The 70459-nt window shown below is 46.4% G+C and overlaps 11 protein-coding genes across 11 annotated transcripts; 6 read left to right on the top strand and 5 right to left on the bottom strand.

Annotated features, from left to right (window-relative positions):
- Positions 1-27677: 27677 nt before the first annotated feature.
- On the top strand, positions 27678-28795 carry F5891DRAFT_958104 (uncharacterized protein; the record flags this gene model as incomplete). The annotated part of the gene is made up of 2 exons (XM_041375537.1): positions 27678-28464; positions 28521-28795. Coding segments are annotated over 2 exons (1062 nt in total), but the record flags the coding sequence as incomplete, so codon positions are not given.
- A 6879-nt stretch (positions 28796-35674) lies between these two features.
- On the top strand, positions 35675-38035 carry F5891DRAFT_983165 (uncharacterized protein; the record flags this gene model as incomplete). Its single annotated transcript, XM_041377292.1, has 7 exons — positions 35675-35754; positions 35896-35950; positions 36006-36137; positions 36212-36353; positions 36437-36853; positions 37605-37634; positions 37704-38035. The coding sequence occupies 7 exons, from the start codon at positions 35675-35677 to the stop codon at positions 38033-38035; spliced, it is 1188 nt and encodes a 395-aa protein (XP_041222312.1).
- Positions 38036-44240: 6205 nt separating this feature from the next.
- On the top strand, positions 44241-47576 carry F5891DRAFT_1245689 (uncharacterized protein; the record flags this gene model as incomplete). The annotated part of the gene is given in 14 exon segments (XM_041369799.1): positions 44241-44297; positions 44351-44674; positions 44737-44955; positions 45029-45211; positions 45274-45366; positions 45389-45471; positions 45561-45579; positions 45599-45736; positions 45900-46060; positions 46210-46213; positions 46258-46437; positions 46486-46683; positions 46743-47078; positions 47214-47576. 14 exon segments carry the CDS (start codon positions 44241-44243, stop codon positions 47574-47576), a joined length of 2358 nt encoding a protein of 785 aa, XP_041222311.1.
- Positions 47577-49345: 1769 nt separating this feature from the next.
- Positions 49346-51104, top strand: F5891DRAFT_1192618 (uncharacterized protein; the record flags this gene model as incomplete). The annotated part of the gene is made up of 5 exons (XM_041367624.1): positions 49346-49465; positions 49529-49975; positions 50043-50297; positions 50348-50476; positions 50532-51104. 5 exons carry the CDS (start codon positions 49346-49348, stop codon positions 51102-51104), a joined length of 1524 nt encoding a protein of 507 aa, XP_041222310.1.
- A 1145-nt stretch (positions 51105-52249) lies between these two features.
- On the top strand, positions 52250-53122 carry F5891DRAFT_1192617 (uncharacterized protein; the record flags this gene model as incomplete). Its single annotated transcript, XM_041367623.1, has 3 exons — positions 52250-52453; positions 52739-53013; positions 53089-53122. 3 exons carry the CDS (start codon positions 52250-52252, stop codon positions 53120-53122), a joined length of 513 nt encoding a protein of 170 aa, XP_041222309.1.
- Positions 53123-57135: 4013 nt separating this feature from the next.
- Positions 57136-58299, top strand: F5891DRAFT_1051945 (1,2-dihydroxy-3-keto-5-methylthiopentene dioxygenase). Its single transcript, XM_041362514.1, has 4 exons — positions 57136-57540; positions 57597-57661; positions 57714-57841; positions 57892-58299. The coding sequence occupies exons 1-4, from the start codon at positions 57296-57298 to the stop codon at positions 57982-57984; spliced, it is 531 nt and encodes a 176-aa protein (XP_041222308.1). The 5' UTR covers positions 57136-57295; the 3' UTR covers positions 57985-58299.
- A 444-nt stretch (positions 58300-58743) lies between these two features.
- On the bottom strand, positions 58744-59794 carry F5891DRAFT_573875 (carbohydrate-binding module family 13 protein). The gene is made up of 5 exons (XM_041372328.1): positions 59482-59794; positions 59382-59419; positions 59139-59320; positions 58928-59059; positions 58744-58864 (listed from the first exon to the last, which is right to left on the bottom strand). Coding segments are annotated over exons 1-5 (444 nt in total). The 5' UTR covers positions 59573-59794; the 3' UTR covers positions 58744-58863.
- Positions 59795-60072: 278 nt separating this feature from the next.
- Positions 60073-62904, bottom strand: F5891DRAFT_958141 (uncharacterized protein; the record flags this gene model as incomplete). The annotated part of the gene is made up of 7 exons (XM_041375541.1): positions 60073-61252; positions 61304-61405; positions 61458-61668; positions 61720-62296; positions 62358-62428; positions 62560-62633; positions 62759-62904. 7 exons carry the CDS (start codon positions 62902-62904, stop codon positions 60073-60075), a joined length of 2361 nt encoding a protein of 786 aa, XP_041222306.1.
- A 1656-nt stretch (positions 62905-64560) lies between these two features.
- Positions 64561-65144, bottom strand: F5891DRAFT_902552 (uncharacterized protein; the record flags this gene model as incomplete). Its single annotated transcript, XM_041373485.1, has 4 exons — positions 64561-64649; positions 64707-64887; positions 64955-65047; positions 65100-65144. Coding segments are annotated over 4 exons (408 nt in total), but the record flags the coding sequence as incomplete, so codon positions are not given.
- Positions 65145-65844: 700 nt separating this feature from the next.
- On the bottom strand, positions 65845-67275 carry F5891DRAFT_573850 (uncharacterized protein). The gene has a single exon (XM_041372326.1). The coding sequence runs from the start codon at positions 67154-67156 to the stop codon at positions 66194-66196; it is 963 nt and encodes a 320-aa protein (XP_041222304.1). The 5' UTR covers positions 67157-67275; the 3' UTR covers positions 65845-66193.
- Positions 67276-67611: 336 nt separating this feature from the next.
- Positions 67612-69698, bottom strand: F5891DRAFT_1051919 (pectin lyase fold/virulence factor; the record flags this gene model as incomplete). Its single annotated transcript, XM_041362513.1, has 16 exons — positions 69332-69698; positions 69230-69284; positions 69152-69168; positions 69061-69107; positions 68964-69007; positions 68884-68908; positions 68741-68828; positions 68646-68690; positions 68540-68594; positions 68472-68505; positions 68333-68413; positions 68214-68278; positions 68098-68167; positions 67991-68046; positions 67756-67904; positions 67612-67706 (listed from the first exon to the last, which is right to left on the bottom strand). The coding sequence occupies exons 1-16, from the start codon at positions 69537-69539 to the stop codon at positions 67612-67614; spliced, it is 1134 nt and encodes a 377-aa protein (XP_041222303.1). The 5' UTR covers positions 69540-69698.
- Between the last annotated feature and the right edge of the window lie 761 nt (positions 69699-70459).

The following is a 70459-nucleotide window of genomic DNA, read 5'->3' as shown; positions in this document are numbered from 1 at the left end:
ATTAAGTTCCGAGCTCCGAGGGCCGAAACCTGAACCACGAGACCCGAAAATATGTACACAACATGTCCATTTTTCACTCATTGCATAAATCACTGAGTTTTGAGTGCTGAAACCCGAAACTCGAAACCCGGTGTGCAACATGTTGATTTTTCATTTACATCACACAAATCATTGAGTTCCGAGGTCCGAGGTCCGAGACCCGAACCCCGAACCCCGAAAATATGTGCACAACATGTCCATTTTTTACTTGTTGCACAAATCACTGAGTTTCAAGTGCCAAAACCCAAAACTCGAAACCCGGCATGCAACATGTCCATTGTTCAATTATATTACGCAAGTCATTGAGTTCCGAGCTCCGAGGGCCGAAACCCGAACCCCGAACCCTGAAAATATGTACACAACATGTCCATTTTTCACTCATTGCACAAATCACCGAGTTTTGAGTGCTGAAACCCAAAACTTGAAACCTGGCATGCAACATGTTGATTTTTCATTTACATTACACAAATCATCAAGTTCCGAGTGCCAAGGGCCGAGACCCGAAGCCCAAGACCCGAAAATATGTATGCAACATTTCCATTTTTCACTTGTTGCACAAATCACCGAGTTTCAAGTGCTGAAACCTGAAACTCAAAACCGGGTGTGCAACATGTCCATTGTTCAATTATATTACACAAGTCATTGAGTTCCGAGTTCCAAGGGCCGAAACCCGAACCCCAAGACCCGAAAATATGTGCACAACATGTCCATTTTTCACTCACTGTACAAATCACTGAGTTTTGAGTGCTGAAACCCGAAACTCGAAACCTGGCTTGCAACATGTTGATTTTTCATGTACATTACTCAAATCATCGAGTTCCGAGTGCTGAGGGCCGAGACCCAAAGCCCGAAACCCAAAATCATGTACACAACATGTCCATTTTTCACTCATTTCACAAATCACCAAGTGTCGAGTGTCAAAACCTGAAACCCGGTACTTCAAATGGACACAAATTGTATTTGTATGTATTATCCATTGGTGTAGGGCTCAAATAACCTGGGAATTGTATTTGTCAGTACTCGGTACTTGGGACTTGGGACTTGGTACTTGGTACTTGGCACTCAGTGATCGGTGGTCAGTGGTTGGTACTTGGGACTCGGTACTCGGTACTCGGTTCTCGGTTCTCGGTACTCGGGACTTGGGACTCGAGACTCGGGACTCGGGACTCGGGACTCGGGACTCGGGACTCGGGACTCGGGACTCGGGACTCGGGACTCGGGACTCGGGACTCGGGACTCGGGACTCGGGACTCGGGACTCGGGACTCGGGACTTGGTACTCGGTCCTCGGCACTCGGTGATTGGTGGTCAGTGGTTGGTACTCGAGACTCGGTAGTCAATATAGGCAAATGATAATGAAAAATGACAGTTGTAGTCCATGTCAAGGTGAGTGATTTGGTAGTCTTTCCTTGTCATTCAGCAAAACATCAGCAATAATGAAAAAATGAAAGTTGTTATTATGCTTAACTTCCTTACCAAAGGTTGTAGTCCAAGTCCAGGTGAGTGTAGTGGTAGTCTTTTCTTGTCAATTGGTTATCTTGTTACTCATTACGCAGTACTTGGTACATGGTAATTGGTACTCAGTATTTGGTTTTGATACTCGGTATCTGGGAATCAGTAGTCAGCTTAATCAAGGTTGTAGTCCGAGTCTAGGTGAGTTTATTTGTAGTCTTTTCTCGTCCATTGGTTACCATGTGACCAAGATATAAGCTAAAGAAATCCAAAACATCAATAATGACAAATGAAATACATGTGTGCAGTAAGTGAGTCTAAAGATAAAGAATGAATATTAATAGCGAGACTTGCACATTATGTCGAGATATCCAACATGACAAGCCTGTGATGTGATCAGAGACCTGGAATAACACCCATATACATCCATTATAATAGCTTAAAAGCTTAGAAATATTCATGAAGGATTGATGTAATGATAGGCAAAATGATGTGTGGAGAGTGACAGTAGACATCTTTTATACAAAGTCACATTTATATATGATTCAGGCCAAAAATATCATTATAAATATGTAGGATAGATTGTAAACTACCCAAGGAACCCATACTGCCTACTGCCCTGAGGGTAGGGGGTGGGTAGAAGGGATATAGTGAAAATATGAGTTGACCCAGCATTAAAGTCCTACCACTGCTCAACTAACCATTTTCGATGCTTTGGGTCTTTGAAGTTTCCCACACTCAATTTCTTACCCATTTCACTTCCTCAGTACTCAATTCTTGGTTGATTTGTCTGTAAATTTATGTCTATGATACTTAAGATATTTGAAATGTACCCCAGGTTTCTGATTATGAAGATTCAATGTTTTGAAGGCATGGGCCCCTTATCAGGCAAAATGGCAAGTATGCACACTAGCTCACAAACTCCAGCCTATTGTGAGCTGATCTTGGTCATAAGAAGCAAGAATATAAGCTATGCTCATTATATATTAAAAGGTTGGATCATGGATGCAAGGGCAAGATACTGAAAATTGTGAAAAAATGTCACAAGTGCAATTGTCTATGCTTTGTTCCTGGAGAAGGATCCTGTGTGTCCTGGGCTGGTTATATGATATATCTACTCCGAATATGCTCAGGAATAGACTCCCTACAGTCCTTGAGGTCCAGCTTTACAGGGAAAAACCCCCAGCGGGTGAACCACCAGAAGAGGGGGAGGTACACTATACAATAAAGGATTACCCTATGGTCCTGAGCTCCTGATACATTGTTTCTATTGTTGAATAGATGATTGAGATATAATTCCAAAGTTCGTTCACCTAGAAATGAACACATAGGAACATATTTTGTATTTTTATGTATATATGCAATATCCATTTAAGCACCAAGTCTCAACTACCGATTACCAAGTCCCGACACTTGATAGTTGATAGTCAGTATTTGAGCTCCGAGTGCCAATATTGCCTACCAATATCTCAGTCAAATGATAACCAAACCAAGACCCAAGTTCCAAACCTGACTACCGAATACCAAGTATCAGTACTCGGGACTCAGGACTATTGGCTGGAGTACCCAACTATTGATTCCCAGGTACCGAGAATTAGAACCAAGTACCAAGTACCTGACTACTGATTCTCGGGTACCAAGTATCAGAACCAAGTACCAAGTACCCGACTACTGATTTGAAGTACCGGGTTTCAGGTTTCGGCACTCGACACTTGGTGATTTGTGCAATGAGTAGATGGGCATGTGGCATACATGTTTTTGGGCTTCGGGTTTTAGGATTCTGCCCTTGGCACTCAATGATCTGTGTAATGTAAATGAACAATGAACATGTTGCACACCGGGTTTCGAGTTTCGGGTTTCAGCACTTGAAACTCGGTGATTTGTGCAACAAGTGAAAAATGGAAATGTTGCATACATATTTTCAGGTCTTGGGGTTCGGGTTTCGGCCCTCGGCACTCGGAACTCAATGAATTGTGTAATGTACATGAAAAATGGACATGTTGCACACCGGGTTTCAAGTTTCACGCTTTGGCACTCGAAACTCGGTGATTTGTGCAGTGAGTGAAAAATGGACATGTTGTGTACATATTTTCGGGTCTCAGGCTTTGGGTCTCAGCCCTCGGCACTCGGAACTCGATGATTTGTGTGATATAAATGAAAAATCAACATGTTGCACACTGGGTTTCAAGTTTCACGCTTTGGCAGAACTCGACATTGTTGATTTAGATATCACCCAAAACCTGAACACCCGAATGTCAAATTTTCAGTGCCGAACCCCCAACCCTGACTGCCGGGTGCCGGGTGCCGAGTCCCGAAGTCAGGAACTCAGGATTTGACATTTGAGATGAACGAAATTTTTCAGACATGTTTGAATTAATCTACGTATATCTATAAACATTTCACTAACCCCTGAACCCTGAAAGATATTTTTGTTGTCTTACATACCAAATTCCGAGTTCCGAGTTCCGGGACCCCCGGACCCCCGAAACCCGGCAGTCCACAATTTCGGAGTTCGGGGGTTGGTAAAATGTGTATGGATATATGAAGGGTTGGTTTAAACATTTTAAAAGATGTCTCATATCAAATGTCAAGTCCCAAGTTTCGATTTCCGGGTTTCAAGAGTGCTGAGTCCCGAAGTCCGGAGTCCCGAAACCTGGAGTCCCGAAACCCGGAAATCAAAACTTGGGACTTGACATTTGATATGAGACATCTTTCAGAAATGTTTCAATCAACCTTTCATATATCCATGCACATTTTACCAACCCCTGAACCCTGAAATTGTGGACTGCCAGGTCTCGGGGTTTGGGGGTCCCGGAACTCGGAACTTGGGAAATTTGGGGAGATCAATAAAATTTGATTTACCCATGTTTAAAATATATTTTTGTTCTACATACCGAGTTCCGAGTTCCAGACCCCCGAACCCCGAGACCCGGCAGTCTCGGGGTTCGGGGGTCCCGGCACTCGGAACTTGGGGAGATTTGGGGAGATCAATAAAATTTGATTTACAATTGAGTTGATTGGCAAACACATTGACTTACCCATGTTTGAAATATATTTTTGTTTACACATACTGAATTCCAAGTTCCGGGTTCCGGACCTCCGAACCCTGAAACCCGAGACCCGGCAGTCCACAATTCTGGGGTTCGGGGGTTGGTAAAATGTGTATGAATATATGAAAGGTTGAATGAAACATTTTTGAAAGATGTCTCATATCAAATGTCAAATCCCGAGTTTCAACTTCCGGATTTCGGGAGTGCCGAGTCCCGAAACCTGGAGTCTTGAAACCCGAAATTCGAAACTCGGGATTTGACATTTGATATGAGACATCTTTCAAAAATGTTTCATTCAACCTTTCATATATTCATACACATTTTACCAACCCCTGAACCCAAGAATTGTGGACTGCTGGGTCTCGGGTTTTGGGGTTGGGGGTCCAGAACTCAGAACTCGGTATGTGTAAACAAAAATATATTTCAAACATGGGTAAGTCAATGTGTTTGTCAATCAACTCAATTGTACATCAAATTTTATTGATCTCCCCAAATTTTCCCAAGTTCCGAGTTCCAGACACCCGATAACCGAGATGTACCAACCCCCGAACCCCGACACCCGAAACCCGGCAGTCTCGGGTATTGGGTGTCCGGAACTCAGAACTCGGGGAAAATTTGGGGAGATCAATACAATTTAATTTACAATCGAGTTAATTGACAACACATTGACTTAATCATGTTTGCAATATATTTTTGTTTAGACATACCGAGTTCCGAGTTCCGGACACCTGATACCTGAGACCCGAGACTGCCAGGTTTTGGGTGTCGGGTGTCCGGAACTCGGAACTTGGGAAAGTTTGGGGAGATCAATACAATTTGATTCACAATCAAGTTGATTGACAAACACATTGACTTAACTATGTTTGCAATATATTTTTGTTTAGACATACCGAGTTCCAGACACCCGATACCCGAGACCCGGCAGTCTCGGGTTTCGGGGTCCGGGGGTCCGGAACTCGGAACTCGGTATGTCTAAACAAAAATATATTGCAAACATAGTTAAGTCAATGTGTTTGTCAATCAACTTGATTGTGAATCAAATTGTATTGATCTCCCCAAACTTTCCCAAGTTCTGAGTTCCGGACACCTGACACCCGAAACCCAGCAGTCTCGGGTTTCGGGGTTCGGGTGTCCGGAACTCGGAACTCGGTATGTCTAAACAAAAATATATTGCAAACATGGGTAAGTCAATGTGTTGTCAATCAACTCAATTGTAAATTAAATTGTATTGATCTCCCCAAATTCTCCCAAGTTCCGAGTTCCGGACACCCGATACCTGAGACCCGGCAGTCTCGGGTTTCGGGGTTCGGGGGTTGGTACATCTCGGTTTGGGGTTTGGCACTGAAAATTTGACATATATATTTTTGTGAGTGTTGTGCTTCTGGTGTCCATGCTTAGAAATAGGATTTGTTGCACACCAGGGTTCAGGTGTGGGGTTTTTCCACTTCAGTCCTGGATTATTGGTCAATGTCACACATGATCGATTCATGTTTTTGTGCTTAGGGGTTTAGATTTGGTGGTTGATGGTAGGTATATGCACTCATAGTGTACATGTATCCTATGTGTTTGATTCGCTGGTGGCTACATCAGCTGTATGTCTTGATGGAACATATCTAGGCTCACCCATATATGTAATACACCCCCGTCGGCCCACCCATCTATGTATTATCCCCCATGTCAGCCAACCCATCTATGTAATACATCCTATGTTGGCCCACCCATCTATATAATACATCCTACATCGGCCCACCCGTCTATATAATTATACCCCACCTCGGCCCACCTGTCTATGTAATAAATATTTTATTGCACCCTCGGCCCACCCGTCTATCTGATATCCCTTTCGTTGGCCCACCCATATATGTAATACATTCCACATCGGCCCACCTGTATATGTAATACACCCTACGTCAGCCCACCCGTCTATGTAATATTTCCCTACCTCGGCCCACCCATATATGTAATACACCCACGTCGGCCCGCCCATCTATATAACAATATTTGCCTTACATCTCTCTTCAGCCCAGCTGTCTATAATATCCTACTCTACATATTACCCAGATGGGCCCACCCATCTCCATGAATGATCATATTCCCCCAGCCCATCCGTCAACATTAAGGATATATATATCATTGGCATACATGGGCCCACCCGTCTCCATCGGAAATAATATGTGTCCCGGCCCATCCGTCATCATCAAGAATATACACAACATGGGCCCATGATCAGCTGGCCCGTCTCATACGGGATATTATGGAGGTCGGGTGGCCCGTATAATACGGAATTTGTCACTGAAGGGGCTCTATATATATATAAGACAGCTGAACGCTGCTGTTGCACCTCAGTCTGTTTGACCATTGACTGAGGTGTGTACATTGTTCCTATTCCTACAGTACATGATATTCAGTAGCGCATTTCTAGACTCACGTTACGATAGGTTCGTACATAGGAATAAGTCTGTTTGACCATTGACTGAGACTCGCATTACAATAGACTTGCCTTTCAACAGGTTATGAGCCCTGCCTAAAAGGATAACAGCATTCCCTTCTTGAACACCTCGTTCTCTCCATCTCAAACTCTCACTGACAACCATGTCTTCCTCCGACTCTCTCCGGAAAATGGAGAAGTATCTGCATGAGAAGCTCACCCTCGACGGTTCTAATTATTCCCAATGGGCAACTGGTTTTAAGATGTGGGCTGGTGGTATCGGGCTGTGGTCGTACATTAGCAGAGATGAGAAAGAACCATCACCACTGGCCCTGCTTACAGACCCTGACCAAAACATCATCCGCAAGGAGAAACATGATGAATGAGTGAAGCTCTACAAATGGCGACAACTCTTGGCTCTCAGTGCCCTTTCTACAGCTATCGATGCACAGGACTTTGTGTATCTGTGTGATATAGATGATCCGCATATTGCTTGGACCGCCCCAGAGAAGAAGTACCTTCCTCAAAAGGCCATTCGATTCAATCAGTATCTTGATCGTTTGTTCACACTCCCGAAGGCACATGACAGTGCTTCAATTGCTGAAACATTGCAGACGCTCATCATACTGAAGTAGGACCTTGCAGCTCTTTCAGTCGCATTGACATCAGTCCTCCCTACCATCTCTATGACATCTACTGCCACTCTGAAGGAGGAATACAAAGTCCCAGATGCTATCTTCGTGCACACCCTACTCAGAGCTCTCCCTGATTACTATGACCCTCTCCGCCAAACTCTTGTCAATAGTGACACCTCACTAGACTTCAATGACATCGTAAACAAGTTGAAGACCCAGGAGCTGCATCATTCTGGGGCCAACGGTGCACCAGAGCATGTAGCTATGCTCTCTGGCCACCGAGGTGGCAACACACCTCCTAAGACTAGTGACTGTGTCCCTCCGAAGGGCTTTGACAAGACGAAAGGAGATGGCTGGATTATAGGATGGCGTCCTAAGTGTGGTCACTGCCAGAAAGCTGGGCATGTCTGGGCACAATGTTGCAGACGACTCTCCAAGGACGAAAAGACTTCGAAGTCAGCACCACATCATTCATCTCCTACCATCATTGCTGCTAACACAGAATCTCCCTTGGCAGACCAAGTTGATGACCCTGTCACACCAACTCCATTCATCCTTACCTTAAAAGACCACTCCGCCAGCATATCATCAACTCTTAATCTGCCGGGTGAATTATTCCATGTAGACTCTGCGTCGACTGCTCATATGGAGCCAGAAATATCACGCTTTTCCCACTACACAAAATTGTGTGAACCCATTCATGTGAGGCTGGCTGATGAGCATGTGGTCTTGACCCCAGGATGGGGCAGAGTGAGACTTGTCCTGCACTATGGTACATCACTGACAGAGCACGACTTTGAGTTCCTGCATGTCCCTGACCTGCGCTGCACACTCATCTCCATCTCCACTCTCGCCTCTGCTCATATCTCATTCACCACGACCTCTAAGGAAGGGACACTGCACTCTCAAGATGGAGATGGCCCATGCCTCACTCACGTGAACCCAAAGGGTGGTCTGTACCTACTTGATGCTGCCTACAGTACTGAGATCGCCTCCACTCCCATGCAAGTAATGCTCACCAAATCAGCGTCCATGGCGTCATCCCTCAATACATGGCATCGTCAACTAGGACATGCTGGCTTCTCAACTATCATGAAGGCTGTTGGGCACATTAGTGGCATGAACATTGATACCATGTCGTTGAATGACAATGTTGATGGTGCGGACTCTATTCACTGTATATCCTGCATTATGGGCAAGCACAGATGACTACCATTTCCCGCTATTGCACGTTGTGCGAAGGCTGTCGCGGAATTGATTCATTCCGATGTTTGGGGCCCAGTCAATACTGCATCCTCCTCCAGTGACTACTACTTCATGGTATTCACTGATGACTTCATGCGGTACTCTGTGGTCTATCTAATGCGTGCGAAATCAGAAGTCCTTGATTGCTTCAAGCATTTTGTGCCATGGATCAGGACTCAGTCTGGAGGCCGTATCCAGCGCCTATGCAGTGACAATGGTGGTGAGTATATATCTGGGGACTTCCTCCACTACCTGGCAGAACATGGCATTGAGCATGAGACAACAATGCCTTACACGCCCCAACAGAATGGTGTCGCAGAGCGCGGTCATCAGACAGTTGTCATGCATGCACTCAGCTCCCACCACTTAAGTGGATGCCCACGTTCTTTCTGGGGCTGGGCCATCCTCAACTCAGCGCATATCAAGAACATGCTCCCATCATCGTCACTTGCTGGCCGCACACCATTTGAAGCCTTCTATGGTTGAAAACCTGACGTCCGCTACCTCCATCCTTTTGGCTGCCTTGCTTATGCGCACATCCCAGAGGATACTCGCCGCAAGTATGACTTTGTCTCATGGCGCTGCTTCCTGCTTGGTCATGTGCAGCATGCCAGGTACCTTCTCTGGGACCCTTCCACCAAGCGCACCATCCGTTCTCACCATGTCCATTTTGATGAACACATCTTCTATGGGGACCCTGCCCCATCACCTCTTGCCCCCCTCATGGGTGATTCCATTGGCGACTCTGTACCTGTCCCCAGCATCCATTTGTCAGTGGGAGGTGTCCCTGCACCTCTGCAGTCTGGTGAGCCGCCAGTGACCCCCACTGGTGTTATGGCACCACAGGTGTCAGTGGGAGGTGAGGACCATAACCAACCAGCTGCAAAAGCCCTACCAGGTCGAATACCACCCCCTGCCATGCCTCCTCCAACAGATCCACCCCATCGTAGCACTTGCCCGCGCCAACAAGTACAAATTGGCCACATCACACCAACTGGCACCAGTGCAACAGTGATACTGACAAGGAGAGTCCCTGTCACTGAATGCTGGACCTATGTGCCAGAACCATCCACTCTTGATGGTGAGGCAGGTGGACGATACGACAGTGCCGAATCTGCAATGCACACAACTGCAGAATCCCCAAAATGTCAAAGCATAACCATACCAGACACCATTGACAAAGCACGACTATCACCAGAGTAGACTCAATGGTCGGACGCTTGCAAGTCCGAGCTACAATCAATGTGGGACCTCAAAAATCACCAACTCATGCCACTCCCACAAGGACGGAAGGCAATTGGCTCAAAATGGGTGTTCATGCTGAAGACTGACGAAGAGGGCAATATCACCCGGCATAAGGTGCAATTCATCGCACAAGGTTACACGCAGGTTGAGGGCATCGATTACACAGAAACATTCGCACCTGTTGCCAAATATGACACCATCCGCATTCTCCTCGCTCTCACTGCAAAATTCGACCTCAAGCTAGACCAAATGGACATTTGGACAGCCTTCCTCAATGCCGAACTCAAGGAGGACATTTACCTCAAACAACCTGCCAGCTTTGTAGATCCTGAACACCCAGACTGGGTGTGGAAGATTGAGAAGGCCCTATATGGACTGAAACAGGCTGGGTACGAATGGAATCAGACGTTAGACGAGTACTTGTGAAAGGAGGGATTTAGGTTTGTGAGAAGCGAGGCAGACCACAGCCTGTACGTCCTTCATGAAGGGGACAAGGTTATATGGCTTGTAATCTACATCGACAACATGCTTGCAGCCTCCAACTCCCGCGATTACCTGAACAGCTTCAAGGTGCAACTCAAACAACGCTTCGACCTCTCAGACCTTGGGCCTGCCCGACACTTTCTCGGCATGCATATCATGCAAGACTGAGAGAAAAGACTCCTCACAATCAGCCAGAAAATGTACCTTGAGAAGATCCTTGACAGCGCTGGGATGTCAATGTGTAACCCAGTGAGCACCTCCATGACCCCAGGTGTCATGCTACAGAAGGCTACACGAGCTCCAATGGAAGAAGAGGCAGCTGCCATCGCATCCATCCCATACCGTCAAACAATCGGTGAACTCAATTATGCCATGCGCACTACACGCCCTGACACCGCCTATTCAGTCTCATGCCTCTCTCGTTACATGGAAAACCCAAGTATCAATCACCATCACCAGCTCAAGCATCTCCTCCGATACATTTGCGGAACCACAGATCTAATGCTCATTTTCGGCTCATGAGACGAAGGACTTGTCGGCCACTCAGACTCAGACTATGCTGCAGATCGGGATGATAGCAAATCTACCAGTGCCTATGTCTATCAACTATTCGGTGGGCCCATCAGCTGGAAGTCCCAGAAGCAGTCTGTTGTTGCCATGTTGACAACAGAAGTGGAGTACATTGGCCTCTCGAATGCCTCCCGTGAGTAGTGATGTCTCAGCTCCAAGCTGCATTTTTCAGAAAATGAGCATAACATGCTGAATAAAATTCCTAAATTCATGAAAATATTTATGGACATAGATTGAGCCAAACGCCGGGAGGCATCTAAGGGGAATTCGTACTATAATGCATCATTGTCTTGCTATGAAGCAGCTCAGAAAATGACTCAAAATCCAAGCCATTTGCTGAGCTGCTTCATAGCAAGACAATGATGCATTATAGTACGAATTCCCCTTAGATGCCTCCCGGCGTTTGGCTCAATCTATGTCCATAAATATTTTCATGAATTTAGGAATTTTATTCAGCATGTTATGCTCATTTTCTGAAAAATGCAGCTTGGAGCTGAGACATCACTACCCATGAGGCACTATATCTCATCCAACTTCTACATGACTTCCAGCTCGACCCAGACCTCTACGACCCTGCGCTGTTATATGGGGACAACCAGGCCAGCATCGCGCTCTCGAAGAACTCAAAATTCCATGAGAGAGTGAAACATATTCGTGTCCACTACCATCTTATCCGCAGCCTCATCGACTTGAAGAAGATTGAGCTGCAGTACAAGTCCACCTCACAAATTATTGCGGACAGCTTGACAAAGGTGCTGCTGCATCCAGTGGGGGTTCAGCATCGGGAAGTTATGGGACTTCGTCGACAAGATATGCCGGATGCTCCGACGAGTGGGAGTGTTGAGAGCTGATCTGTCAGAGTGACCCATCAGAGCATCCGAACCGGTAGAGCCCCTTCAGTGACAAATTCCGTATTATACGGGCCACCCGACCTCCATAATATCCCGTATGAGACGGGCCAGCTGATCATGGGCCCATGTTGTGTATATTCTTGATGATGACGGATGGGCCGGGACACATATTATTTCCGATGGAGACGGGTGGGCCCATGTATGCCAATGATATATATATCCTTAATGTTGACGGATGGGCTGGGGGAATATGATCATTCATGGAGATGGGTGGGCCCATCTGGGTAATATGTAGAGTAGGATATTATAGACAGCTGGGCTGAAGAGAGATGTAAGGCAAATATTGTTATATAGATGGGCGGGCCGACGTGGGTGTATTACATATATGGGTGGGCCGAGGTAGGGAAATATTACATAGACGGGTGGGCTGACGTAGGGTGTATTACATATACAGGTGGGCCGATGTGGAATGTATTACATATATGGGTGGGCCAACGAAAGGGATATCAGATAGACGGGTGGGCCGAGGGTGCAATAAAATATTTATTACATAGACAGGTGGGCCGAGGTGGGGTATAATTATATAGACGGGTGGGCCGATGTAGGATGTATTATATAGATGGGTGGGCCAACATAGGATGTATTACATAGATGGGTTGGCTGACATGGGGGATAATACATAGATGGGTGGGCCGACGGGGGTGTATTACATATATGGGTGAGCCTAGATATGTTCCATCAAGACATACAGCTGATGTAGCCACCAGCGAATCAAACACATAGGATACATGTACACTATGAGTGCATATACCTACCATCAACCACCAAATCTAAACCCCTAAGCACAAAAACATGAATCGATCATGTGTGACATTGACCAATAATCCAGGACTGAAGTGGAAAAACCCCACACCTGAACCCTGGTGTGCAACAAATCCTATTTCTAAGCATGGACACCAGAAGCACAACACTCACAAAAATATATATGTCAAATTTTCAGTGCCAAACCCCAAACCGAGATGTACCAACCCCCGAACCCCGAAACCCGAGACTGCCGGGTCTCAGGTATCGGGTGTCCGGAACTCGGAACTTGGGAGAATTTGGGGAGATCAATACAATTTAATTTACAATTGAGTTGATTGACAACACATTGACTTACCCATGTTTGCAATATATTTTTGTTTAGACATACCGAGTTCCGAGTTCCGGACACCCGAACCCCGAAACCCGAGACTGCTGGGTTTCGGGTGTCAGGTGTCCGGAACTCAGAACTTGGGAAAGTTTGGGGAGATCAATACAATTTGATTCACAATCAAGTTGATTGACAAACACATTGACTTAACTATGTTTGCAATATATTTTTGTTTAGACATACCGAGTTCCGAGTTCCGGACCCCCGGACCCCGAAACCCGAGACTGCCGGGTCTCGGGTATCGGGTGTCTGGAACTCGGTATGTCTAAACAAAAATATATTGCAAACATAGTTAAGTCAATGTGTTTGTCAATCAACTTGATTGTGAATCAAATTGTATTGATCTCCCCAAACTTTCCCAAGTTCCGAGTTCCGGACACCCGACACCCAAAACCTGGCAGTCTCGGGTCTCAGGTATCAGGTGTCCGGAACTCGGAACTCGGTATGTCTAAACAAAAATATATTGCAAACATGATTAAGTCAATGTGTTGTCAATTAACTCGATTGTAAATTAAATTGTATTGATCTCCCCAAATTTTCCCCGAGTTCTGAGTTCCGGACACCCAATACCCGAGACTGCCGGGTTTCGGGTGTCGGGGTTCGGGGGTTGGTACATCTCGGTTATCGGGTGTCTGGAACTCGGAACTTGGGAAAATTTGGGGAGATCAATAAAATTTGATGTACAATTGAGTTGATTGACAAACACATTGACTTACCCATGTTTGAAATATATTTTTGTTTACACATACCGAGTTCTGAGTTCTGGACCCCCAACCCCAAAACCCGAGACCCAGCAGTCCACAATTCTTGGGTTCAGGGGTTGGTAAAATGTGTATGAATATATGAAAGGTTGAATGAAACATTTTTGAAAGATGTCTCATATCAAATGTCAAATCCCGAGTTTCGAATTTCGGGTTTCAAGACTCCAGGTTTCGGGACTCGGCACTCCCGAAATCCGGAAGTTGAAACTCGGGATTTGACATTTGATATGAGACATCTTTCAAAAATGTTTCATTCAACCTTTCATATATTCATACACATTTTACCAACCCCCGAACCCCAGAATTGTGGACTGCCGGGTCTCGGGTTTCAGGGTTCGGAGGTCCGGAACCCGGAACTTGGAATTCAGTATGTGTAAACAAAAATATATTTCAAACATGGGTAAGTCAATGTGTTTGCCAATCAACTCAATTGTAAATCAAATTTTATTGATCTCCCCAAATCTCCCCAAGTTCCGAGTGCCGGGACCCCCGAACCCCGAGACTGCCGGGTCTCGGGGTTCGGGGGTCTGGAACTCGGAACTCGGTATGTAGAACAAAAATATATTTTAAACATGGGTAAATCAAATTTTATTGATCTCCCCAAATTTCCCAAGTTCCGAGTTCCGGGACCCCCAAACCCCGAGACCTGGCAGTCCACAATTTCAGGGTTCAGGGGTTGGTAAAATGTGCATGGATATATGAAAGGTTGATTGAAACATTTCTGAAAGATGTCTCATATCAAATGTCAAGTCCCAAGTTTTGATTTCCGGGTTTCGGGACTCCAGGTTTCGGGACTCCGGACTTCGGGACTCAGCACTCTTGAAACCCGGAAATCGAAACTTGGGACTTGACATTTGATATGAGACATCTTTTAAAATGTTTAAACCAACCCTTCATATATCCATACACATTTTACCAACCCCCGAACTCCGAAATTGTGGACTGCCGGGTTTCGGGGGTCCGGGGGTCCCGGAACTCGGAACTCGGAATTTGGTATGTAAGACAACAAAAATATCTTTCAGGGTTCAGGGGTTAGTGAAATGTTTATAGATATACGTAGATTAATTCAAACATGTCTGAAAAATTTCGTTCATCTCAAATGTCAAATCCTGAGTTCCTGACTTCGGGACTCGGCACCCGGCACCCGGCAGTCAGGGTTGGGGGTTCGGCACTGAAAATTTGACATTCGGGTGTTCAGGTTTTGGGTGATATCTAAATCAACAATGTCGAGTTCTGCCAAAGCGTGAAACTTGAAACCCAGTGTGCAACATGTTGATTTTTCATTTATATCACACAAATCATCGAGTTCCGAGTGCCGAGGGCTGAGACCCAAAGCCTGAGACCCGAAAATATGTACACAACATGTCCATTTTTCACTCACTGCACAAATCACCGAGTTTCGAGTGCCAAAGCGTGAAACTTGAAACCCGGTGTGCAACATGTCCATTTTTCATGTACATTACACAATTCATTGAGTTCCGAGTGCCGAGGGCCGAAACCCGAACCCCAAGACCTGAAAATATGTATGCAACATTTCCATTTTTCACTTGTTGCACAAATCACCGAGTTTCAAGTGCTGAAACCCGAAACTCGAAACCCGGTGTGCAACATGTTCATTGTTCATTTACATTACACAGATCATTGAGTGCCAAGGGCAGAATCCTAAAACCCGAAGCCCAAAAACATGTATGCCACATGCCCATCTACTCATTGCACAAATCACCAAGTGTCGAGTGCCGAAACCTGAAACCCGGTACTTCAAATCAGTAGTCGGGTACTTGGTACTTGGTTCTGATACTTGGTACCCGAGAATCAGTAGTCAGGTACTTGGTACTTGGTTCTAATTCTCGGTACCTGGGAATCAATAGTTGGGTACTCCAGCCAATAGTCCTGAGTCCCGAGTACTGATACTTGGTATTCGGTAGTCAGGTTTGGAACTTGGGTCTTGGTTTGGTTATCATTTGACTGAGATATTGGTAGGCAATATTGGCACTCGGAGCTCAAATACTGACTATCAACTATCAAGTGTCGGGACTTGGTAATCGGTAGTTGAGACTTGGTGCTTAAATGGATATTGCATATATACATAAAAATACAAAATATGTTCCTATGTGTTCATTTCTAGGTGAACGAACTTTGGAATTATATCTCAATCATCTATTCAACAATAGAAACAATGTATCAGGAGCTCAGGACCATAGGGTAATCCTTTATTGTATAGTGTACCTCCCCCTCTTCTGGTGGTTCACCCGCTGGGGGTTTTTCCCTGTAAAGCTGGACCTCAAGGACTGTAGGGAGTCTATTCCTGAGCATATTCGGAGTAGATATATCATATAACCAGCCCAGGACACACAGGATCCTTCTCCAGGAACAAAGCATAGACAATTGCACTTGTGACATTTTTTCACAATTTTCAGTATCTTGCCCTTGCATCCATGATCCAACCTTTTAATATATAATGAGCATAGCTTATATTCTTGCTTCTTATGACCAAGATCAGCTCACAATAGGCTGGAGTTTGTGAGCTAGTGTGCATACTTGCCATTTTGCCTGATAAGGGGCCCATGCCTTCAAAACATTGAATCTTCATAATCAGAAACCTGGGGTACATTTCAAATATCTTAAGTATCATAGACATAAATTTACAGACAAATCAACCAAGAATTGAGTACTGAGGAAGTGAAATGGGTAAGAAATTGAGTGTGGGAAACTTCAAAGACCCAAAGCATCGAAAATGGTTAGTTGAGCAGTGGTAGGACTTTAATGCTGGGTCAACTCATATTTTCACTATATCCCTTCTACCCACCCCCTACCCTCAGGGCAGTAGGCAGTATGGGTTCCTTGGGTAGTTTACAATCTATCCTACATATTTATAATGATATTTTTGGCCTGAATCATATATAAATGTGACTTTGTATAAAAGATGTCTACTGTCACTCTCCACACATCATTTTGCCTATCATTACATCAATCCTTCATGAATATTTCTAAGCTTTTAAGCTATTATAATGGATGTATATGGGTGTTATTCCAGGTCTCTGATCACATCACAGGCTTGTCATGTTGGATATCTCGACATAATGTGCAAGTCTCGCTATTAATATTCATTCTTTATCTTTAGACTCACTTACTGCACACATGTATTTCATTTGTCATTATTGATGTTTTGGATTTCTTTAGCTTATATCTTGGTCACATGGTAACCAATGGACGAGAAAAGACTACAAATAAACTCACCTAGACTCGGACTACAACCTTGATTAAGCTGACTACTGATTCCCAGATACCGAGTATCAAAACCAAATACTGAGTACCAATTACCATGTACCAAGTACTGCGTAATGAGTAACAAGATAACCAATTGACAAGAAAAGACTACCACTACACTCACCTGGACTTGGACTACAACCTTTGGTAAGGAAGTTAAGCATAATAACAACTTTCATTTTTTCATTATTGCTGATGTTTTGCTGAATGACAAGGAAAGACTACCAAATCACTCACCTTGACATGGACTACAACTGTCATTTTTCATTATCATTTGCCTATATTGACTACCGAGTCTCGAGTACCAACCACTGACCACCAATCACCGAGTGCCGAGGACCGAGTACCAAGTCCCGAGTCCCGAGTCCCGAGTCCCGAGTCCCGAGTCCCGAGTCCCGAGTCCCGAGTCCCGAGTCCCGAGTCCCGAGTCCCGAGTCCCGAGTCCCGAGTCCCGAGTCCCGAGTCCCGAGTCTCGAGTCCCAAGTCCCGAGTACCGAGAACCGAGAACCGAGTACCGAGTACCGAGTCCCAAGTACCAACCACTGACCACCGATCACTGAGTGCCAAGTACCAAGTACCAAGTCCCAAGTCCCAAGTACCGAGTACTGACAAATACAATTCCCAGGTTATTTGAGCCCTACACCAATGGATAATACATACAAATACAATTTGTGTCCATTTGAAGTACCGGGTTTCAGGTTTTGACACTCGACACTTGGTGATTTGTGAAATGAGTGAAAAATGGACATGTTGTGTACATGATTTTGGGTTTCGGGCTTTGGGTCTCGGCCCTCAGCACTCGGAACTCGATGATTTGAGTAATGTACATGAAAAATCAACATGTTGCAAGCCAGGTTTCGAGTTTCGGGTTTCAGCACTCAAAACTCAGTGATTTGTACAGTGAGTGAAAAATGGACATGTTGTGCACATATTTTCGGGTCTTGGGGTTCGGGTTTCGGCCCTTGGAACTCGGAACTCAATGACTTGTGTAATATAATTGAACAATGGACATGTTGCACACCCGGTTTTGAGTTTCAGGTTTCAGCACTTGAAACTCGGTGATTTGTGCAACAAGTGAAAAATGGAAATGTTGCATACATATTTTCGGGTCTTGGGCTTCGGGTCTCGGCCCTTGGCACTCGGAACTTGATGATTTGTGTAATGTAAATGAAAAATCAACATGTTGCATGCCAGGTTTCAAGTTTTGGGTTTCAGCACTCAAAACTCGGTGATTTGTGCAATGAGTGAAAAATGGACATGTTGTGTACATATTTTCAGGGTTCGGGGTTCGGGTTTCGGCCCTCGGAGCTCGGAACTCAATGACTTGCGTAATATAATTGAACAATGGACATGTTGCATGCCGGGTTTCGAGTTTTGGGTTTTGGCACTTGAAACTCAGTGATTTGTGCAACAAGTAAAAAATGGACATGTTGTGCACATATTTTCGGGGTTCGGGGTTCGGGTCTCGGACCTCGGACCTCGGAACTCAATGATTTGTGTGATGTAAATGAAAAATCAACATGTTGCACACCGGGTTTCGAGTTTCGGGTTTCAGCACTCAAAACTCAGTGATTTATGCAATGAGTGAAAAATGGACATGTTGTGTACATATTTTCGGGTCTCGTGGTTCAGGTTTCGGCCCTCGGAGCTCGGAACTTAATGACTTGTGTAATATAATTGAACAATGGACATGTTGCACGCCCGGTTTTGAGTTTCAGGTTTCCGCACTTGAAACTCAGTGATTTGTGCAACAAGTGAAAAATTGAAATGTTGCATACATATTTTCGGGTCTTGGGGTTCGGGTTTCGGCACTTGGCACTCGGAATTCAATGAATTGTGTAATGTACATGAAAAATGGACATGTTGCACACTGGGTTTCAAGTTTCACGCTTTGGCACTCGAAACTTGGTGATTTGTGCAGTGAGTGAAAAATGGACATGTTGAACAATGGGTTTCAGGGTCTTGGGTTTGAAAAATAGCATAATAACAACTTTCATGTTTTCATTATCATTTGCCTATATTGACTACCGAGTCTGATAAGAGACCCCTTGGATGATTCATTGCTCAATGAAATACTACCTGATTGGAAGTGTGCTGGTTATCAGATATTCATTTGTCGACTCCCGGGTCCTGGAACTTGGAAGTCGGTACGGTTGACCCAAATTTGGGTGGTCGGAACTTGGCATCTCATAGGGCAACACAAGCTTCACACCCTGGATTCCAAATTCTGCAAGACAACCTGTGCACCATCAAAGGCCATGTCAGGAGATCACCTGCTGCTCCAGGAACTCGGGAACTTTGATTTATTACCTCCTCTGAGTATGGTTGACCCAAAGGTTGGTAATCGGAACTTGGCTTCTCATAGGGTAACACAAGCTTTGCACCCCGGATTCCAAATTTTGCAAGACAACCTGTGCACCATCAAAGGCCATGTCAGGAGATCACCTGCTGCTCCAGGAACTTGGTAACTTTGATTTTATTACCTCCTCTGATTTGGTTGATGTACAACTACCTCAGCTCCATCGTGTTTACAATTATGATACACATGGGCCCACCCATCTATATTTTATACCACCCTTGGCCCACCGGTCTAATACAACATCCCATACAACACCCTTGGCCCACCGGTCTAATTAATATGTGTCTGGGCCCACCCGTATAATACAATATTGTATAATACCCTCGGCCCACCTGTCTAATTTAATATGTGTCTGGGCCCACCCGTGAATGTGATAACAAGTACCTACCCATCTATCTCATACACATCTACCTTAATACACCCATCTGCATAATATCCAACTACCTTGGCCCACCCGTCTACCTAATATTCATGTACATCGGCCCACTCATCTACTCTATATATCCCCTGCATGGGCCCACCTGCCTCCATCGGGAATAATTTGCCTCCTGGCCCATCCGTCATAGTCGAGGATATTTTTATCATGGGCCCATGGTCCGCTGGCCCGTATCATACGGGATATTATGCATGTCCGTTCCCTCGTATTATATGGAAATAGGTCACTGTAATATGTGGAACAATTGGGTCCTCATCATCTTCCGACTCCACAAACGGCTTCGACTTGGGGAGTTGACTTGACTTGACACACTTGTGAGCCTTCAGCGCCGACTTTGGAGGTTGGGAGGAGTGTCCCGAAATCATTGGAGACTTCCTCTTGTTGCTCCCCCCAACTTCCGGCGACAGGTCGATGGAGGTGGCCTTACCTTTTCCTTTGTCCTGGACCTCGGGGGTCGTCTTGCCGGAAGGTCCGGTGACGACCGGAGATGAGGGAATGATGGGGGTGGGGGAAGGGACAGGTGCAGGTGAAGAAGGGACAGGTGGAGACGGAAGGTTGAGAGTGAGTGGGCCAGTGGAAATGTTAGGGACAACAGGGAGATCACAGGAATTGTCACCTGTTACAGTCACTACGTGAGCCCCCAGCTACTCGACCAGCCCTCTGCCACCTCGCACGGCAACGACACGATAACCAGGCCTTTAGGCCTTGATGATAGATGACGAAAAGAAGAGAAGTCCGGAAGATGCCGGATTAGGTAAGCGATCTGGATCGCTCACATGATATGACGACATAGGTCTAGAAGACCTATTTATGTTATCAAGATAGAAGGCAAGCCTCGTGTTGCCTTATGAACTGATAGAAGCCTGCCTCATGCATGGTATCTCTGACTCGATAGATAAGCAGATTAGAACCCAGCTTTAAGCTGAGCTTAGATACGACAGAGTAGCCTTATATAAGGTTGACGATTAAAGTAGATGTTCCTTACTTTAATCCTACTGGGTTTTACCTTGAACTCCTTGTCCTGCTAAAGCTACCTGCTCGACATCTGATCCGTACCTTCAGAAGGACTTGAGACCCCTTCTGCCTGTAAACCGCTATCATTGCTCGCCTCTGCAAGCGTACACAACTCCTGCTCTTCTGTGGGAGCCAACCTCGGACTCTCAGTACGAGATATCACTTTCGTGATTGTCACTGTTAGATCATCCCAGTTCGCACACGACTTACGTCGTAACATCACCCAACGCCTCCCAGGCACGGACTTGCTTGCGCCAGGCGTGTCTAGCCACCCAGGGGTCATCGTGGCCAATGCTGTGCCAGTTGGGCAATGCCCGGGGAGTCATGGAACGCACCCTCATCAGCTCCTTAGAGCAGGACGCCACAATTCCAGGGATGTACTCCCCTTTCTCATGGGCCCAGATGATGTCAGCCTACCCGGACATTACAGACATTAATGTTACACTAATTTAATAGGTTCAACATACCAAAAGAGTGGTGACCTGCTTTGTTAGAACAAGGTGGACGTCCACAGAGCCGGCTGGGATGTGCCGGGCGCTGGCAATGATGCCCACAAGTTGAGCAGTGGATGCCTTGAGGTTGGCCAATGAAGATTGAACTTGAGTAGACATTTGGATGGAGTTGACAGATGTGAGAATGTTGAAAGCAGGGTGAAATCTGTTATCAATAGAATGAAGTTTCAAAGAAACAATACAATTGAAGGACAATGTTGAAAATTCATTGATTGTTTGTGTTTGTTTGGTCATCGTTCAACTTTCGGCAATCGCCGGCCATGTGTTGAACTTCGACATTATCAGTTATCAATCAGTTCATCAGTGCATCAGCTCATCAGATATCATGAGCTCTCAACCTGGGGTCAGATTTCATGACCCTCCAGTCACTGAATTTACTTCAATGGATGTGGATGAGTCCTCCCAGTCCCGGATGTCCCTTGGTATGTTTTGTTTTTTCTGATTTCAGTCAATTGATCTGACATGGTTCAGATCCATTAGATGATATATACCTTGGGCCGGATGATGAGTTAGACTCTGATTCTGGATCGTCCGGTGGTTTGGATGTGTTGAATGTAATTCCCAGTATGTTTTCCAATTCAAATGTACATATTTTACATGTGCAAATTCATCACATATCTCCAGATCCATCATCTCCGGCTCTGGCAGATGGACTGGCCCTGTACGATGACCCGGACTTGTATCTTGGTCCGGAGGATACCTTGATTTCATCTGATGATGCTCCGGTTATACCCGATTTTCCTATGGCTGGTGAGATTACTCTTTCAATCCCATGGTCACCTTTCATGGCATTTCCCCAGTGAATGAATCAACTCCGGAGCCTGATCCGGCCACTCCGGGTGTACCAGGTGCACCCATACCTTGTAGGTATATTCATATCATTTCATGTGCTTTACTCATGCTATCTCCTAAGCTATGTCAGAAACTCCCGAACATCAATCACCTGAGCCGGAACTCAACAATGAAGCCCTGCGTGCCATGTTTCGGGAGTTCATGCCAATTGGATCTTATGATCAAGCTGAAAGTAAGTATACAACAGTTGATTATTTATCTCTGCTAATATCCTGCAAGTTCAATCAATTATAGATCGCCTGGGAGATTATGAACAGCGTCATGGAAATCTTCCTGCCCCTACAGTAGCCCAAATTCTTGAGGCTGACAGACCATTCAGAGTGGCATGGGCTGAAACATGCGACAAGCTGCGAAAAGCAGATGCTGACCTCTGGAGGATGCAAAGGGTAAGAGAGTCAACCTCCGAAATGCTGAAGGTATTGGATACCCTCATTGAGGCCTTTGAGGACTCAAGTAACATGTAAATATTGATCAATGTCTGATAGTAGACACATTGCAGTACTACTCAGTAGGTAGTCCTTGGTACTTGTATACTCTACCTACCCAGTACTCGCTGCCAGGTTTTCTGTGCTCGGTACTTGGGGCTCGGTAGTTGGGGCTCGGCAGTTGGGGCTCGGTAGTCGGTGCTTGGTACTCGGGGCTCGGAACTCGGGCCTCGGGGCTTGGTACTCGGTGTTCGGTACTCAGGCCTTGGTACTCGGTGACCGGCGTTCGGGCTTCGGTATTCAGGGTTTGGTACTCGGGCCTTGGTACTCGAGATTTGGCATTTGGCAATTACAATTTGATTGTTAGTACTTTGACATATACATAATAGCACTTATGACATTACACATGAGGGCAGGAAGATATATGTACATTAAGTGCGTCCCCGTGCTCTGGTTACTCTAGGTGTACTGTCTACTGGCATTTGCAACTTACTCCGGGTCGTCCTCGTGGATGGTTCAACGGTGACTCGAGTGCCCCTCCTCCTTTTCTGTGCTGGCGGTGTGATACTCTCTTCCATTTCGACATCATCTCTAACCTCGCCCGTCGCATTGTCAGTTAACCCAGCAAGGAGGTCTCCCAATCGTGATGTCAGTAATGCACCTTTTTTGGCCGGCTTGGCTGGGCGAGGCTTTGGAATTGAACGTGGGACTGCCGGCCCTCTGGGTGTAGGACCTCCCGTCCTGGGCTTCTTCAGTGGAGGTCTCCCGTCAGCCAGGTCATCATCCACATTATGTTCCATATGATGAGTGGCACTCTCCTTATCACTCTCGGCTTCTGTCGATGACTCCCGAGGCCTTCGGATGGTAACCCTCTGTTGCCTTCTCACTATACGAGTCTGAGGAGAGGGCGAGTTGCCAGATATGACAGATGGTACCATGTCCCCATCTTTGTTCTTCCATGCTTTGAACAGAAATGTGGGCCCTTCGCCTGTTTCTTGCCGAGCGAGCCAAAACTGGAGCAAGGTAGTGGTGTCCCAAATTTGCAGCTTCGAAGGTTCCTTCAAGTCAACATCCGCCGGAAGATACGTCCAGGCCACAAAGTCATCCTGACTTTGTACAATGGCACTCCATGGCACAACCGCCTTGTCCTTCCCGGAGCATATCCCTTTGTCCATGCATTGAACAATTTGTCAGGTGATGCGATGACAAACTCACGATAGTGCGATGTAAGAAAGGCCCTTACTATGGCCTTCTTCTCCTCAAGTTTGGTGTCGGTGATGTCCGGAAGGAGTGGCATACCCTCCCCGTCCATTTCGAGTTCGAAGGCTGGTTTTCGAATTCGTTTTCGACCTCCCTTGACCTGACGTCCTTCCATCCCGTGCCCCAGCGCCTATCATTGTGATGCTCAATATGTTCAATCTGGTATACATGGTTCACACACTCACCGAACTGTTCCTGCGTGTACTCCTGCCACACTGGCTCAATGTCCTCCCAGTCCTTCATCTTCATGAAGCTGTCCCCATCTCCTAAGGCCTCATTATCATCATGCCTGCATGAATATTTTGAGACAAAAAATCTCCGTCAATGGATAAATGTACTCACATCCCAAACAGCACCTCGCCCTTTTCATTCTTCCAAGCCGACATCACAAACACTCTCATCCCACATTGCCTCCACATCTCGTTCGAAAAGTGCTCCATATATGCTGGACCCTTCTTACGAGCGACTTGTGCTTGTATCTCCGGAGGCGGACAGTTGTTGGACCACTCTTCGGCTGTTTCTTTAGCCTTCTCCAACTCGTCGTCGTCCAATTCAGCCATGACTCTCTTCACCGCCGCCTGATCATGTTTGAACATACCAGGATCTCCTGGCTTTACCCCAGACTCGTCCTCAATCCTCTTCAGCACCTCTTCGCATTTTTGCTGGTAGACCACCATCCTGGGCGTCCATTTCCTCCCATACTTGATCATGTCCTTCCTTTCCTTCTTTTTCTTGTTGTTGAACAACCAAGTCTTGTACACCTAAGAGTTGATGAAAGAATGTGACGTTAAAAATTTAGTTTTTCAACACAACAAAGAAGCCTCACCTGCTTCCTCTTTTTCCATTGTTTTTGGTCCAACTTCGGAGCAAACAACCTGGCCGCCCTTGCTATGGCAGTGAAAATCGCTCGCTTCTCACTCCTTTTGGCAGCAGTCCACTCAGGAAGGTAGTTCTTCAACTCCAAAATCTCCTTGTCCGTGAGCTTCTGAGACTGTGGTTGACGCATCCTGTGTCTTCTGGAAGTCGTGTTGGTGGAATGACCTGTTCTTGCCATAGTGAATCAGAATGCAGAAATGGCTAAGGATTTGCAAGGTGAAAGTATTAATGAATTGTGCGAAGTTGAACTTTGAGCAAAGCCTAATGATAGGTTAATCGGCCCATATTGGACCCTGAGCCATTAATGGAAATGAATTTGTAATAAGCCAACAGGACTGCACGGCATCATATTGCAATAACAATTCATTACACCTGAGCTGATGCCTTGCTTGCAACATTAATAAACAAGATGAAGATAGGTAGATGCACCCCAGTGCAAAAATCTCACAGGGTGGAAGCAAGGGGCAGCAAAGGTAGGAAGACTTGGGTCAAGGTCCCACTTGCAAGCACAAGGCGACATGCCTACAGGTCCATGCCTAACTCTCCCCCGGAATCACCAACAATTCAGCCTGTTGAGGCACCACCTCCTTGGGAAGACTTTCCTGACAATACTTACGAGCAGGACCAAGGCTCATTTGAGCCTTTGCAACTCCCAAAAACCATGGCAAGTTCATGTACAATGTTGGAGTGTCATTCAAACTATGGCTAAGCATTCAAAATACAGAGTCAAAATGACTACCTCAGGCAATGGCTGCCAAGGCAGGAATCATATCTACATCACCTCCTCGATCGAGAAGCTCCACCCGAAGACAGGAGATGCATCATCTGCCAACAGGATGGGGTGTACAAATGTCAAGATTGTCTTGGCGAGCCACTTTATTGCACGGGCTGTTGCAGGAGTCAACATCATAGCAATCCTTTCCACTGGATCAGTCAATGGAATGGGCGATTCTTCGAGCGGAGTTGTCTAGCTCATGTGGGACTCATTATATACCTTGGCCATGATGGCAAACAATGTCCGGCGGTCACCGATCGGTGGAATTTGTTTGAAGAAGATGAACCCAAAGACCTGCTCGAGCCTGAAGATCTGCCATTTGTGTCCGGACCCGAGTTCCAGCCAAAGGAAAACACCATGGTCATCGTGGACAAGTCCGGAGTTCATCGCCTGGAGGTTCGATGCTGTGAATGTCCGAATGCCATGAGTCTGGACATTCAAATGTTTCGACACGGATTTTTCCCTGCATCTTTTAACAGGCCAAAGACTGTGTTCACCTTCAGAGTGCTCAATGATTTTCTACTGGACAGCCTTGAATGCGGCACCTTGGCGATGAACTATTACAGCAAGCTCCGGCGAATGACCTCCAGCATGTTTCCACACCTTGTTCCGGTAATGCCTTACCCTCATGATCTACTGGACATCATATTGACAAAGCACATTGCAAGGACCAATACAGAGAGCTCATGAGGGTTGCTCGACAGTGGAGGCAGTTGAAAACAATGAAATGGCATGGCTTTGGCCATTGTTCTGATAACCCGAGCACAGGAGAACTTGCATTATTTTGCCTGGCATGTCCTCAGCCTGGGATTAATGTGCTGTTGTCAGAGGATGAATCTCTTGATGAGTAAGTCCTATTCTCAACCTATGTGGCCTCCATAATAATACTAGGGATCCAAGCTGGAAATACACCCGGTCATTTGTGATGGACGGAAATTTCAAAGCCGAACATCTGCATCCCATTAAGCCATTCAATGAAGTTTGGCTGTCCGATGGGCTTGGATTCATGGTAGGAAAGGACAGGTATAAAATGCATCTGGCAGAGGCTGCTGACACAGTGGAAAAATCAAGCTGCAACAATCACCGGGCAGTAAATCAAGCTAATGCTGCTCGGCACAAGCTGGAGTCCACCGGTATCGGGGGAGTTGCCTGTGCCAGACACGGTTGCTTTGTCCCTCACTCCATGGTGGATTTTCAGAAAGGCAAAAGGCAAGCCACATCCACCATTCCCCATTCACAAGTTAACCATGGGTCACTTGCAGACAAATGAACATGGACTATGCCCTTTGCGAGGCTTCCCGGCACAACATGGAAGGCATCACCAGGGCTGTCACCTTCTATGATATTAATTGTCAATACAACAAACACTTTCGGGTTCGGGTGGATCGAAGTCGATTTCTAGAAATGGCACCACAACTAACCATCATTCCCGGAATTGGGTTATGGCACATTCATGGCCATCAGGACAGCTGCTATGTCCGATATGCTTCTAACTTTATTGAAGGCATTGGTCGGATCAATGGAGAGATCATGGAGACGCTATGGGCATGGCTCAATTTGATCTCCCCTGCTGCTCGGGGAATGTCATCTCCCCACCGAAAGGAATGCCTTGATTATCAGATGAATGAATCCAATTTCTGCAAGATGATTCGCATGAAAAGGACTCTATGCCGGAAATACAAACTGGCTAGGAATGGTATCTTAGAAAGTGGAAAGGCATTCGACAGACTCGATGAAGCAGCACCCTTACATTTGAAGACAGAATGGTTAGCCAGGGAGAGGATAGCTCAGTCAAGCAGATTGAATGATCCTTCAGCCATGGATGAATATGAGATCAATATCAAAAAGGGTACATTGAGTTCCATTGTCTCCGTCGAGGTCTGAATTAATATTGCACTCAGCACCTAGCAAAAAGGAGATCGAGCTTAGATTGTTAGAGGAGGGTAATGCCCACAATGCAGCACCCTCTCGGAGATCTGTGGCGACATGGATATCAACAGGGTTAGCAATTGAAGAGGCTCAGATTGCATTGCTCATCGAGGTCCGAAGGATCGGAAGAAGATCCACTGAGACACAGAGATTAGACATTGCCCGTCAAAGAGATCAGCTCCAAGGCCAGATAGATGGATTTGCTCGGTCTGCTCTAATACATCTCGGGGAGGGATTTGATGCAGATGATGAACCTGAAGACTTGGACGTAGACATTCCAGATGATCTCGATGATGACCCGGCGGATTTCACAGAGACATCTCACACATGGACAAACTCTCCTGAGCTAACTGTAATCCCATTGCCATCAAACCTGGGGGTTGATAGATGCAGACGATGCATGGCAGAGGATCTGATTCCCCTGGAGATGTCGCTTTGTGAAGGGCAGGCCAATGATGCCCTTCACAATCTCCGCATTTACCTTTGCAACAAGGCCATCCTGTTCCAAACAACCATTAGGCAGGCCAATTCCCAGGCCCTGAAAAATCGAGCTTGGTCCCAGGTGATGTCGGTGCAGCAGGCAGTCTCCCTCCATGCCAGCATATATACAAAGACAAGGAAGCAAATGATGAAACTTGAGCCAGGGCAAGACCAGCTTCAGAAATACAAACCCCTGCTTCACGAGCAACTCAAAATCAGCACTGCAGTGGGCGACCCAAATGCCCGAGGTCAACGAAATGAATCTTTGGCTTGGTTTTGGTCTGTTGAAGTCGACCTCGGGGGTCCTGATCAATCGTGGAATGAAGAATGTGAGTTCCCACTTGCATGTCATATCCCACGGTTACCTGACTGGACCCATGCCAAGTTTACCGAGTCCATTGGCTGAGGGCAAAGGCACTACGGGATCAATGGAGGGAAGAAATGCTATTGGTCACATTGGAGATGGATTGGACATGTAAGTTCTTTTTGTGGAAAACAACCATATGGGGCGAGCACATGCAGGAATCATTGGAGAAACGACTTCCGGGTCACGGATGCTACGCCGGAAGGCAATCCCACATGTATTCATTGCTGGCACAGGATGCACAGGCAGCTTTTCAAGACCTACAAAACGTGTTGATAGAGGCTGGAGATGAATGAACATTGTTTTCTCATGAAGTCCCTTTTTCCACATACATAATTGACGCCCGGGAATTGTCCAGGTCAGCCCATGTCGGAGTTTGAATTTCATATCCATCCATCAGTGATTCTTATCTTCACATCTTGACCATCTTTCACTTGTATTGCCAGCTCCATAGTCCTGTATTAGCCATGTCTGCATCTCATGCATCCACTTCTGGCACTCTGAATCCCGGAAGCCATTACCAACCTCTGAAGCTGAGCCTTGCAACTATTTCCTGCACATTGGCAGTGGCTGGATCGCGTGTCCGTGCAATCATCTCTCAATATCGGATGGAAGCTGCCAACAATGGTCTATCTGCTGACCGGATCAAGTATTTTAAAGCCGGGCTGCAATGGGAGATGAATGTATGTTACCACTGCCCTGATGACTTTGTTGGTCAATGCTAAGAATTTGAGCAGACTTTTGTCACACCACTCCTGCAGTACTCCGCTTCACAGAATATCGTGTCAGTTCTTCCGGTCCCTGTCGCTTATATCCTTAAGTTGTATCCCATGCTGACCTGGAACATGGTTCCGGACGACGTCTTTTCATTCCACCTCCTTTCATTTCATGATGAGCCAATTGCAGGACATCCGTCCCGGATTGTGTTCGCATATACATGTCCATGGTGGAGGGGAAACAACTGGATCCCTGATCAACCATGGCAGTGGGATGAAATAATGGCTTCCTGCATCTCTCACTACCAGTATTGGGCGGTAAGATGTCAGCTGAATTACCTTGATTGATGACTTATCTGTTTCAGCTTAATGTTGAGGATGATGCTTTGGTACTTCCAGAGAAGTTGAAAAACACTTCGACTCCACCACTCATGGGACTGAGATTCATCAAAGAACGCATGGAAGCATTGCTGGAGGAGCAAGATCAGGGCATCGAAGCTAAGATGGGAGAGGTGAAGATGTACACTGACATGTTAGAGAAATTGAGGAAAGGCAAAGGAGTGTAGTCCCATTCACTCTTCATTGTATACAAGATGTAACATATTCTATGCATTCAAAAATCTCACATTCGAGTCCCGGACGCCCAGGTCCCGAGTCCCGAATTTCGGAGGTCGGGGCTCGGAGACACGGAGCTTGGCAACTGTGTTGGGTGTCAGGGTATCCAGACCATTGGAGATAGCATGTGTCAGTATTTTGTGTTTCATGGTTTATGTTGGGTGAATATGGAATCGGGGATCAGGGACTCAGTATTCAGAACAGTGTCAAGTCCCAGGTCACGAGCTCCGAGTCCCGAGTGCCGAACCCCGAGTCCTGAGTCCCGAAGTTCGGAGGTCGGGGTTCGGCGACCCGGAGCTCGGCAACTGCTGGGTGTGGTTTTCGGGACTCGGGACTCGGAGCTCATGACCTGGGACTCAACACTGTTCTGAATACTGAGTCCCTGACACCTGATTCCATAATCACAAAACATAAACCATGAAACTTAAAATACTGACAAATGCTATCTCCAATGCTCTGAGTACCCTGACACCCAACACAGTTGCCGAGCTCCAGGTCGCTGAACCCTGACCTCTGAACTTCAGGACTCGGGACTCGTGGTTCAGCACTCGGGACTCGGAACTCGTGACCTGGGACTTGACACTGTTCTGAATACTGAGTCCCTGATCCCCGATTCCATATTCACCCAACATAAACCATGAAACGCAAAATACTGACACATGCTATCTCCAATGGTCTGGATACCCTGACACCCAACACAGTTGCTGAGCTCCGGGTCTCCAAACCCCGACCTCCGAAATTCGGGACTCGGGACCTGGGCGTCCGGAACTCGGTATTCAGAACAGTGTCAAGTCCGGAGTCCACAATGTCAGGGTTCAGGGTTTTGTTAAATGTGTATGGCAATAACAAATGTTAATTCGAGTGTATTTATACATCTTCCCCCAGTCTCAAATATCACGTGCTGAGGTCCGGGTGTCGGGACTAAGTACCCCGGCACTCAGGACTTCCATATGTCAAGTCCCGAGTTCCAATTATCGAATACCGAGGCTTGCATCCAAATTATTTAGTCCCACATATCACTTGGGAAATGCTCAAAATTGAGTATTGAGGTCCGGATCACAATTGGTACATGGTATTCATTTGTTGGAATGTACAGTGGCTCAAAAAAGTGTCCCAATGTTTGTAGGTTTTCATGTAATTGTGTTATTGCGAGCCAGGGTGTGAGAATCTGACTAAGTCAAAGGGAGGTCCCAAAAAGCTCCGCTTCTCGGCTACAATTATGTCCCCTATGGCGTGAGAATCCATTGACGCCGTGCGAAGATATGGCTATTTTAATTAGGTGACTCATTGGGACACTTTTTTGAGTTTCTATTAAAATATGAAAATCAGATCATTTAGACATGACACCATTTACAAATATATATATAAATGGTCCCATATTGACAATATGGTCTCATTTTAATATCCTGTACATATATAAACCCTTCCAATAACATCATGTCCCTCATAATCAGCATGAAGTCTATTTCCTCTTCTCAAAGAGATAATATCCTTTTTCTCTCCACTCTGGTCTATCTATCAGGCAGATTGCCTCCAAAACTGGTCTGGGGAAGTCAACTATTGCCAGGGTTATCAACCAGAATATTCCCAACAAAGAAAATGTCAAAATGGGTCGTCCTTCTAAACTTACTCTGCATGACAAAAGAGCTCTTGTTCATCATATTATATCTGGAAAGGCCTCTACTGCTGTTCAAGCCACAAAATACATCAATTCCATCATCACTACCACTGTCTCCACTCAAACAGTCAGGAACACCCTCAAGGAAGCCAATCTTAAAGCTGTAGTCAAGAAGAAGAAACCCCTACTGTCACCAGCCCATAGGAAAAGGAGACTAGCATTTGCTTTAAAGCACCAGCACTGGACTATAGAGGACTGGAAGAGAGTTATTTGGTCAGATGAAACTAAAATCAATAGGATGGGGTCAGATGGTCAAGAGTATGTTTGGAAAAAGGCAGGAGATCCACTTGGAGAAAAAGAAGTGAAAGGTACTCTTAAGTTTGGAGGAGGAAATATGATGGTGTGGGGCTGCATGGGGTGGCATGGGGTGGGAATTCTATGTGAGGTGGAGGGGAGGATGAATGCAGAGCAGTATGTCTCCATTCTGGAGGAGTGTCTGCTCAAAAGCATGCAAGAATCAGGTATTGATGAAGAAGACATTATCTTCCAACAAGATAATGACCCCAAGCATACCTCAAAGTTGGCCACCAAATGGTTTGAGGACCATGATATTACTGTCCTATCATGGCCAGCACAGTCTCCAGACCTCAATCCCATTGAACATCTTTGGGAATTACTCAAGAGAATGCTTGCTGCCTATCAAGACCCACCTAATGGACTATTTCAGTTATGGGAGAGAGCTGTAGTAGAGTGGGGAAAGATTGCTAAGGAGGAGTGTCAGAAATTGATAGAAAGTATGCCTAGGAGGGTAGCAGCAGTCATTAAAGCTAAGGGAGGAAACACTAAGTACTAGAATTATAGAGATTATGTATAATTGATTCAAACTCAAAAAAGTGTCCCAATGAGTCACCTAATTAAAATAGCCATATCTTCGCACGGCGTCAATAAATTCTCACGCTATAGGGAACATAATTGTAGCCGAGAAGCGGAGCTTTTTGGGACCTCTCTTTGACTTAGTCAGATTCTCACACCCTGGCTCGCAATAACACAATTACATGAAAACCTACAAACATTGGGACACTTTTTTGAGCCACTGTATATAGGTCACAATGCTTGCTCTTTGTTTGATCTTTCACACGCTGTATGGACCATCCACACTAGCCCATCCACATGATTGAACACCAGCATAAATATGAACAGCATCCCTCATATACCATGCCCAAGCAATCCGATCCCCTTCCACATCATACACTCCATGTCTCACAATCTTTCCGGAAAACGCAATCATACAGCCGGAATTGTACTTGAACTCCAGCTGAAGGTTTGGCATTGTCATCCGAGCATTAGAATAGTCCCCCACGGTGGTGAGAATGTCGAAGCATTCAGCAATGGACATGTGGTCTCAATGATGGGGAGTTTCCCGATTGGAAATGATGGAGAGGGTGTTAAACATGGATGCCCAGTACTGCAGGGCCTCCGGCATCTGTGGCAGATCCTTGCTTACTGCTATATTTCCAAGGTTTGACAAGGTTCTCAACCCTGCCCAGTACTGCTCAGGATGCATGACTCTGAGTGCCACGGACGCAATGGCTGCTGGCCTTGCAATGGCTTTGAGGATATTCTCGCAGGAAGGTCCCTTCAATGATGCAGATACCTCCGGATCGGACACATTCTTTGGGATTGGTAAGTATGACTGCCGGAATCACCATCTCATCAGATCCTACCTCGTGTCCCTGTTGAAACCATGCCGGAGATAGATTGATGCATCTGGGAGTTGCTCCAACATCTTCCGAGCCCCAGTTGAGCAACCTTTGATTAGTTCGCCAATTGCCATCAGCCCTTACACTTTTTTTGAGGCTTGGAGAGAGCAAATAGGTGGCCTCCCTGATTTCCTTCTGTAGGTTCCATTAATATTTGATATCCATTGAGTAACAATGTATATTACACACCTGGGTGGTGTCTGTCAGGGCGTCTGGGAGATACCATGCAATGATGGCACCGGATGCATCAAGAATTATTGCAGGTTCATCGACCAACCTTTTGCCTTCATGGCCAGGAGGACACCTCTCAAGCAACCTTGCCTCTCTATGTTCATTATGCCCGGTGTCCTTCGGCGAGATCAATTTGCTATATCTTGCAATATCCATCTGCATCTGAACTGTCATGCAGGAATTTGAATGATAAATAGAATTTTCCGAATCTGCAGGAAGACCCACTGGGATTTTTAGATGCCTTTATGAGTACATCAGCCAAGCGATCGCACACCATCACCAGATCAGTGTCTAGGTTGGGGGAAGGTATGACTGGGCCTCCTCCAGTCTTCTCTGCCTTGAATTTCTGTTCAGTATATTCCCCTGCTTCATAAGTCACAGTCAGGGCCCAAGTGCACCAGATGTTTATGCTATCAGGAGGGGAAGGGGAAGAACCGTTCATGCTGGATGTTAATCTTGGGAAATCAGACGCTGAATGCTGGATGTCTGGACTTTGGTGTTATAGGGGGTGGAGATAGAGAGGATCAGATAAGGGAGCCATGGATAATTTTGGCTGCTGTCAAAGATGTATTATTATCCATTGCTCAATGAAATACTACCTGATTGGAAGTGTGCTGGTCATCAGATATTCATTTGTCGACTCCCGGGTCCCGGTACTCGGAAGTCGGTACGGTTGACCCATGTTTGGGTGGTCGGAATTTGGCGTCTCATAGGGCAACACAAGCTTCGTACTGCCATATCAGGAGATCACCTGCTGCTCTGGGAACTCGGTAACTGTGATTTATTACCTCCTCTGAGTAAGGTTGACTCGCTGGTCATCAGATATTCATTTGTCGACTCCCGGGTCCTGGAACTTGGAGGTCGGTACGGTTGACCCATATTTGGGTGGTCGGAATTTGGAGTCTCATAGGGCAACACAAGCTTCGCACAGCCATGTCAGGAGATCACCTGCTGCTCCGGGAACTCGGTAACTTTGATTTATTACCTCCTCTGAGTATGGTTGACTCACATTTTGGTGGTCGGAACTTGGCTTCTCGTAGGGCAACACAAGCTTCGCACCGTGGATTCCACATTCTGCAAGACAACCTAAGCACCATCAGAGGCCATGTCAAGAGAGCACCTGCTGCTCTCTTCAGAAACATCTCAACTTCGGTTGGCCATTTAACATGGAAAGTATTAACTAAATTATGTGTTGAGTTCCGGGTCCCGGAACTCGGTACAGTTGACTCCAATTCTGGTGGTCAGAACTTGGCTTCTCATAGGGCAACACAAGCTTCGCACCCCGGATTCCACATTCTGCAAGACAACCTGTGCACCATCAAAAAGTATTAACCAACTTATGTGGTGAGTTCCGGATCCCGGAACTCGGAACTCGGTACAGTTGACTCAAATTCTGGTGGCCGGAACTTGGCATCTCGTTGGGCAACACAAGCTTCGCACAGCCATGTCAGGAGATCACCTGATGCTCCGGGAACTTGGTAACTTTGATTTATTACCTCCTCTGATTTGGTTGATGTACAACTACCTCAGCTCCATCATGTCTACAATTATGATACACATGGGCCCACCCATCTATATTGTATACCACCCTCGGCCCACCGGTCTAATACAATATCCCATGCAACACCCTCGGCCCACCGGTCTAATTAATATGCATCTGGGCCCACCCGTATAATACAATATTGTATAATACCCTCGGCCCACCCGTCTAATTTAATATGTGTCTGGGCCCACCCGTGAATGTGATAACAAGTACCTACCCATCTATCTCATACACATCTACCTTAATACACCCATCTGCATAATATCCAGCTACCTCAGCCCACTCATCTACTCTATATATTCCCTGCATGGGCCCACCCGCCTCCATCGGGAATAATTTGCCTCCCGGCCCATCCGTCATAGTCGAGAATATTTTTATCATGGGCCCATGGTCCGCTGGCCCGTATCATACGGGATATTATGCACGTCCGTTCCCTCGTATTATACGGAGATAGGTCACTGTAGTATGTGCTTGCTGCACTTGTTTCCCCTTAAGGGTCGAACGTGCTTGCCATCTCAAGCATAGCAGACTAGGCAACGCACGACCTACAACATTTTTTAGATACAGTCAGGAGCATCATTTGTTCCTCACAGTATTGTTGTTTCTACATCGGCCACTATGTGGCGCCTGAACCATTAAAAGAAGGTTTGAAGCCTACAATCTACAATGGCAGCTCACTGTCCAGGGTGCACATGGGCATCAATCACCCTGTGCTTGCTTCTTTTCTTTGTCCGATATCAGCACTCGCTGATTTCAACCGAGATCCCGCATTGTAAGTACTCGATTTATGACATATCCAATCATCTGATGTTCTTTGACTTAGGGCCTAAAAATGGATGGAGATCGGACGTATCTGTATGACCTCAATCGACTTTCTGGTGTTTCTGTGGGCTGGAAATCCTCCTGGCAGCAGGTACGACGAGGATGCCATGCACGAGGGCCTGTTCCAGGGCTATCTCATTGAGCATGTAAGTCTTTCAGTTGATTATATGCATGTATCTTACTAATATTTTGTATTACTAGATAATGTGTCATATTTTTACAGGTCCATCCACTGCATTAGGTGACGACTCGCGCACTACACGTTCATGCAACGCGTCCCTGCATGACATGACTACTGTCAAGGCAGAGCATATAGCATATGCTTGCGTTCAGGTGAGTTTTGTTTTAATTGATGTACTTAACACAACTGACTTATTGTTTTCATATACTACTACTACTACTGCCAGGCACGCTTCGCCATCAGCAACAAGAACAAATGGTCCAAAGCGGACGGTGAATTCAACAATTGTGCGTTCTACTACAACATTATCAACTTCATTCGCGAGTGCGAGGATAGAGACTGGGCGGAGGCCTCAAATGGTGGAACAGGTATGTTTTTCTCCTCTAATAATTTGCCTGGCTAATTGCTTCTGTCTTTAGGACATTATTTAAAAATGAGAATGGACACGAAGGTGGACCAACCATATCTGACAACAATGGACCTGGAAATTCAACTGGCTCGTCCTCCACTCCAGTAAACAGGCTGGCTAAAATGCGAGTGCAGATGGCCACTCGTGCCAGCACTGCCAAACAACCCACAGCACCTGAAGCTACTCCGACTATCCCAACACCACCTCAAAGCTCTGTCACCCTGGAACCAGAACTCCTCCCACTGCCAGTTGCTTCTGTCACCCCGGAACCGGAACTCCCCCCACTGCCAATCGTTCAATCTCCAAGGCTCATGCAGATGGCCCCCATCCCACAAAAATCTCCTGCACTGAGTGAACTCACGCCAGATGATGTTCCATCTGACAACAATGAAGACTTGGAACCCGTCAGTACCAACAAAAGGAGGCAAAAGAAGGCACCGCCAACCAGCCGGGGTAAGGGTAAGCACTGCACGACAGAGGAATCCAACAATGAGGACCAGGAACTGGCCAAGCCAACCAAAGGTCGCACCAAATGTGTAGCACACAGGAAATAGATGATATCAGTATGTTCATTTTGCCTTATTCCGACTATGCCATCACTTGGTTTTCCTTGATCAGTTTTAGATTTTTCACTTCAATGATCACTTGTTTGGACTTGGCAGCCGCTTCTCAAATTACCACATTTTCACACTGGACTTTGCCTCGTTGTACTCATATTCTCACACTGGGACTTTCGGTGTTGTGCTCTTGTTACCTCTGACATTGCTTTCCATGTTATCTCTGGATTCTCTCATTCAGTGATACCCTGCTAGTGCAGCAGGTTCCTTATATTGTAGCACCTTACAATATATTGTATTCTCATGATGATAATCAATATCTGACTTTAACTGAATATCTCTGTGTGATTTACAATATCTGAATAATCTAATTGAGATAATAATATATTTGCCTGGAACACGTCGTACACGCTCCGTCCATTGGACATTTCAGGTTCCAAGTCTGCTCAGACATACTAAACCCTAACCCTGATATTATTGACAGTATTGATACCATATATATATCTATGTATTGTTAGGTCTAGTATAGGGTTCGGGAGAAAACTCCCTGCTTATTAGCCGCATGCTAATTAGCATGTTAATAACTAGCTATTAACACGCTAATAACTCGTCGCAAAAATCACGAGGCTAATAATGCTAATAACTCCCTACAGCTGACTGTGCCTCAGATATCGAGCGATCAGGTCAGGAATAGTATTCTGAGTCGACCGGCTAGCTTCTACCACTGACAGATGATCGACTAGTTACCATAGATGACACCGAGCTGTTTGGATCCGAAGCAAAAGAGGGTAAACGGCATCATGATGCGAAGAACAGCTTGCTATCAGCTGAAAGTATTGAAGGAGGTGAAGAAATTGAAGACGACGAGTCCAGTACGTGGTTGGATCATGTGCAAATGAGTTCTGCAGCAGCCATGGTGACAAACACTGACTTCGACGTTGAATCTGAGGTAGATCTGAGTGCGGATGGTTTGTTGGCAGTGTTGGCAGAATCGCGACCTAATGTGGACAGCACAGGGAAGGGCAAGGCGGAGGCTGAGGATATCAATGGAAGTGATGACGAGTGTCCGGAGGTATGGGAATGAGTGTTTTTTGCGTTGGCTAATTAGCTAGGATTATTAGCGAGTTTTTCGCCTGCTAAAAATCAACATCACGTGATTGGCTAAAAAGCAGCTAATAATCCGCTAGTTAATAGTATTACTCACGATAGGTTTTGAACACTTCAGAAAACTCGCTAAAGCTTGAAAACAAGCACAGCCGCATGCGGCAAATTTGAAAGTCAGGCTCGGCACCATGGCTGAGTTTGAAATATGCCTGCTGTTTGCCAACAACGCCTCCGTCGTTCTGCACGACTTGGAGGCAACCCTCCAGTGCGCTCTAGAGCGATGGATCCTGAGCCGTCGACATCTCAAATACAACCACCTCCCCCCGATCCAAAACCCAAGCTGACGATTCAGTGGCAGAGTGATGACACTCTCACTGACGTCTTGGTCACCTGGCTCACCGAACACCCTCCCGACTGTCATATCTTATTCTACTCTGATGGCAAGAAACCACCTCCCTCTCTGGATTCAAGTTCTTCTGCTCGTCCCTCGGGAAAGGACAAGTCTCAGATCTACTCTGTTATTGCTCAGGTCATCTTCGAACGTCACGCAAAATATGGGCTGGAATATGCAAACAGTCAGAAGAAATTTCGTGACTCTGTCAACAACCGTATCACAAGGTATGTCATGTTTATATTTTTTGTACTATGCGCTGATAAGATCCTTAGTCTCAAAAACAAATATAAGCCCCTTAAGGCTAAATTCAGCGCAACCGGTGCTGGTGTAGTCCCTCTTGATGACGCCTCCACTAAAAATCTACAAGGTGAGCATTCTTATTTATTTGTTTAGCGGTTTGACCGATTCAAATTTGTAGAAGAAGTCTGTCGCGAATTTCCATGGTACAAGGAACTCGACGCCATCTGGCACTCAAATCCCTCCTTTGCAGCAAAAACTACATCGTCCAAGCCTGGCGTTGACCATGCTGGTGACATGTACACGCTAGTACGTCCGCATGGCAGGGCTGGCCCCTCCGCACATACCAGGGGTGCTACCAGGGCTCAGCCCCCCTCTCATGTTCCGCCTCCTCATAGCCGCCCATTTACTGATTCACAAATTGATCCTCATCTGCTAGCACCTGCTGCTCCCGCTGCTCCCACTGCTCTTGTTCCTTTGCCTGCTCCCGCTGCTCCCATTCCTTTGCCTGCTCCCACTGCTCCCATTCCTTCACCTGCTCCCTTTCCTTCTGCTCCTCCCACTGCTCCCACTCCTGCTTTTCCTCATTTCCCTGCTCTTCCTATTCCTCCTGCTCCTCCTGCTCCTCCGGCACCTCCAAATGCTGACTTCGATACCACTATGGGCAATGTTCCTGATCTTGACGATGACAACGACGACGACTTATATTCCGCTGCTTTCCATGCCCCTCTGGGCAATGCACTAGACCACTTGGATGACGATGATATGGACACTGATGCCCCGCACCCTACTTATGACCTTAACAGCCCTCCAAAGGTTGCCGGGAAAAAATGACAACTCCCATCATCGCCGTCTCCTCCTCCTAACCACCCCATCCCTTTTTCAATCACGCAGAAGTCACCCACTCCTTTCTATGACAGCTGTGCAGCATTTGGCGCTCAGGGGCCCTCTGGCTATGACGCACAACGCAGACCGTCGTCTATTGCATCGTCGTCGCCAGAGATGACTCGTAGTTCGTCGACACCTTCGTCGACGACTCACAACACTTCATCGTCAGATTTTCCTGCATCTCCGACCCACCAGACCTCAATATCAGCGCAACCGAAGACCACAGGGTTGAAGAAGAAGAAAGCAAAATCCGACATTCAGGAGCAGGTTGAGAGGGTCAATGGTGAGATTGGGAGTATTCAATCGGACGTCACATCATGCCATAACCTCAAGCATGAGCGCTTCCTCGTGAAGCTCGATGTGAAGAAGGACTACCATCGTGAGACGAAGAAGTACGAGTATCTTCGCGAGGCGCGCACACATGAGGCCATGCAAGCTGCCGCCAGCCATCAACAAGAGCAGGAGACCAAGGACACAGATATCCACCTTCGCGAGACAGATGTCCGAGTGCACGAGGCCCAGGCCCTTGCGCTTGACAAGGAGGCAGAGATGTGGCGCCTGAAGATTCAATTTCACCAGATGACGCAGAGCGGTAGTACCGCTTCTGCGTCTGATAGCTGACATGTTTGCTGCTGTTGTTCCCCTTCCTATCATACTGTCCGCTAGCGGCTTATTTTTGTATCATCATTGCTGCTTTCTGCTGTCGCGTTTTTTTGCTGCTGTTGCTATCTGACTTATGAATTTCTTTTGTAGTCTGTTGTTACTTGTTAGATTGATGTTGTACAAGCTGTAATACTAGTAGTACATGTACTATTGGTGAATGTGAACATGGTGCTTTTTTTTTCTGCTGGTACTTGTAAGATTGATGTTACATGTGTTGTACAAGATGTACTACTAGTAGTACATGTATCATTGGTGAATGTGAACATGATGCTTATCCTTCCCTACACTGTGCTTTTGATCTAGGGCTATCAAAGAGCTGATCCATGAGCCTTGCACGAGTAGCCTGGCCAGGGGTTCCTTCATATGACCTGTCACCCACTGTTTCATTACCCTCTGGATCCTCAATCTCTTGAGGGACAAAAGCTTCACCCTCGGTATGAGCCCACTCCAGAGACTGATCATAGTCTTTATCCTGCTTGCGACGATGAGTTTCAAAGCAGATGATCATGTTGTGCAGGATAAGACAACACTTAATCCAATGCACAGCAACCTGCAAGTCCTTCTCTGTCTGAATATTGATGCGGAGCTCTCTGAGAGACTGGAACCGCCCTTTCAAGACTGCAAATGTATGCTCAACATGCACATGTATCTTTAAATTCATTAATAATAATAAAAAGCAGAAAATAAAAATACCTTAGAAAGGTGGTAATTAAATGTCCTCTGGTCCTTTGTCAGTCGTCCATTGCGAGGCTTCTTGAAAGGGGGGATACACCATGGCTCCAATGGGTATGCACTGTCTGCCCAAACCCAGTGATCATCTGGGAGAAGATTGGCATGCTCTTCATAGAGGCGAGTGGATCGAAAAGCATATGCATCATGGACACTCCCAGGTTGACCAAGAGAATAATCTACAATCATGAGGTTATGGGGCATGATAACTGCCTAAAATTAAATTAAATTGTTGCCCATGAAAAATAAATAAAAATACATTACTTGACAGCCAAGGGAATACTTAGATTTCCTATCATAAAATGTCTCACCAAAATAAGCAGGTTTGGTGAAAAGATCTATAGTTGAGCCATCAATGGCTAGATAGCCACCCCTCCACTCTGGACAGGTTCGTGTCTCAGCAAAGCGCCGAGCCAGCTCAGTATCCTCAGAGTTATCTTCTGGGAAGAAGATAAACTGATCGTGCTCCTCAAGCAATGCAACCATCACACGATTAGTGCAGTTGACAACCGACCCAACACTCACACCCGCCCATTGTGCGACATCCTCGAGTGAAATGGCATTGCCGTAGTGGCCTGCATGATTTAGAAAAATAGCAAGCTGAATGGAGACAGGGAGCTGAGGATTGTTGGACTGGTTACGGAAGATAGGATGACCGGAGATCTGGTCGAGGATATCGTCAAATATTTCTGGATTGACGTGCAGTTTCTGGCGAAACAAATGAGGCCGGTGTTCCTCACGGTGAACCAGCATATGCAGCTGAGGTGCCCGAGGAGGAGGCTCATCAGGCTTGTGGAATACACGTGCCCTCTCTACCTCATCACGAAGAGCAGCAATTGTGTGCTGGAGCCAGTCGTAACGCACAGCAGCATCATCTGAGTCGTCAGATTGGTCACTGTGGCTGGAAATATCTGAACTGAGGCCCGAAAGGTGGGACATAGGGGACATAGGGGACATGGGGGATATAGGGGATGGGGAGGCAAAAGCCAGATCTTCCTCATCCAAGGTATAAAGCGAGTTTAAGTCCGAGTCAGTATTAGAGTCTGAGTTGGAGTTGGAGCCCTGGTCATCCAGGAGTATATTCAAATACTGTGAGTTGGCTAATGCCAATGAAGCCTGATCAATGGCACGAAGGAGGTCTTCACGTGTAGACTGAGGAGGCATGGTTGTGACTTGGAACGGAGTGTTTTCTTATCAGTACACTCGAGATCCATCATCCAACTGATTAGGTGGAGTTTAAATCGGAGTTTAAATTTTTACCACGATTAGCACCAGATGTCATCGCTAGCATCTGCATCCTCCGTGCATTCCGTAGCTCGAATCTCACCATCCCCTTGCCCCTTCCAGCATGATCTTACAGGTGGATAATGGGGAGGTATGCAATGGCGCCGGATGGGAGGTTGAGGATGTAAATGTGAGTAATTTTTCTTCATTTGTGCTCCTGCCCTCTCTGATCTCATGCTACTGCTGTTGTGTCTCCCAGCCCACATGCCTGCACCTGCGCACCTGCGCACTCATACGGCTGTTGTTGTATCTCCCAGCCGGGCCAGCCCCACACACCTGTGTCCATGTTCCCGCCCTTCACACTGCTGTTGTGTCCCTCGCTGTCACGCGTCCAGCATTCGAATGCCGGATCAAACGGAATCCCCCAACATGTTCGTTATCTCCTAGCACATGCTCCCGCCCTCTTACACTGCTTGTGTCTCCCTCGCTGTCACACATTCAGCATTCGAACACCGGATCAAATGGAATCCCCTAACTCTACCTCCCAGCTCATGCGCCCGCACTCTCACTCTCTCATACCTCCGTTCTGAATCTCGTGTTTCCCTCACTATCACACATTTCTTTTTTGTTATATCTCGTTCATTAGATACCTAGCTACATCTATATATTTTTGTGTAGTATACATGCCTTAAAATTTGACTAAATGTTTCCAAGTCCACTCTGATGCCACGTGTGCCATGTGTCTTGATGGCTTTCTGGCCGAGTTTGTTGAAGACTTTAGCGAGTTTGTTAAAGACTTTAGCGAGTTTTTTGAAGCTTTAGCGAGTTTTTTGAAGTGTTCAAAACCTATCGTGAGTAATACTAATAACTACCCCAGACCTACCTGGCTAAAAAGCTTGCTAATAATTGCCGAAATACTTTTATCCCGAACCCTAGTCTAGTATGTCGGAGATTTTTTACCGGCATCATAATGGTCACGCGTTACAATCAGGCTCAAAATGATTTTGACCCTCATTACGACCTCATTACGACGCCTTAAGCGGAGTTTGAATATCATGCTGATGCAATTCTGATTCGGATTACTGATATGACTTATACCTAGGCGAGGCAACACATGCTGCATCAACGGTTCTGACTCTGTACGCCTCTTTTCCAGTCTCATTTGTCTTCTTTATTCTCAACTGAACTGAGCCCTGGACCGTCTTGTCACTTTGATTTATAATCTTATTCTCTCGCATACCATCGATAACAACAACTTTTGTTCACTCCCATCGTCTATCCGAAGTCTACAGTCAGTCCAAATGTCTTCCCTATCCAAAACTCGTCGTTCTTCTGCTCAACAATTCTTCCAAGCATATCCAATTTGTTTAAACGAAACATATCATCTCCTCAATCATTGTCTGTATTCCTGACAGGCTTTGACGCTTGGTCCTCGGTATGCACTCCGTTACTCGCAGCTTTACGCTCTCACTCTAATATTATATGATCACTATCAGCTTGCTCGTTGCTCGTTTGCTACTTGACATCAATGCCTAAGTCAAAACAACGAGCATCAGACCTTGTGACGTGTGATCGATGTGGAGTGAATGTGCATGCGCGTGGGTTAGGATCCCATTCGAGGTCTTGCGCGAAGAAGGAATGGGAACGGCAGGAAGATGAGGATTTTGTTAGCATAGTTCAGAAAGCCGAAAAGAAAGGTGAGCACTCGAATCAGTTGTCTTTCAATGACGTACTCGATAGATGGTTGATAATTTTTTTTACAGAACTTTGAAGGCAGCATCGCAAAATTCGTAATAATTTACAACATTTGGAGGATGCGCAATCATCTGCAGGTGAGCACTCATATTTTAACAATAGTACTATGGTTTAGAATTTTCTTCTCGCAACACAGTGAATGCCACTGCGATATGGGCCAGACATTGGTACATTTGATTCAATTTGATTAGTGTTATACTGAGACTAACAGTATCAGTTATGCGAGGGTCTTCACCTCGCCAATACCCTCCGGCGGACCCATTACCTGACTTCCACCAAACCGATCCTGGTCCCAATGAACCAGATCCTGGTCCCAACAAGCCCGATCCTGGTCCCAATGAACCAGATCCTGGTCCCAACAAGCCCGATCCTGGTCCCAATGAGTCCAATCCTGATCTCAATCAGCCTGCGCATGAGCTTGACGATATCAAAGTCGAGCATCATCCTCACAGCCAAATTCCTTCTACTGTGCATCGCTTCTCTGAGTTCTCTCGCAGCTGCCCAACAGAAGACTATGTACCTCGTAACGACTCGCCATGGGAGCCATTCTGCACACGGCTTGATTTCGAAGTAGCAGAGATTGCACTCGAAGCTGCGATGACAAAGGATCAAACCAATCGCCTTATCAATCTCATACATCGATCTGCTAGTGGCAATGACACATTCACACTGCAAAATCATGATGAAGTCCGCTCCCTCTGGGACCTTGCTTTGCAACATTATACTAGAGTAAGTGTTGTCTCATGTAGCTACTACTAGTACATTACCATAAGCTGATCATTAGTGCATAGTTTCAGAATGATGCAGTGTCTGTTCCCCTCAGAAATGAAGTGCTCGAATTCGACATGCACTACCGCCCTCTCTGGGATTGGGTCCTTGACTTGTTGCGAGACAAACGTCTCGCACCTCATTTTGTATTTGATGCTCAATGTCTCTCGAAATTCAACGGAGAAAGATTTGTACGTTTTATTGATGAACCATGGACTGCCGATGTGTTTTGGAAGGCACAAGTATGTTTCGACATTTGATCTATTGTTTGTTTCTTTAAATTAATAGTATGCTACAAAACTGTTGTAATTGTAGTCGCAGCTTCCGCCCAATGCAAAACCACTGGCATTCATCCTCTATGCGGACAAGAGTAAACTATCGTCATTTGGGAGCCAAAAAGGCTATCCAATCATTGCGCGCATCGCTAACCTACCGGTTCATATTCGTAACAGTAATACTGCCCTAGGAGGTGGTCGTGTCGTTGGCTGGCTGCCCATTGTTAGTATACTGACAAGCTTGTTCAGTTCATAGTAATGCTGACTGCCATTATATTAATTCAGATTGTTGAGGATCAAGAACATGCGAAAAAGAAGAACTATGTAGACTTTAAAAATGCTGTCTGGCATACATCCTTCTACCAGCTTCTGGCCTCGGTTGCGAAGCACTCAAATACAGGCTATTGGTTTGAATGCAGGAGACGGAATCCGACGTCATCTCTGGCCCCTCATTATAATCTTAAGTGTCGATTACGAAGAACAGTAAGTCATACTAGTACTACAAGTTAACTATTGTGAGCTGCTCATGTACAAATTATAGATGTATCATGGCATTGATCTGTGGGCTTAAGGGAAAATTTCCAGTGTCCAGTTTGTTTGGTTCCACAAGACGAGCAGTCCATTCTCCGCTACCCATGAGCTGCACACAAGCCACCAATCTGAAGACATACTCCGCACTGCAAGATCAAAGCCGTCTGAGAAGGAAAAAGAGGATCATCTAAAGGCTTTCTCGCTTCGAAACATTGAGGTATGCATTTCCCTCCCAACTTACCCTTCCTCTTACAATGATTGACTTGTATTTCAAACAATTCACGACCTCGTATGAAAAACTTCACTTCCTTCCCATTTTACCATTTCTGCTGTTATATCTATTACTATTGACAAGTTTGCTGATGTAATTCAATTGTTAGAATGTCTTCTCGAGAATCCTTCATGTCGATGTTCATCGTGCACTTTCTTTCGACCGCCTGCATACAAACAAGGAAGGATTATGGGGTGACCATTTGTGGAAGGAAGTAAAGTTTTGGATTTTGGACCTCGGGCGTGAAGCGGCTGTCAAACTCGATAAAAAGTATGTATTGTGGCTATAATACATTGACACTACTTCTGACTCAGTGTCTTAGCTTCGATGAACTTCCATGATGGCCTAATTTAACACATTTTTCATCTGTCGTCGCAGTTGATTTCACTGATGGTTCTGTTCTTGGTGATCTGTCCAAGGTTTGTCTGCACCATCATAAATGATTTTAGGTACTTACACAAACTTAGATGATCATTTTTGCGGCACAGGATATCCTTACTTCATCCCACTGTAAACTGGGACAGTTACTTCTTCGTTGCATTCACTACTACGTCGAGTTTGATATTTATGTCTCATTAGAAGTACATACAGAGGATACAATCGCAGCTGGAAGGCTGGCACTGCAAAAGTTCTCAGAAATGATGGATGTAAGTTGTTCCGATGTTTTCGATGACAATTGTCTGACTTTTCATTAGGAATATATTGCACAATCGCACCCTGAAACCAACAAAAATTGGAACTTTCCAAAGAAACACTTGGTCTCGCATGCATTCGACGATATTCTAGCCAAAGGTGTGACACATAACTACAGTACCAAGCCAAATGAAAAGATGCATGGCTCTTTACAAAAAATCTATCTTCAACGCACAAATTTCAAGAATGTTGCTTCTCAGGTTCGTTGCTTAACTATATTGTTATGCAGATTCAGACCAATAGTTTTTAATTGTTACAGATTCTACACTATGATGAATGGCTTCTAACTTCGACATCCATGTGCTCTGAACTCGACGAACTTGACAAGTACAATCAACGAGACACCTGTGACCCTGAGACCAACGAAGTACTGGATGACTCCGACGCTGGAACATCTAAATCTACTACTATTCACGCACATTTAGGTTCAAGGCAGGGTAATAACTCTTTTTCCGACATCATGCACTTGCATGGAACTGACAGGGCCTTCACCAACTTTCGGATGAAGCTAAACGACTTCTTAAATGGCTTCCTGCCACAGAATAACATTCCATTACCAGATGGAAGGTGCATTCACATGCAAGCAGAGGATACAGTACGTTTACTTTACATTCAATTGATAATACTGATGCATTTCTATCAGATAACAGAGTTTAGGTTCTTGCGGATCAATTATGAATCACTAGTCGACTGGTGCATGCACTGAGACCTACTCCAATGCAATCCAAAGTTCTATGGATCGCCGAGATATGACTGCGTCATCGTGAACACTGCAAACACACCATTCTTCGCTCGCCTCATATACATGTTCACTTGTTTGGTTGGCGGCACTGAATTCCCTCTCGCACTTATTCAGCCATATGACGTCGGTATTGCTAATAGTCGTCGGAGGCGGGATAATGATATGGGATTGTGGCGCATGCGAGCCAAACCTCGCTCTTCTTCTGAAATCATTTCGGTTCGGTCAATCGTTCGGGGAGCTGCTCTCACCAGAAATCCCGAAACAGATGGGGATTACTTCGTCATCCACACTGTGGACACTGACATGTTCCTTCGAGTCAAGGCACTCCAGGCTAGCGCTCAACCATTGTGAGGCAAGCTATTATTAGTATTGTTGGTACGTTTTTGTCTCCTCATCTTTCGCTTGCAACAAACTTTTATTGATATGCTCCTTCGCAGATCAATAACATGTACTAGTGGTAGTATTACAGATATTTCCCATGCCCTACCCACCCATTTGCACATTCCACACAGTTCTGAACGACACCCAAAGACCTCATCAGCCAAGATTCCCTGCAATTCCAGCAATTGAAGAATTTACGATGCGATGTGAGGACAGGCCTCTCGAGAACGACCTCACTTCTATTGTGACGCTCTATGATGGGCGCCTGAGCCTTATAATTGGCACTCTGATCGCATGCATCATGCGCAGGACGTATCTCTGGTGAAGAACTGGTACTTGAAGCACTTCCTCCTAACCAGCCAGTCAAAGTTCATATATCACATCAGAAGTTGTTCAAGTTGCTCAAGTGTTTCGTCCTCAATGAGCTCAAGAGTCAACCTGAGAATGCGATGACTAAAAGAATCTCTTCCGGCAGTTGAAGGCGACAAAGTTCTTCCAGATAACTCCCACCACCGCCCATCCTTGATCTTGTTGTCTTGCTTCATCGCACTATCATGCCCAGTAGCTTAGAGGGCCGATGTATCAGACTTGAAAGTGAGTTACTCCATATCACCTTCGCATCCGTTTGGTGATCATCACACTCTATTTACAGTTGTCAGTAGAAAAACACCTTAAATTTCCCTTGTAGCGCATTCCCACAAGCATCTACGTATCCATCACTCTCGACTTGAGCAGGCACTGGAAATCAGCCATCGGAGTCTTACCATTTGACGAATCCATCTTACGTTCGTCTTGTATTGTTGTATTGCCTCTAATTCATTGACTTAATATTGGTTTTCAGACACAGTATCAAGCGATGCTAGAACCGGCGCCTTACCCTCGAAGTCGAAGATCTTGTACCTACTGGGACCGCAGTATTCCTCGTATCAACACCATCTTCCAAAAGCATTGTTACACATTGTCAGCATATGGCTAGGTGGGCATCTCAGCGCCATGATGGAAAGTTCTGACAACTGAGCTACTGTGTTGAGGGTAGTGTTGCAATTGAACTGAGGTGACTTCGAAGTGAGTTCAATTCGGTTCAAAAATGAGGCTCGATTCATTTACACCTCATTGTAATAAGCATCAAATTAGGAACGAACAATCCTCAAACGTGTACTTTCAAGCTTCGGGCTGAGTCCATTACACTTCTATTTGTTCCACCTCGACCATCGAACCTAGAATAAACTCTCACCTCGATTCCGATCCGTTCAATTAGAGTATCTTGGAGCACACGCCCTTCAAATAAATTCCTCATGTGGGAGGCTCAGCTTGATCGGATAAGTATTTTCATGCACGGCAAGATGGCAAGCCCTCAACATTCACCGTTTTACAGACATAAGTGACCTTATTTTATCTGAATCGTAAGACTTGATCTGTCTGCATGATAGTGTGTAGACTTGCAACGTGTAATATCACACATTGACCTGCGTCATGCTGCGATAATGATTATGTACGTCTTCATTGCGTGTAATTTACCATTCAATTTGACTTTTTCGGTCACAGCCTCATGCCCTCAATGAGCCGATCAGCAAACCTGGACCACGTGTATGATTACATTGAGTTCACTCCGACACCACCCGACTTCAAGATTGCATAAAATAGCATCAACTGCGAGACGGCTTTGACTCGACACCCTGTGACCCACCCTCTCAGGTTCCAGCTCGTTGAGCATACTATTCCTCCCCGTTGCATAATAAATGTCTGACTCTGGCTCAAATCCAATATCCTCAAGTTCTGATTCAGGCTCAGACTCGGCGGATGAAGAACGGCCTGTGGCTCCACCAGGTGTTAATGCTTCTATCGAGCACTACCAAGAGGTACGCTGTTGCTTTCATTCAGATCATATATACTAAATTCTAACATATGCCTTGATACATTAGTATATTAAATACCTCCAGCTTCAACAAGGGTGGCTCCAGCAGCAGAATATGTCTCTGAATGAGAGCAACAACATTCTTGCTGTGCAACAGCTGAAACGTTCTCGCAAACGCCCATCATCCAGGGTACCATCTGTATCACAAGTATCTGTAGCGCCATCTGTGTCTTCTGCATCCTCCGTCGTAGCTTCTGACTCATCGAAGATGGGTGACATCGACTCGGACAAGCTTATTTTAAGCTTGGCCAAAAAGTATGCACTCACTACCGAGATGTTCCTCCCCGACAAGGTCATTTTTCAAACAGACTGTCCTGATCCTCTAGTCGATTTCTCGAATCCAAATCGTTATGCGAAGAGGTCTACAGAAAAGGATGCACTTGTTACTGAACTCTATGCATCCATTGACCACGTGTTGCATGCTCGGATGCGAACAAATCTGTTCTTCAACCAGGTGCGTAGTTTTTCCTACCTCAAGTCATTAATATTATCGTTATAAATTTAACCAAAACTTCATTTAGTTTGGGAGCGGAATGCAGCAAGCTCGCTCTTCATTCCTAAACAGCCTGCGTACCATTGCAGGTGGCATCTTCAACATGCCTAACGAATATTTTGTTTCCAAATACGACTGTACTTCCCTCCGGCAGGTCACAGACTTGATTGGATGGGAAGCAGGCAAGGGAAAGATGTATGATATCTTCAAGGCGCCAATACTTTACCCTGACCACATCGTGAATGAGAAGAAATTTTTCAAAAATTGGATCGTCATCGCAAAGGTAGTCTACTCATCAATAACAGACCCAGCTACTCATATGTTGTTTCGAAGGTTATCAAGGTTGCGATATGTGGAAAGATGTCATTGTATTCCAAAGCGCGTGGCGGACCACCTTCCTATGCCAAGATATGGAAGCTTACAAGCTGCACTCCTGGCCTGATTGCATTTGGCGTCACATCAGTAAGGTTTCAGTACTCTAAATTTATACTGAGCTGATACTCATCACGCCCTGTAGATCATATTCATCCTATCTCTGGACCAGGAATTTTCAGGCGATGGAGTTGGTGCTATTTCCTCGATCGCATATCACTCCGTCTTTCAGACAGTCAAGAAATTCTTCATTGTTAAGTGGGCCCACCAGCGCATCAAATCTATTGTCGACGAAATCAATGGATATGTCTTCGGTAGTACTGTAAAGATGCAGCCATCCGATGACACTCAGTGTACTGTGGAGCGCATCACTGAATCACTCGATCGCATTATGGCTGCGCTAGATGCCAGCGATTCAGACTCAAACAATGAGTCATTGGAATATGTCAACTTGCAAGAGCAGGCTAATAAAGATGTACACCTTGCCACTGTAGCCGCAGCGCCAACCATCGCAACCTTGCAACCTACTATGTTCACTGTCGACACTCCTCGACTTGAAGTTGCAGCCCCAGGGCCTGCTGTCATTCCACAACCTTCTATCTCAACTCCACCTATTCCGACACCCATGGCACCGCATGCAGAGACTTCGGCCAATCCCCAGGATCAGAGTGAGGATGCATTACCAGCCGCCGGGCTTATTGGTGTTGCCAAATCTTAGGCAAAGACATCCAGGGGCAAGAAGAAACCTAAGTCGTCGGCCAATGATATCACAACTATTTGCCGCTCCTCACGTCACACAACAACATGAAATTAGAGTCCCCTACCTTGTAGTTGTGTTCCTAGTCTTACTATCAAGATCCGATCACACAATTCCTACAGACACGAGATTTTAGCTCCATTGTAATCTGAGAATGTTTAGGTGTCCTTCGACTCGGAATGCATGCATATACTAGCCAAACGCCCCCACATACCCATAATCATGAACGGAGCACTGACGAGCGCAACACCTCGAATTTTGGCGTTGATCTTCACGCTGGACGCCCCCACATACCCATAATCATGAACGGAGCGCTGACGAGCGCAACACCTTGAAGTTTGGCATTGATCTTCATGCCAGACGCCCCCACATACCCATAATCATGAACGGAGCGCTGACGAGCACGACACCTCGAAGTTTGGCGTTGATCTTCACGCTGGACGCCCCCACATACCCATAATCATGAACGGAGCGCTGATGAGCGCGACACCTCGAAGTTTGGTGTTGATCTTCACACCAGACGCTACCACATACCCAGTTTGTGAATTCAGATGCGCCATATTGATAACCTTTCAGCTAGTTCCTAATTACCTTGTCTACAAGGTTGACACTCACAGCCGGAAAGATAAAGTTATGCGGCCGTGGGAAGCAATGGTCGATAAATTTACGATATTGTTACCTTGTATCACTGTAACTAGAACCAGTAACTCTCAACATCCTCCACGGTCTGCTTTACTTTCCACTGTTGCTCTGTCTCCTTCTCCTTCTTGGCCAACATTTATGGTCTGAATCAACCTGCATTCTTCTGGCGCTACCCAAACGTCCGTCTATTAATTTTTCAACCTACAATAAAACACGCTGACTCATTTTATTCGAAGTTACGACTAAGAACATCAACAAGAACAAGGCCGCTGGAATCTGCTAAGGACAGAATGATCACCCACCGGCTCCTGAACCCTCGCGATGTGTTTCGACCCGCAGGTCGGGGGCGAACACTCAACAGGTGATCACCCAGGAGGTACAACGTGTTCAGGCTGCTCAACGAACTTCTTTCCATCTCGTCTTAATAAAGACCGAGACACAGGAGGAAGTTCAAGACGATCGTAATGTCTTCTGATGCTCCCAAGACTGACATAGACAAGCAAACGCAACACGAGGCAGAAGTGGCGGCTGTTCTGGATGTCGATGTGGCACCTGAAGCTGACCTCGATGGTGACGAGTGTGGCGATCTTGATGCTGAGGATTTCGATGATCCATTGATGGTCAGCAAATATGTTGTCGAGATCTTCAAGTACATGAAGCAGACCGAGGTACGAGTCTCCGTATATTTTTATCATTCCGTTGTAATTGATGAAACGCCTTAAGCTTATAACACTTCCTCATCCGAAATACATGGCATCGCAAAAAGAGCTGGCCTGGTCGATGCGTGGAATCCTTCTCAATTGGCTGGTGTAAGTACATGCACGGTTCTGATTACTTCATGCGACTGTGTTCCTCTGCGTGAACATTGTCAAAAGGTTCTTGTCAGCACGCGTCGTCTCCCTCGCTAAACTTCAACTCATGGGCGTTACGTCGTGTCTCCATTGCTTCCAAAGGTTGAAGAAATTGTTGCACCATCCATCTCGCACTTCCTTCACTGCGCGGACTCATCCTACACTGAATCTGATATCCTTCTCGCAGAGCGGTACATCCTGAAAACAATCAATTGGAACTTGAGCTATCTGAACCCGATGCACTTCCTGCGCCGCACACGCAAATCGGATGATCACAATGGGGAAACACTGGAGTGGCGGTTGCTGGCCACGCCACCTTCCCTGCTGCTGCTGCGCCGACCTGGTTGGGACACCTCATTCTCGGCAACAATAAATGGGTAAGTAGTGTAATATGTGCCATGTTCAATGTTGTTGATAACATTTCCGGGTTCTAGACTCTGAATCATGCCCAGAGCGATGGGAAGCGGGCGAGCGGGTGTCTCTTAGCTAAGTTACTGGCCATTCATGCAAGACAAGGGAGTAGCTAGCGGCAGCAGGCTTGGACAGTGATGAGTATGAAACTTCGTAAGTCCGGTGACGTGCATTATCATTCAATATTCCTTCATCATGACTATCATTGTCCCAACACAACTGACGGTCAGCAGCAAACAGAGCAAGAAGGATGGGGGAGAGGGTCATTTTTACCGATATCATAATGTAGATTAGTATTTGTATTGACATCTCGCAATAACAATTGATATGCAATGCATGCTCATCACCACCTCATTAGGATGGCATTAAGACTCGGTTGATATGCATATTAAAACTCAGTGGGTACCATTAAAATGGGCATTAATACTCGGTGGGTACCATTAGAGTCTGTTCGGCCACCATTATTTGCGTTATTTGCGCAAGTTAGAATTTGGTTCTGGCTTTGCTAATCGTTGGAGCTTGAACAAGATGTCACGCTCCGATAACGCTTACCGTATGCCTTGTCCTACTATCAATACAATGCCTCTTGATCCTGATTACGACGAGGACGCTAACGAGGACGAATACGACCTTGTGGAGGCAGAGGAGATGGACCAAGATGCAGAGGAGAGTGATAAGAGGTATCTGGCATGCATCATGCAGATGGCCATGCATGCTATGCACATGGTCATTACAGTCCTCAACGCAACAACTACTGCGCTCGAAGCTTACTCAAACACCTACTACGACAAAGAACCGTATCATACCTCCGCTTTGTCAGGGACTGCATGGGTCACCGAACTTCTCACTGGACACCCTGAACGCATCAGATGCGAGCTTGGGGTCCACAAGCATGTTTTCTATGTGCTCATCAATCTCCTTCGGCAAGCAGGTTGCAGAGATTCCAGGCATGTACTGCTCGAAGAGCAGCTTGCTATATTTCTCTATGCGTCTGTCACGGGTCTCTCGATTCGCCATCTTGGTGAACGCTTTCAGCGGTCCAATGAGACAATATCAAAGTACATATATTGTTGCTGTCCTGGTATCAAGCTTATGTTCTTTCAGGTATTTTAAACAGGTTCTTTTCGCATTCTCCTCGCCACCGATATATACGACATATGTCTGCCTGCCCGATGTAGATAGCCCTCCTCCCCCCGAAATCACGAAAAACCCGAAGTTCTTCCCGTTCTTTGTTGATGCTATTGGAGCCATTGACGGTACACACATCGCATGCCATCCTTTTGGTGAAGATCGGCATGCCGCTCGGGATCGCAAGGGGAACTTCTCTCAAAACTGCCTCGCGGCATGTTCATTCAACCTTTCATTTACCTACATGTTGAGCGGTTGGGAGGGGTCAGCTGCAGATGCTCGTGTCTATCACGATGCTCGTACTACCAATTTCAATATCCCTGAGGGAAAGTATTATCTTGCGGACGCTGGTTTTGGCTCGTGTGATGAGCTTCTGGTCCCGTTTCGGGGCGTGCATTATCATCTTGCAGAGTGGGGTCGTGCTAATACTTTGTATGATGCATTCTGCTAGTACCATTCATACTTATGTTCACATTGTTACATAGGCCTCGTAATCGCAAAGAACTTTTCAATTTGCGTCATGCAATGCTTCGAAATGCTGTTGAGCGCATTTTTGGTGTCATCAAGCGCCGATTTCGTATCCTTCTCCTCCCACCAGAGTACAAAATGGACATTCAAGTGCGCATTCCTCCTGCCTTGTGTCTCGTGCACAACGTTATTCGAGTTCACGATCCAAACGACATGATGGACTATCGTAATGTCTTAGATGCGCACATTCTCACTGACACTGGAAACCTTGCTAATGGTCCTCCTACTGAGCACGCACGCACTCGTGCGAGCCTCCGTCGTGACCAGATTGCTAGTGAGATGTGGGAGGCCTACAACAGGGAAAGGATTCAGAGGGGGGAGCAGGCAATCATAGAACCACTAGTACTGTAGTCGCGTTAATACCATAGCCATTCGGACCCTCATCGATGACTATGATCCAAAGTATCTCTGTCAAATGATGACATTGTTGTCAGATTAAGACCAGATCCTCATCGATGACTATGATCCAAAGTATCTCCATCAAATGATGACATTGTTGTCAGATTAAGACTGGATCCTCATCAATGACTATGATCTATAGAAATAGTGATATTGCTTTGCTACTACAAGTACAATACAAGAGAACATGACACGACAAGAATCCATGTAACACTACTTTGAATGCTGCTCTAAAAACAACCGCCAAAGACTATCTACCTCAATAGCAAGATAAATATCAATGATAGCGATGTCGGTCTGAAATTTATTCAAGATATTGAGTAGTTGTACGTCCTCTAGACCCTCACTCTGCAACTTTTTCACTGCCTTCTGCCTGCGCAAAGGGATGGGATCTACTGATCGCGCCAAGGTGTTGGAGGTGTTGGCCTCAAGAGCATTGGCCGTGCGCTTGAACGTTGTGTTAAGACCGCCAATACTGGTCCCCATCTGCTGGATGGCCACAGGCATCGTCAGGCATGCAGACTTCGCCGAGTCTCCCGATTTCGTTGAATGTGGGGGGCGGGTAACGATATCAAGCGTACTTTCATCATCATCAATCAGCTTCCGTTTACCGGAAGCTGTTGATGATGGCGCACTAACACAGACCGACTCAAGGGAGGGTTGCTGTGCGGCATCGAATGGAGGGAGGCTCTCTGGGGTGAGGGGGGTTGCGCGCTGGCCGCCTGAAACAGAGCCGGGGAACTCGATCCCATCGAGCACATCTCCAAGGTCCATCATATGGACCTCATCAAAAGAAAGGGGGGTGGCTGCGCTGCTAGAAGAAGGCGAAGGAATGATGGGAGGTTGTGTCGCGATGGTGGCAAAGAACGAGTTGTTGTTACCTGACTTGACAGGTATGAGACCTTTCAGCGCCTCATAGTGCTTCCAACCCTTGTCCCGGAGGCCTTTGGCCTTTGGATTTTTCTATTGATTCATAGTAATTAGCATTGTCGTAGTAGTTTGATGCGAATTGAAATCACTTTACCTTCACAAAGTCAGTCCACATGTTTTCGGACTCTGGGGTGATCGAAGCTCCGCATTCCATGCTGTAAGATAGTCCGGAAGCATTGGCCACTTTGTCGACGACGTTGAATGTACCACAGAGCTGAAATTTGATCATTAGTGAGGGTACCAAGGCTGATATAGTAGTAGTACATACCCGCCCCCATTTTGATTGACATGCTGCCGCTGTTTTGCTTGCACCCGAGCAGGGGTGTTTTTCCATTTCAGCGGCAGCAGCAACCCAAAATGTGTGATCAAAGTTCATACCATCACCACCTTGTGAGCGGTTGGTGGTGACATACTGGATGAGGATGGTTTCATCTGCCTCTGTCCACACACACCGATCTCTCGCTTCCGTTAGCTCTGCACCACCACGGGCACTTTTTCTGCCCCGAGACATCCTGTAAGAGTTGCGATGATGGATAGATTGTAGACGGGTAACAGGCATGCCTACTACTTAGTATTGATTGATGGTCACACTGTGACCAGCACGGTCCTATGATTATGAAAGCAAAACATAGATTCTAAACCTGCGTAAACTGGCGCAAATATTGGTGGCCAAACAGACTCTAAAAATAGAGTGCTTTTTCTATCATGTGGGCGTATTGTAAATTTCAGCAAAGGTTAAATAAATATCATGACCCTGGGTTTCCGCCACGTCAGCACCCCGATCATTGGACACCAGGGCGCGCAGCACGTGTAGCGCATTATCTGTAGACTGTAGTCACATTGGATACATGAAGGTATGGTAGACGACTGGTAGACGTTTAACAGAATCGCTCAATTGAATCAGATTATCATTTAGAATTGAATTGAAAAGGTGCTCAAATATCACGTGACAAAACACAACGGGAGATTAGATTGTTTCAAACTTAAATGTAGAACTAGTACAAGCAGGGGAACAAAACTATTAAACTAAGACTCAAAAACGCTAGCGCGAAAATATCACATCAGAGAAACGTTAACCTACTAGAGTTGGCTTGGAAACAGCCAATGAACATAAAAATGTGAGTCTATGCCACGCCCCAGTCCTCGACTCACATCACCACGTAGTACCATCCCGCGGATCCCTTGTAACGATGTGACACGTGACAGTAATCATTGAAGGCACCTAGTAGCTTAGTAATATAGTCGAGGATCGATACCATCACCATGCGCGCCTTTTACTTTGATAACATTCCAGGCGATCAGCGGCTGCTGCACGATTCCGGAAACCCTGTATCGGATGATATCCTGAAATCTATCGGACTACTACACTGGCACATCCCAACGAACCAACAGAATCAGATTGATACTGTTGCAAAGGAAAGAAACTACAAGAACAGAGATACTATCACGATCACCAAGCAGGGCCTTGGAGATTTATACGAGACCAAGTTAAAGAGCTTTTATGAAGAGTACGCTCTGTTTTTCACAACATCCTGTCTGTACTCGGCGACAACTTGAAAACCAGGCACATGCATGAAGACGAGGAGATCAGATATATTCTCGAGGGCAGCGGATTTTTTGATGTTCGAGGTGAGCAGAGAATCACATATTCCATGCCATACTCTGATAACTCGTCATCCAGAACATCCCACGGATTCATGGATTCGTTGTCAGCTAGACGCGGGTGATCTCTTGGTTCTCCCTGCTGGCATCTACCATCGATTCACTCTTGACGAGAATAACATGATAAAAGCTTTACGTCTCTTCAAGGTCCGTATTTGCCGTTTTTTACTGGTGGTCTTTACAAGAAACCTTTACAGGATGAGCCCAAGTGGACTCCTATCAACCGCGGCGACTTGACAGATGTGAACCCTTACCGTGTCGATTATTTGAAGAGTATAGCTGTTACCTGATTGAAGCGGGCAAAAAGGATAGTGCGTTCCGTGGAATATTTCCTGGGGTATACCAGTGCGCCCATGTAATGGAGAATCGTGTAACGATACGAGTGGAAGTGTAATCAACAATGAGATTTGGATCTGATGGGGTCCGATTCCTCGTCGTTCCCCCAGTGACTGACTTTGTACTGGGACTATATCTACGAGCAAGTCAATTTGTCGTTGACAGCGAATTTCTAATTTCCTCAGGCTGTTCTCTTCTGATGCGACAATTCTCCAGGCGCTGGGTTAACCGTTCACGCGTGGTACTACATGTATCAAAACGAAGATCTAAGTGGGACGGTAGTGAAGAAGTTCCACTGGACAGCAAGGTCTCATCGTTTCCCGTCGGTGACATCCGAGTGGATCTACGAGTTCGACCTTAGGTTGCAATTTTTCCACGCTAACGGGGTACCATTCTTGGATATCATGACAAAACGCCTTTCAGACGAAAGGACTTCTCGCATACATACTAGCATGCGGACAATCACGGAAACATAATTTCAAAAGCGGATTATACCTCCGAGCACTTGTACAACCAACCAGGCACGCCGGTTGTGCCACAGCGATTATGTCCTCGCAACGTATTAACCATTAGCGTCTGCAGGTTTGAGCGACCTGCCCGCCATTACCAAGTACTGTCGATCGAAGAAACGTGAGACCGCGTGTATCCGTGATGAAGGGAGACAATCGCAATCAACCGCCATGCTCTCGGTCACAACTGCATTCAAGCCAGCGGAGATTTATGTCCAGCAAGATCATCAATTTGACTAGACAATATTTTGTTTTCACCAGTATTCTGTTATACATGACAATTCACAGTGCACAGAGTTCTGCTCTTTTACGCTCTAGAAACGATCTGATAATTGTCAGTCAGTACGATGCGCTTAACCTTGACAGTCGTCAAGCGAATCAAACACACCATTTACGCTCGACAGGCGCCCAAATCTGATTGGCACCATGCCACCTAGTCCAAAGCTGAATTGGTGTGCCTTCTGTCGCATTTCCTTTGTCGGACAAGTCTACGCTAAATTTATGTCCATGGAGCAATATCCTGCCAAGGGAAAGAAAAAATAATAGACGATAATCAATCCACCGCCAACCATACCCCACAACTCGAAAGGTATGCGTACCTGATGCCTTCGACGCCTTCCATGTCAGAGTTTTTGATGTCCCACTTGAACGGGAACGAGACAGCAACAACCCTGGTGCCATTACCAGCATCGTTGACATCGCCTTCGATCCCAAGATATTTGTCAGCTCCGACAGACTTGATGGACCAGGTGTCATCATTATGATCATGGTGGAAGATCCACTGCGAATAGTCCAGTTCATCAGTGTAATCCTTCCTGCAATGATTACTGATAACACATTACCGCCTGGTTGGGACCATTGTGGTCGCGATAACCGATCACTACAGGTCAACCCAACGTCAGCACTGACTTGGATGGAGGCTGGAGCAGGGATAATGCCTACTGGAGTAGTTGTCGGCACCAGAGAGGTCGATGACAGTTCCTCCCTGGCAGTTTCTAAGGGTGTAAATGCGTTGGTTCTGAATGCAAGCCATGGTAGTGCGTGCTTAGAACGCTGCTAACAGACTCGTATTTATACCTGGCAGAGCAGTATTACGTCGACGATCAACTTGGATATGAATCTCGACCCTTTAGATCACCAAGCTCCAGTCACGAATCAATGCTGAAAGGAGCTTGTTCGATCCGATCAGTTGGATTTTATCAGCAAGACGCCGCTATCGATGGCACTATGACGAAAGATCAAGGGGTGGAATTCTTCTTGCGCCTTGCGCCGAAGGAACTAGGCCCGCACATGAGGCTTCATGCATGCTCGTGTACAAAGGCAAATACAAGGGCGTCATGTCGACAGCTATGTTCACGCCAAGTTGGAGAATCGAGATACTATCAGAGAACTTATCGGCAGTCAACGATCTCCAATAGAATATCCAAGGCGCGTAAGTATTGATGAGATCCTATATATACAACAAATCGTGAAATCTCGCAGTTTTTTGTACCCAACTCACATACATTGACGAGAACTTTTCACCTCAACCGATCATACAAGGGACTTGCAGAGCATGCCCTCAAGTCGACAATACTCAGGCACGATAGCAGCGTACGTCATGAACGCGTCTACGTCTGCCTCAGCGACCTTCGCCAACCCAATCTGTGCCTCGGCATCAGAAGTAGGTAAGGCAGTTACAGGAGTCAGGGTGGTTGTCTGCGGCACAACAGCTCCAACTCCGCCACCTGGACTCCCTGCACCCGAATTAAGATCGGGAGTTGTGAATGTAGTCGAGGGCCCCATAGATCCACTGCTCGTCACAGTATCAAGCGTAGAACCTGTGAGCGTTCTCATGCGGCTGATGTCCCTGCCAAGATCCCTGTCTGCGAAGCCACCTGCAAACACTGAGGAGGCGAGCATACCGCCTGCACGTTCCATCTCCTCCACTTCTTCTTCCTCTTCCTCGACAAATACAGTGGAACCCAGTCCCGAGCGATGGCCGTAGGGAGTACTAGTACCGCTGTTGGCTCCACTGCCTCCGTTCCCACCCACAGGAGTATTCACATTGGTCCGCAGCGGGGTACCACTGCTTGCGACCCAGCGTTTTCCATGTAACCTCCTAATCTCCTCCTCAAATCCGCCGAGTCCTCGACCGGTACTTGATCCACCAATAGCAGAACTACGTTCCTTTCCCCATATCCACCGCGCGAAATAAGCACCCCCAAGTGATGCACGGCCAGGGAAACCAGCAGCAGGTGCGTTGCGGTGGGGTACTACTTGAGCAGAATCAACCTGGGTACTGGGCATGAATACGGGTGCATTGAACACATCGCCTGCAAGATTTGCAACGGAGGGGAAGTTGGCAGCTGCGCCAGTGACGAGTATTCTTGCAGGGAGGGGGGAGTAATCATATGGATCGAAGGAGAGTCCAAGGCTGGATGCGATGTTTGAACGGGGATTCTGCCCTTGTGGCGATGTAGGACCAGGTGTCTGGGCAACGTTCCCCCGAGACCGGTTGTTATTCGAACCAAGAACACCGGTAGCAATCATCTTTGACCATCGAAAGCGGAATGAGAGGACCTGGCTCTCTAGAAGACACCGAGGGTTTGCACGAAGGTCTCGGAACTCGTTGACTTTGATACCAGTCTCAAAGCGATAGATGCCTTTGACGTGTGATAGTGGGTAACTGTCGCCCTGTAGAAGCCAAAAACTGAAGAGCTTATCATCGAGCCTGCAAAGAATTTCAGAGAAATCATATAAATACTCGTTGACATGAACGTACCCTATGGATCCACCAGGTGGCACGATGGCAACTAGCCGATCAAACGCACTCCAACTCTTGGTGTACATATCTCTTACAAGAGCACGCGGAACGTCAGCGTTTCTGCAAGCAAACGTGAGAAGCTGTGAAGATGTGAGGCTATGTGATTGCATACCTGCTGCTCAACATGGCGATGTATCGTCGCTTTTCGCTGGCATCCTGAGCAGGATGGGGGAATAGGCTGTAAAGTCGAGTTGGTAGGTAATGTTGAGCAGGAGTAATAAGGGTATCCATTGGTCCAAATGAAAGCACTGCATCTCCAGGAGATGGACAGAGAGATAGGTATGAGGAAAGGTAATCAGAAGTGAAGGGAGTGACGATCGTATCTGCAAATTTCATCAGTGGGTTGCACACACATTGTAGCAAATGAATCTCACCGGATTCGAATCCGTATCGTTCACATAGGTATCGCGAGATATGGGCCACTTTTCTCCCACTAGCGACCTCCACGTCGCCCAGCCATGTTCGGATTCTCCGACCTTCTTCCCGACTCCCACCTACGATCTCCAAAACACCCTCGTCCCAGCGGCCCAGTCCAGGCGCACCTTGTGTGCCAGCACCAGCACTGACATGCACCCACATACCGGTCGCGCAGGCCTCTGACTCTCCCATATTTACCCACTCCCCCACGACCATACTTGCAAGAAATTGGCTGGCAAGCTGTATCTTCCCCGTTCGTGACCAGACATCAGATGTCCACGATTCGCGAACTCGGAGGAGTTGGGCAGCTAAGAGTGATGCGTTAGCGCATGTGCCGACGCGAGCGGCCATGAGGTCTGGCCCCCCAAGTAGGGCTTCGAGGGCGAGGGCATGGGTGTGTGCGGATGTATCCTGAGCGACTGGTGTATTCGGTAATGAGAAAGTGTTGGGAGGAAGTTGAGAGTGAAACGGGAGTCGCGGGTCCAGCGCTGGAAATGAAGGAATAGGTGTCGATTTCCACCACACGAGAGCATGCTGTAAAGTTACATGGATCACATCAGGACGGACTCTTCACAGCTTAATGCGAGCAAGTCACCTGAGCACAACCGCCAATTGATTTTATTCTCGTTAGATCGTGATTCCTAGTCAATTTTTCCAGTAAAAAGTCTGTTGCCGGTTGTGTTTAGGGGAGAAGTAAACAATGTTCCCGCGCACGTGGTAAGTGATCGGAGAAATACCCAAAAATCCAAATTGGTTAAGTCGAAGCAAAAAAAATTTGCTTCCGCCAGTTTACGCACCAAGAGCCTTGACCCACATATCTACGGGCGTGGTGTATGCATCTCCTGGAGTAGTAAAAATCCCTCCTTGAGTTCTATTAAAATATTAGCTCTCCAATAAAATGACTTTAGAAACGATATGAAGAAAGCATATGTCGCAACAATTGGGGATCCAAGTTACTGACAGCGAGAAGAACAGAATATACACGAGAGCACGTACTGATATTCAGGTAATTCGGTGTCAAAATCAACGCATTCTACTCCCACAAGCTCCAAGCTCTCATCCACGATCGAAGCGCGCAATTGATCGGTAGCAAGTTCAAGTCCGAGAAATAGCGCAGGGCCTGTCTTTGGACCTGGTGCCATCGTTGACCGGATTAATTGAAGGTTCAATTAGGAATCGGCGTCGTGATTGCGAATCTGTAAGATGGAGAAGATGATGGTATCGGGTATAACAAGCAGATGATGATATATATTTTTTCTGGAAAAAGTTGCAGGCAGGTCACCTGGCCCCGATTGGCGACGGTGGTCGTGCGGTCGTGAAGATGAAAACAAGAAGAAAGCAGAGAAGAAGACAATTATGAAACGATTCCGATGAATTCGATTCTCAGGCTCGCATTCGCTTGTCCAAGTGTAGGAGTATACATTGATCTGGACAGCCCGTTCCCACGCCTTTATGTATTCCAAACGTATTCCCCTACGCGATCACAAGACTTGCTTAAGCTTGACTTGTTGCTCGATCTCATCCATTCCCGCCAACTTAGGGCCTCGCAATCGCCAATATCAATTCTGGCAGTGAGATATATACTACGACGTGGCTCGGGTCAAGCTACGGATATTGATAGATCGCCCCTTCCTATCGACCACCAACCTCCCAACGCCCACGATTTTCGTCATCATCGTCGCGAGTTCGAAAGAACTGACATTAGATGAACTGGAAGCATTCTGACAGTGCTCGGCACTGGCTTTACTTTATCTATCTGCCTGTCTTTCCATAAATCCTCCCAGGAGATGGCCTGCGACTTTCGAAATGTGTTTGCTAACTAGAGTCTTCATGTAGATTTTCTGGAGAAAGATGATGACCCAGCTCGTCCGAATATCTTACAATCGAGTCACCGATGCCTACCTCACAAATGCTTGCATAGGTAAACTCTGAATCATCATGAGTTATTTGGTACAAGAAACGCGCAAGTAAAAAAAAACAGGATTATCATGAAGCGCAGGAAAGGAAACAGGTGTCGTCTAGTAAACTGTTCGGGAAGTGGCGGAACTGATTGTTGTAGAATGAGTAGGCGGCCCTTCTTCTGAGTCAACACGTCTGTGGGGTGAACACAGGAAGGAGACTATCAGTATCTGTACTACATAAACGGATTTTATCAAACCACGGGTTCCACAAAGAACGAGGCAGAAAGTACGGAACCAGTCAGGGTGATGCTCTATTCGGTATCTCCAGTCGGATGTATGGTTCGTTGGCAAAACATTGAATGGCAAGCAATTCCAGGATATTGGACGCGAGGTGAGTATATGTGTCCTGGGACATTCAATATAAATATTGTGCTTGACAAATGGACTGTGATATGTCAGTCACGTGTTTCCAAAATCAACAGGGCAATTCACCCTCCTGCGCAAGTCGTCTTGGTGATTCTTGAAAATTCTGTAATTACACAATAATACACGCAACAACAAAAATACAAACAACGAAACTCATCAATCATCAATATGATGTAGGAAAATCGGATGTGAAGAAAACGAAGGCACAAAAAAACTAGACCTGGCTCATCCATGCTCTACAGCGGTCCAAATCGTCCTGGTTAAAACGTTAGGTAGCTTTCCATTAGGCCGAATATAATGAACGACACTCACATCACATATTTGAAGAACATCCTTTACATCCAAAACGACATCCTTCACCATATCCATCGCTTTGGATACATACACCTGCCAGGGAACTTGCTTGGTGGTGTTTTCTAGCGTGCAACTTAACGACGGAGAGCAACGACACCCGGAGTTCCGTGCTGTAGCTTTGTAATAGCGAGCGATGGCAATGATGAGACCGTCGATCACGGCAGAGGCAGTTAGCAGCGAAATAGGAAACTGTAGGACGTCAGGTTCTGGAGCATGGTCAAACTTAATGCTATAGCTGATAAAATATGATCAAGAGAGGGTACCTATTAAGGCGTCAAACAGCCTATCCCATATTTCAGCTTGGACCGATTTCCAGCCATCCTTCACAGGTTCTGTAGCCTTCCGTAGCGTAGGTAAAGCTAGCCAGAGTTCATCCATGAAACCTTGCGGTGTGATGCTACCGATACAGAAATCGAAAGCGGCAAGTATATCGCGTTGTGAAACCTGATGAGTAACCATAGCATGAGGAAAAGAGACCGTATTAACGCATGACGAGTCAATGGAATGATACCTCGAGGTCCTGATATGACATGGAATGCCGTGCTAAATCCAAGAATTCGTATGCATATACGGGACTAAGTGGGCACAAGAAGTCACGATGAAACTGCCAAATGCAAATAAGAGTTCTATGAATGTTGATCTACAAATAGTCTTACCTTGACACACAACGCTAATGATCCAAGAGCGGTATCCCATATAACCGCCTCCTGACCATCTTGCCAATTGTCTGACTCGGATTCGTATCTGTTTACCTGTTCTCCTTTCACTACGACTGTATCATCAGATGCAGCATCCAATTCGTTATCCCAGTCTTCGCCGGTGGATTCGTCATCGCTATCTTCCGAACTCGATGCCCTGCTATTTGTCGAAGAGTCGTCGCACCCTCTTGAAGATTGGGCAGGCGACGCAATCGTTGATAGGTTGATACTTAGTTTCTTATCTGCAACGCGGAAGAAATATCTATGAAAGAGATGAACCGCGTGAAACCTTGTGTTTCGACAGGTGTCCAATTGGTCAAAAAGGTCATCGATGTCGACGCTGTCATTTCTCATCGGAGGGATGTTCGGAAGGACCTGTGAGTTTGTCAGCAAGCTCAATTACAAAGGGTAGATCCACTCATGCATCCAACATCCAACCAACGACTTCTTTGCGGAAGGAATCGTCCAGTCCGAGCGCCCTTGACCATTGTTCGCGATTTCGAAACTTTTCTGTGCCCAGAGATGGATCTGACTTTTGACTTGCCACGGATTCGGATTCAGAGACGGAAGGCGAGTCGGCCCAGTATTCGTCGTCGGAAACAGAACTTTCACTCTCGCTTCGGTTCGAGCAATCATCAGGAATTAGAGGAAGGCCCAGGCCATCGCTTTCACGCTCTGCTCTTTCTTTCGTGAGAAGAATCTTGATCCGATCGCCCGCCCAATCTTCCTCACACTTGATCATGAAAGGGCTAGGAGACCTGGGAGGCGCGATGATAGGGACAGGTGGTATCCTCGGCAATTGTTTAGAAGGCGCGCGGACGGCGGGAGTACGCAAAAGAGGGTTTCTCTTTGCACGAAAATAGCTAACTGTGTCAGGAAGAGGTGTGATTGGTACAGTAGGGGGGCATATAGGCGAATCGAGTTGAACTGTCGGGTAGATGGTTGGAAGAGGCGATCCAGTTGAAGGGTTCGGTCCGTCCAAAAGCTGTTTTATTGCGCGTCGTCAACTTCCACGCGAAGAAGCATACACGAAATTTTGACAAGGGATCGTTTTAACGAACCTTGACTACGTCCTCGTCGTCCCTATCAGTAGAAGTTTGTGAAACAAGAGACTGGGCTCTGCGTAGACTGGCTGGTTCCTTGGCCAAAAAATGTGTCCGTATCTTGGGTAGATCAGGACGATCACTAGCTAGACGACAGATCCTAACTTTCTTTATTGGAGGTTCCTGCTCCACATATTCTCCTAGGTCCTCAAGTGGAAGAGTTCTGCGGTTGTTGAAATGTCCTTCGCTCGAGTCGCCAATGATCGATTGGGGTCCTGGTAGTGACTTTGCTATGCTCAAAGTTTTATTGGTTCTTGGCCGACTCGATGGATGTACCATGGTATGATAAGAATTCGAACGCCGCTCAGAACACATTCTGCCGTGGCGCGCAAGGCCGGTCAACAAAGGAATTGAGGGCTTGACCATGGACTTCTTCTCCAACTGGAATCTGGCGGAAGGAGCCTCAGAGGTAAATTGAACAAACGGCATATGTTCTGGAGTGTTGCCGAGCAGTCGACGTTTCGTTCTTGAGCTGTCCGTAATATTCGCAGACTCCGCTTCAGCATGAGCAGGTGAACCTGGGGGGTATCTGCAAGAGCCCGAAGGGGAATGACAGGTCGTCTCCTCATTTTTGTCTTCGTGAGGAAGAAGTTCTGGGTAGGCAATCGGGGAAGAAGAAGGTGGTGGTGGGCTTCCAGATATGTCGTCCAACTCGTGTTCGTAGCCGGGAGTGACTGAAGAAACTGGACTAAAATCAGAAGGCAGGTATCCAGTGTGGATATATGCGCGTAAATTGGAGCTCGTAAAAAGTTCGGTGAGGCTTCCTTGGCCAACTAATGAGATTCCGATGCGTGGTCTTGATATATCGTGATAGACTTCGGTACCAACTGACGGAGAACTGGATGGCGTGCTGATGTTTCTTGAGTGACTGGAAGACGTGGATATCGAGTGACAGATGTTCGACTTCTCCATGCCAACCTCCTATCTGGCTACAGTTGAAGTATCAAAAGATGCTTTACAGCTGTTCAAGAGAAAGACTTTGGAAGCTTAAGGAGGATTAGAACAACCAAACATGAATGCTTTCAAGCCTCTTACGTACTCCTCTAAGAAATGGTAGGTATGTTTGATCAACTTTCTCCAGACTCGGAGTTCCAATTTCTAAGTATATGTATATCACAAACGACAGTGCAACAAGAATGTGTAAAAAAAAGAGCAATATCTGCATGTAGCTGTATGTTTTTGTAACCACAAGAATGCTAAGCGCCAGCTCACTAGAACAACTTCCAGTGTGGTGAGTCTAGTCTAAGTCAATATGAGTCTACGTTACATAACAATGGTTGAGTGACAATGGTGAACCACTATATAGTTCCAACAAGCAAGAACGACAGGAGAAGTAGAGTGTATAAATCAACATAGCGTGAATCACCTCACCGTGTGTCAACGAATCCAGCAATGAGATTATTGTTGACGATGGATCCAGCTTTACCACCACTTGTCTGCAAACCAGACCAATCCCAGTCACCTATCATCGTACGTCAGAAATGGACTGACAGAAACTGTAACTCGTGTACCTGTGCACGATCCACTTCCACAGTTCACTGCAACCCTGTAAGCGCCGCGGTTGGCCGTCACAGAAGTAGTGCCATGGTTGAAGTTGATATCCTGAGACAACCCGTGAAACCCTCGTCCACGTAAAACTGAAAGAAAACATACAGAGATACTGACCCCGTTCCCCGGGGTACCCAGGTTGGTGGGATAGCTCTGTAGATATGTGATATGATTGACGACAGGAGAGCGTGGTAAAACACGCGTACCTGGGTGATCAGAACACCAAAACCAGTACAGTTGGTTGCAGTATTGTCCTACAAAAAATTCAATCCAGAATCCTCATCATCATCATGAAAACCACTCACGCTATACGTAACGTTCTTCACTATACTGTTTGTCGCAGATGCATCGGTCTTGATACGGAACGAGAATGCGCTACTCGTGTCAGTACGACTCTAATTCACCATTGTGCCGTAGTCACCTGCTAACAACATGGTTTCCGATTATCTTGATATCGGAGACGACGGCGTTTGATGAGATGGAGCCCTAGACGAGGAATATTTCAATAATTGGGTTCGCAAAATTGATGAAGTGACTCACAATGGAGATGCCGTGACCATATTCACAGTAGTTGTCGGCAAATGTGATATTTGTTCCACTGTTGATAGCTAAACAATCGTCCTGCAAGAAGAAACACCTCATAGGCGAAGGGACGTGCAAGGTCAATCGTCAGACGGACCTGATTGAGGACAGTGCTGAATCCCCGTAAGTGCCTGAGTCGGTCGAGTAAGTAGAGGATAGACAAACAAATGTTGAATGAGTATATCACTACCGCTAACATCAAAGCCGTCGGTGTTGTGTGCTTGTCGGCCAGCAAGTTCAAAACTGTCCGATAGATGAACGCGTCACTTACCAGCAGTGGCGTTTCCGCTTCGCGAGTTGGGATAGTTACCCTGCACTGTTCTTGACGTCAAAATGAGACACCGCTGATAACATGCAACTACCCACAATCATCGACAGTGGCGCCAGAGATAGTGAGAGGTCCTGGATTTGTGATCGCAAAGGCGGAGGAGGGAGAGTTTACGACATAAACGTTCTGCGTAAACAGTTAGCGATCTGCCTGGAACGGCCGAGGCGATTCAAGCGCATACGTTCAAGGTGCCCGAGATTGATATTCTGGCAGACGTAAGATTAAAAAAGAATGTAGCACAACAGTAATCAATGAACTTACTGCATCATTGGGTGTGGTGTTGTGATACCGGCACCTTGACCATCCTGTATCAGTATAAGATGAAGCAAAATCCTCGCGAGTGAACCAGCATATTTACCCAGTAAAAAGGTCCTCCACCATCCCACCTCTGGTTGTTTCCATTGACTGAGAACGTTAGGGATTGCCACGACTTCGAATAAACCACCTACAAGTAACATCATTCCCTCTGTTAAGACGGCCTTGATCAGGTTCTCTGAGCCACTTGGAGTAGCAGTGCCTGCACTCACATCACCCGGAATAGGGGACCGGCCCAGCTTAAATTTCCGAACTGAATCTCGCCCACTAAAAAGAATCAGGATGCGCAAAGCGAAGTATCAGATCACGCTCACAAACGTTGACAGTGGTACCGTCCAGCAGCTGCAATTCGAACTGTTTTTCCACCAGGGCGGTGAATGCAATTAATATTGACCGTCGTGCATTGGATAGCACTGCTAACGTGTCTAAGGATGAGATTTTTCCGACGCAGCTACTGCTGCTGGCTGCAGCGACTGCAGTAATGCCGGCCACGAGGAAACCAAGAGCTAACGAGGGAAACATGTTGATTAATGTGAGCGAGTAGCCTATCCTTAAATCTGGCAGAGGATACGGCCATCGGTGAAGGTAAATTGATCTTGCACGCAAGCTCTATTTGCCGGTCTTATGTGTGGGGTTCGTTGTTTGGGCAGTAGGCAGCGTGGGCTGTGGAAGGCGGGGGTGGCGTTTGTTAGCCTGGTACCCCTGCCACTCATCACTTTGCACGGCAAAGAACAGCTTGCGAGAATATTCATCCTCTATCGAGGCGTCTGAAATAACCGGTCTGTAGTAAATGAGTCCGTGTGTGCTGGTGTACCGCGTGCCTATTAGGGAGTTCCTAAGGAGACACAAGTCTCAGAGATGGGTTTCGTCCAACGAAACCAGGTCTAATAGACCACGAGAATATCGGAAATGTGTAGACTGCAGCAATTTTGATTGTCGCTGGTCTCCAATAATGGTACTCAGAGTAAAATGGGAATTTTCAGTAAAGCTCGGTAAAGCTCGGTAACTTCGGTTAGAAACTGACAATTCGGGCAGGAACAACACGCATAGGACATGCGGCACATCGCATAGTTTCGGACTTCGAAAACTATGCCTGTCATTCGACCACACGTCCTCGTCGTTCTGCACGCCTCAAGCGTTTGCAGCCCAAATCTATGGACTACAACCAGGACCCGTCACCCGTGGCCGAGGAAAATCTCGGAGTACTCGAGTAACGATCATGCTGCCCAGGCACCCAGCTCGTCGTGCAGTGGCAGGCGGACCCCTCTCACACCCAGAGGGTTATCGAGTACCTCCGCAACCATCCAGCAGACTGCCGAGTTCTGTTCTTTTCGGACGGGAAACAATCGCATACTGAGGGTGATCGCCCATCGGGCAAGGATAAACTCTCGGTTTGCTCTGTCGTTGCCCGCCTGTTTTCCAGGCTGATCCTAACTATGCGG

This window comes from Suillus fuscotomentosus (assembly GCF_016647785.1).
Source record: "Suillus fuscotomentosus strain FC203 chromosome Unknown F5891scaffold_52, whole genome shotgun sequence".
NCBI lineage: Eukaryota > Fungi > Basidiomycota > Agaricomycetes > Boletales > Suillaceae > Suillus > Suillus fuscotomentosus.
Note: the sequence above shows the minus strand (reverse complement) of the source record. Positions and strands in the feature narration are given on the sequence as shown.

Coding starts and splice junctions, on each gene's coding strand:
- F5891DRAFT_1051945 (XM_041362514.1), top strand. CDS start 57,296: ATGCGCGCCTTTTACTTTGATAACATTCCAGGCGATCAGCGGCTGCTG. Junction 57,541..57,596: donor TTAAAGAGCTTTTATGAAGA/GTACGCTCTGTT, acceptor CTTGAAAACCAG/GCACATGCATGAAGACGAGG. Junction 57,842..57,891: donor AAGCTTTACGTCTCTTCAAG/GTCCGTATTTGC, acceptor AAACCTTTACAG/GATGAGCCCAAGTGGACTCC.
- F5891DRAFT_573875 (XM_041372328.1), bottom strand. CDS start 59,572: ATGGCTTGCATTCAGAACCAACGCATTTACACCCTTAGAAACTGCCAG. Junction 59,321..59,381: donor ACAATGGTCCCAACCAGGCG/GTAATGTGTTAT, acceptor GACTATTCGCAG/TGGATCTTCCACCATGATCA. Junction 59,060..59,138: donor GAAGGCGTCGAAGGCATCAG/GTACGCATACCT, acceptor TTCCCTTGGCAG/GATATTGCTCCATGGACATA.
- F5891DRAFT_573850 (XM_041372326.1), bottom strand. CDS start 67,156: ATGGAGAAGTCGAACATCTGTCACTCGATATCCACGTCTTCCAGTCAC.